A 72089-nucleotide genomic window follows, 5' to 3' on the forward strand; every position below is an offset into this window, starting at 1 on the left:
TCATTTTCCAGCTCTCTCTGCTGGCTATGAGCAAGCTCAACAGGCAAGGCCTGACAGAGTCCTGCTTAGGATGGTGAACTGGATGCCTAACAAGGAATTTCTGTCATTTCTCCACACCCTGGGGTCTCCCAGCACTTATATTATCCTGAACGACAGGTGGCAGTAGAGAGTCTTAGTCTGCAGAAGCCAATTAAAGAGGGGTTTTTGTTGTTTTTCCCCACTTCAGGAAGGGTTGTACAAATGCTGCTTAAAACACAGAATCGGATGGGGGGGGGGACCTGATACAAGCGTCTCCTCACACACGGTTCTGTTTCTACATATGCTGCACCTAGCTTAGAGACTCTCTACCCACCAGCCTCTTCCCTGATTCCAAGCATTCACCTCAGGATATAAATGCTCTTACTGTGGAGAGGTCAGCTTGTGAAATGAGTAGACGTTCAGCCAAAGACTATGTACCTGATCCCATGTGTGCAAATGTGGACACACACACACACACACACACGACGCAGCTAAGAGAACTCAAGCTTGTCAAAAGCACAGATTCCAAAGCAGCAAAGCCAAGGGGTGCTTTGTATGAAATCTGCCATATTACGGGAACATTTGGTTTCTGAACTGCCTTAAAATGGTGACCTTTTTGCAACTGCCAAATAAACATTCTGCAAGCTGCACTGGTGTCTAATGAAGTCTCATCCAATAGTTGCTGAAGCTGATCAAAGAGTTGCTTTTAGGGCCTTTTGTCATTTTGACCAAGAAAAAAAAAAGGCATTTGCTTGAATACTGAGCAGAAACGGGCTTGCTTTGCTTTAAATGAACAATAAAAAAAAAAAGGAAAATGCACAGCACCCAGATCTCTGAACAAAACACATCCAAGAAAAGAGAGGCAAGGGAGGGGAGGAGAGGGAATAAAACATCAAGTTCCGGGGAATACATGACTAATTTTGAATTAAGGAAAACTGGGGGTGTCTGTGTTCCAGTGGGAGTTGTCCCCAGAGATCGACAAACTACAAACGTGAGTCATCGAGGCCTGGAAAATACAATCTGTAGCGCATCTAGTACATTCTGCCCGAGAGATGCAGTCTATGAGAGGCATGCTTCCCCACGGAGCTGCAGTCTGCCTCCCAGGGACAGATCTGCAGCGAAGTCTAGCCAAGTCTCACTGACTCACCAAGCTCTCTCTGCCACTCTCTGGATCGCACCCAGTGAAGGCACAAGCTGGCCCCGTCCTTTGTTTAGTCATACTGTTTAGCCTGTAGGCTAGGCGACAAACCCTCCTTCTGGTTATAGGTTCAAATGAAAGCAAGGGGGACCAGGGACATGGTACCAGGGTGAGGTTAACAATGCTAACCATTGTGGCTACCTACTGGGAGATCTTCTTTATTTTATACTTTTGTTTGTTTCTTTATTTTTATGGTTTTAGATTTTTTTTTTTTTGAGACAGGCTCTCACTGCGTAACCCACGCTGGTATGGAACTCACAATTCTGCCTCAACTTCCCAAGTGCCAGGATGACAGGTAAGCACCTCCACCCATTCCAGCTATATTTTCTCTTCTTTGTGGGTGGCAGACCCAATTATTGGGTGGAAGGATAGGGGCAAGAATGTGCAGATAGAGGGAGAGCTGGAGACATTCCAAAGAGAGAACCCAGTTCCTCCTTGTCCTGTCAATCTACTGAGGACACCAGCTCAAACCACTTCTATTGTGGGGACATTCCTCTTAGCCAAGGGACGTGGGTATTTCATAAGGACATTTAATTTTTAAAGAAAACTTTATTTCCAATCAAAGACAATAAGTCCCCCCAAAATTAACTCTTAGGAAAAAACAAAGTTTTAAGGAAACAGCTCAGGATAGTAAAAAGCTTGGCTCAGAGGTTGGGCCACATTGAAATCCCCAGTCACACAGGCTGCTCCGTCTTCCCCATTTCCATTTCTCTGTGCAGCTGAAAATGAGGCTCGGCTGTTGTCTATACAGTTAGCCCTGAAGCTTCCAGGCAGGAGAGGCCACCTTCCTCAGCAGCTCCTTGCACTGGACTGGTAGAAATCCCAGGAGAAAGGAGCCGAAACTCCACCATCAATACCTCACTGGATTCCCCTGCTCACTGAAAGTTCCAGCTGCCTCTCCATACCACTGACTTGCACAGGGTCCAGGAGAGCCATGGCCAAAACTCAAGACACTCCAGGAAACCTGTGTCTAACAAACAACCAACAGTCTCTGTGTGTAAGATCTTTGAAATGTAAACTCCTCAGTTTGAATTACAGAAAATGGGGGGGGGGGTGTCTGTTCCAGTGGGAGTTGTCCCCAAAGATCAGCAACTACAAACGTTAGTCATTATGTTTGTATCCTGACTATATTTTTAACTGAAATTTTAGTATTTGAATTTCAATTTAAGATAGTGCTCTATGTCCCTATTTACTAAATCTAAAATAACAAGCCTCAGAGTAAAGGGTCTCTGAAGTACTGTACCTGAGTTTCCCATGAAAACTGGTATTCTGTTGACAAGGTGGGGCAAATTCCAGGCTTGTGGTATGATGTTTTTGCTCTTTTTACTCTTTGGGGGCCCGCCACCCAGCTCCCAAATAAATCACTCACATGGAGGCTTATTACTACTTATGAATGCCCAGTCTTTGCTTGGCTTGTTGCTAGCCAGCTTTTCTTAAATTATCCCCTCTACATTTTCCCTCTGGGCTGCATCTTTCTTACTTCTATTTTACTTTCCTTCTTCCTCCGTGGCCGGCTGTGCAGATGGGTGCCTGGCCCCTGACATCCTCATCTCCTTGATCTTGTTGCTCCTCTTTTCCCCCATTTCTTCTTCAGTTTATCATCTCTCCCTGCCAGCCCCACCTATCCTTTCTTCTTCCTCTCTATTGACTGTTCACCTCTTTATTTGACCATCAGGTATTTTAGACAAGCAAAGAATCACAGCTTTATGGAGTTAAACAAATGCAGCGTAAACAAAAGCAACACATCTTAAAATAATTTCCTACAGCAGTGGCTAGGTCCTGCTATGCAGCATGATTGTACTCAGTCTGGTCATGCCCAGTCGGGGGCGGCCCCTCCCTTTTCACCCTATTCTAAGAGAAAGAGGTTCTTGGTGTTTATCAGTTCTCCCTCTGGAGTCTTTTAAAAACGATCTTCCACCTCTGTATGCACAAGCAGGGCCAGGAAAGGGACTTTACATAAACACAGCTTATAGGTGTAGCCAAGGATTTTGAAACCGGCATAAAACACCCAGAGCCCTCTTTAAAGGATTCAGGTACAGCATGCGATTAGGATCAAACACCTTGGGAGACTTCTCCAGTGTCTGGCAACCAGAGTCCCTTAACACTGGGGTGATTGCGTAAACCCAGAGCTGAGAGTCTCTGAGCAATCCCGGAACAACCGACGCTAGGTGGCGCTGCGCAGCTAAGAAGCCCGAGACAGCTGTGGCTGGTGCCAATCCTAAGAGAGGCAGTGTGGAGAGAGGTGGGGGAAGGAAGGATGTTTCTGCAAGATCTCTCACCCGGAATGACGGGCCTGATCAGTTCATGACCTATTTTTGCCTTCTCGTTATCATTTGCTGAGTTATACACCATCTTGTATATTTTAAAACACGTGCCACCACCGTCCACCACACCACACACACACACACACACACACACACACACAGGTGGGGGGGGGAGAGGGAGAGAGACTTCAATGGTAAGACTCACACATTTATGTTTTTCCTTAATTAAAATGAGATTTAAAGAGATGATCACAAAGAAACCAAATCAGCCTCGTGATTCTTGACCAGCAGATGAAGTCGGAACTCAGTGAACCACAATTGCAAAGTGATAAGGCACAAACGAAATTAAAGAACTGGCTTTAGAAAATAAATCATTTTCTGATGAAATTCACCACACGGCCCTCGAGGCGTGGGAAGCCCACTTCTGGAAGAGCGCTGGCTGCCCACGAGTCTAGGCAGTGCTAAGGGCAGTTCTGCCCATGGTGGCCTCAGAAGGGGTGGGGCCGTGGTCCCGTAAGCCAAGCTCTGGTCACAGGAGAGTGAGGACTGAGCTTGACACAAGAGCCCATGGAGAAAGCTGGATTTGGGGGCGCCCCTGATCCCAGGGCTTCCAGAGGCAGAGACAGGGAGATCTCCCTGGAAGTCCACCCAGCAGTCCGGCATTCTTAGGGAATGCCAGGCCAATGAAACACTTGTCTCTAAGGGGGGCAAAGGAGGAGGGGTGAAAGGCTGCTTGAGGAAGGAGGAAGGGAGGAGGGAGGGAGGGAGGGAGGGAGGGAGGGAAGAGCTACCTGATGTTGACCTCTGGCCCCTGAGAACACCCACATTCACACATGTAATCCTGGCATGCATTCACGCACATGATAATAAAAGAGAGCGAATTAAATCTGGAAATAATCGGTGTAACCCTATGAACAACGAGAAGGTGTGGACAACAGCATCGTATTGGGCTCCGTGAGAGGAGTCCGGTACAAAAGACTCGCACTATCCATTCCCAAACACACAAACCAGCCTGCAGACGGAGGTGGCAGGCCAGTGGTGCTATCCTGCCCAGAGAGAGAGGTGAGGAACTTTCTGGAACAGCTTCACTGGGTTAGTTCTTCACTCGAGCAGGAGACGCTGCCTGAGTGTGGGGATCTGGAAGACTTCCCGGGGCTGAAATGGTTAGGTTTGCAGCTCAGCCAGGCTAGTAAATGTCTCTCCGACTCTGCTCACACCCGTTTAGAAGATTCCGCCCGGCTTGCTTTCCCTCCAGTTTGAAGAATATGGCTTCTTTGTAGCATCTGTCCCTCCCGTCTAATTTTTCTGTTTTGTTTTGAATAATTTAGCTAAAGACTTCATTAGTTGTGTTTTAAGTGCTTGTGCTTCCAACTAATGAATTGTCCAAATCCCCGTCATCGGATTTCCATTTCAGTCATTAGAACCTTAATTGTCAAGCAGCTGAAACGATTCCTATTGTTTATTCTAATTGCTATTAGGAAGACGCACCAGAATTATTTGTAATTTATTAGTCACATAAAAATAATGAGGGATAAATAAAGCACTTTGCCCCGCAGTGATTCCCAAGGTGCAGGAAGAGCATGTTTAAGCACAGACACTCTAGGTGGCTCTGTCTCTAGTCCATGCCTCCAGCTGCCCTGCTGACCTTGGATTGCCTTTTCCCACCTGCTAGGGCACTTGAGGACCCCCCGAGTTGCTTACTAGGGCTCCACTCAAGATCCACTTTGGGAAAATAACTGGCCTTCATCGCTATACCCTCGCTCTGAATGAAGCCATGCTTGTTTTTCATTCACGGACGTCACAGTGCCAAACCCAGGGAGACAGGTTACCTGCTGCATCCAGGAGCAGGGGCCAGGACGGCAGTGCACGTCATCCAGAATCTTGGGGAACAGCAAACAGCTCTGCCAGTAAAGTGCCTGCCTTGCAAAGATGAGAACCTGAATTCAATCCCCAGAACCCACATTTAAAAGAGCAAAACTGAGTGTGGTCATGGATGCTTGTAATCCAAGAGTGTGGGACACGGAGATCGGCAGATCCCTGGAGTTTGCTAACTGACCAATCTAGTCTGCTTGCTCGGTTTGAGGCTAGTGAGAAAGAATGCTGAGAATTCAAATTAAAAAGAGGCAGATGGGGGTGGGTCAGGATGGACACCCAAAGTTGTGTTCTGGTTTACACATGCAGGTACATATCTGTGTACACTTACACACACAAGAAGCTGTGACCAGCCTCGGGCTACAGGGTTCCATGGAACAGAAGTCTGTCTGAATGGACAAGGGGGAGCCAGTTCCCAAGCCACAGACCCTAGAGCAAGACCTGGAGTGGGTACACTGTCCTCCAGACACAGGATGCAATGCCACTTCCTTGTGTCTGCCACCACCACCACCACCACCCCCACACACCCTCAGAAAGGACTATCTGTCTCCATTTTGCCTGCATCTATGCTGAGGCTAACAGTTCCCACCTTGTTTTGTCTTCGGGAGTAATGAGTGTCTGTCATGAGCAAAGTCCCTCTGTTGAACATCTAATGGTGAAGACTCTAGGAAACGGCACCCCGGAGTTACAAGGGCTTTACATTTCAGCCAGAGGAATAGACTGCAAGGGACACACTGGGTTCCCTTCCGCACCTCACCCTCATTCCCTGATCCCCTTTGACCTTTCTTGAGGTCCTTGCAGACTCTCCAGGTTGGGGTTGGGTGTCGCCACCATGTGTTCTGTAGCACTTTTCATCCAGTCGTGACAAAGGGTGCCAGCTCCCCCAGATGCAAGTGTGTTCATACCCCATGCTTTATTCATTTAATTATTTATATACTTTTGTTAGGGGAAGAAAGAACGGGTCCAGGGTCTCCCAAGTTTACCGATAATATCATCTAACCATTGTGGCCCACACCTGGAATCCCAGCACTTGGCAGAACAACATCGAGACATCTCAAGTTCAAAGCCAATGTGGATGATATAACAAGAGTTTATTCCTCCAAATAAACTAATTTGTTTGAAAATGTCACCCTCGTAATCCAGTATGATCCTTCTCTGCTTTCCCATCTAGAAGGAAGGATTATAAAGGATCCTACTTGGTTGGCAAGATGCCCCAGTGAGTAAAGGCACTTACTACCAAGACTGACGAACTCAGTCCAGACCCCTGGGACCCATACGATGGAAGAACAAAACCAACTTCCATCTGCCCTCTGACCTTTGTATATACACTATACACACACATCCTATAAACAAATGATACATATATCAATAAAACCTTATTAATTTTTATTATTTTTTTAAATTTTCATACAATATGTTTTGATCCTCTTCTCCTCACCCAAGTCTTCCCAAATCCTCCTCATAACCTATGCAAGAAGTTTCTTAGACTATATACATATATAAAAGAAATTTCAACAGAGTCACCATATATGGTGATGTGAATGAAATGGCTCCCATAGACTCATACATTTGAGTACGCAGTTCCAAGTTCATAGAGGTGTTTGGGAAGGATTAGGGGCATGCCTATGTTGGAGGAGGGGCATCTGGGGGCAGTCATTGAAGTTTCCAAACCCATATGTCATGCCTGCTGCAAACCCTGCTCCGTGCTTACTGCTGGAGATGTGGTTCCTCAGCTGCCACTCTAAACACCTTCTTTCTGCTACCTCTGATCTGCTGTGATGGATGCCAACCCAGCCAACCTGTCTTAGCCGAGGTGGCATTGCGTCTAGGGAAACATTATTTCTCAGTTCAGCCTGTAGCTGGGTATAGTCACAACTCTAAGCTCTAGTCAAGAAACTAGGAACTGACATTACTGGGATTGACTATGAGAATTCTGTTGTATGAGAAGATAAATAACCATGAAAGTTCATTTGGTCCTTCTATTGTTTCTGTTTCTCATCTGGAAGGAGGATGGAACTTTAATAGCTATCTTGGGTCATAAGACAGCTTAGAGGATGAGAGGCAAAGACCAAGGACTCAGTACAACAAATCAGAGGCACTCTGCTCCTCCACTGCACTCAGGGAAATGCCACACCAGCTCTCTTGTCGTAGTTTTGCCTCTAATATGACATGCTATGGGTGAGTGCCTAGAGCCCTACCTTCAAAGGTTAATTCTGTGTAAAGCAAGGGGTGAGGAATTACAGGAGGCACACATCCAGGAAAAAGGACAATGTGGGACCATTTCTGCAGAGAAGGGAATTCTAAGGTCAGGCTCCAGGCTGCGGGACTCAGACTCAAGACAACACAAAGCTTCATGCTCTCCAAAGTAGAGAAGAGAAGGACCAGAGGGAAGAAAGCATCGCCCACTCTGTTCATGCAACTGAACTTCATCGGAAGAGTTTTAGGCGCCTCCCTAACTTAAGGGAACATCAACCAAGAACAGCCTATCCAGATGATATACAGAAACAGAAAGAAAAAGCAAGACCCAGGGAGGTCAATGGAGCCTAGCTGGAATCCAGGTGAGACCCCAGTCAGCCTGAACCTAGGAGGGAGCAAGGTCCTAGAGATGGGGGATGGGAGACAGAGGATTCAGGAGTCAACTGTGATGGCATCTGGCAGGTTGATGGGATGGCAGGTTGTGTCAGGCAGGTGGCACAGTGTTCTGACATGAACCAGTGTCAGGACAAGAAAATCAGCTCACGTTGGCTCATACCGAGTCTGGGACCCCTCAGGACCATCTTCTTCCGCAGCTGGCGACTGCTGTGTATCAGTGCCTGTGACTGTGTGAACGCGCCAGTCAGGGCATAGCTATCCCTTCTGTAAACAGTCAGAAAAGCCTCTCTCCATCAAGCTGGGATCACGTACGAGGTTAACACCCGATGAGAATTAATTTGCAGAGAAACGTTCTGGAGTTTCCTGGGAAGGTAAGAAGCGGCAGGTGAACTTTGTATAGATGAGCGCAGAACAACTACCTTCCAGAAAGGTGATCCCGGCTGTTCTCAGTACAAAATGCGTGCTTCTCATACGGCAATGTCAGCCAGAAAGCTCTTCTGAGGTTTTGAGGTTTAGTATGTGAAGCCTCCTGGACACCAAGAAGCAATAGCAGTATAAAGAGAAAGGACAGTGCTACAGAACCATCTAATTTAATATCAAGTGTTGTTTCAACTGTGCCAGCGAAGACTGCGTGCGCAGGTTACAGAGACGGCCACAAGAGGGCAGTCTAACACGTTCGTGCACAGCGGCAGGAGACTTTAGAAATGACCAACATTGACATTCTCTCCTAGGAAATTCTCTCGATTGAGAAAAAGTTCACAGCATGCAAGCGAGGTCCACATCAAAGTCCGATGCAAAGCTTCTAACGTGAATTTGTTCAAATCTAGGAATAGAACTAAACTATGATGGAACTACAGATAGGGAAGATAAAGATTATAAACCTGGTTGATTACAAAATTAGGGCTTACAAGAAGTACAAGGCAGGACACGCGCAGTGTAGAGAAAAGAAAACCAACGGAAAGACTTTACATTAACTTCCACACAATTCCTGCGATTTTGGTTTTGGTTTTGTTTTGTTTTATTTTTAATCAGGCCTGGAGTTCTAGGAAGACGTGATTGAGATTCATAGCTTTCAAAAGCTACTCAAATGAGGGGCTGAACAACATGAGCAGCCAGTTCCTGAACCTGAGGAAAATGATAAAAAGAATCTGTATTTCAGATGGGGGAAGATAATCAAATCAGGAGCAGAACTTTAAAATGAGAAAGAGGGGGATGGAGGAAGGACTGAAGTACTAAGAAAAATACAAAATACAAAATTGACCCCAGAAGAGGGAGAAAACATAAATAGAACCATAAGAACGGAAAAACACAGGGGAAAATGGCAATAACTGTGGGATTTATGAATAAAGTTACATTCCTATGACAGAAAATCTTGTAATAGTGTTGTACCAGCCATCCTGATGCAGAATTTAATCCCAACCCTCTGGAGGCAGAGGCCAATGGATCCGTCTAAATCCGAAGGGTGGCCTGGTCTACATATTAAGTCCCCATACCAGTCAGGGCTTCACACAGAGGAACAAAAGCCCTCCAGCAATGATAATAACAATAAGTATTATAATGGTCCTTTGAATAATCTTGTCAAGCATTGAGGGGAATTAGATTCCATTTTAGCACCAAAATAACTTTTTGTTTTGTTTTTTCAGAATAAAAGCAAGGATGAGAAAAGTAGGTATATATGAGCTACTTTGTGTCAAATGTAAAAATTCAGACAGACACACAGTGTGTCAGCTTCCTGATGTTAACAGACTGATGGGACCTGAGGCAGGCACTATAGTTGTTAATTCTGAGACTCTGGGGCCAGATTCTCTGGACTTGAATTCCAGCTGCGACACATTGTAGCTAGCTGTGTGGCTGTCAATCATTTCCTTAGCTTCCCCATGTGTGCCTCACTTCCTCCATTAGTAACATTGTAACAACGAGAACTCACAGCGCTAGAAAGAAACGGGATGATTCCTACGAAAAGCAGCCTAGAACAGCATCTAATAGCCATAAACCCTACAGAATATTACACATAGTGATCTTTGGTACTTGCCGTTGCTGCTTGGAGTCCAGAGAGGCTCAAGCACATGCCCAAATCATCAGATGTACATCCTTCATTAAACACAGTGTCATGCACCTGGTGGTGGCACACGCCTTTAATCCCAGCATTTGGAAGGCAGAAGCAGGTGGATCTCTGTGAGTTCGAGGCCAGCCTGGTCGATAGAGTTCCAGGACAGTTAGGGCTGGTAAACAGAGAAGCCCTGTCTTGAAAAAAACAAAACAAAACAACAACAACAACGTGTTGTGCTTGCATGGAAGTGGCACACACCCTCCTGGACACTTTAAATCAGCCTTAATTTGTTCCCAAGGTCAAATACAGCGTGATACTGTGTAAATAGTTGTTATGGAGCTGGGAGCAGGAACCAATGGCCAGTTAACTCTGGCAGTTTTCTGAATATTTTTGGGGTGTCGTTGGTCAAGTTCATGGATACAGAATCCACATACAGACAGCCACCCATGGACCTCCTCCCCTGTCCTGCAAAAAGCTGATGATGTCCAAGCAAGCATTTCTACCAGTGCCCCTTGGAGACTGGGGGTAGTGGTGCTGGCAGAGGAAGGCTTGCAACCTGCCGTTGCGTGGGAGCCTTCCTGAGCTTCCAGAACATCTGCACAGCTGCACAGGGCTGCACTCTACAGAGTCGCTGGGCACTCCGGGTTTCATGGTAGACCCTCTCTGCATCGATTCCATTTAAAGGAACTGTATTTGGGCCTAGCACAACCATGCACAGATAGCCACAATTTTGCATAGTTGTATGCTTTCTACAATGTCAAATAGGTACACATGGGAAAAATGAGAGAGGAAACTCATGATAAATTACGACCACTATAGTCTCGTTTTTTAAAAGAGGAAATCATTTAACAAAGATAAAGAAGACCAAAGGAAATTAGGCTGGGGAGATGAGGGAGCAAGCCGGGCAGAGAATTCAGTGCTGCGGGCAAATGGAAGACAGTTCTATCAAGATCAGTTTCAACAGGCCTCGGTAAATGCACACATAAAGCCGGAGAGTTTCAAACCCACGTTGGGCACACGTTTGTGCTGTGAAATTAGCACACTTGTAAAAAGGCGTGCCTTCAACCCCACTGCTTGGTACAGGAACTTTTTCTCAGGAGAAAAAAATCATACAAGAAGGATAATTGCAGCAACATTGTTTTTAAGGAAAAGCCCAAATGCTTTAGGATGCTGGCTAAACTATGTTCGGACTAGTGAGGTATTTTGCGGATTGCTATGTGAAAGAGTGTGATGTCTGTCTAAGAAGCCCCTGTAGAATGAGGAAGTCAAGGACAGTCACGTATACAGTAAGCTCCTGTTTCTGTAATGTGGATACACACACGACTTCCAGTGACATATTCTCATAACTTACTTAAAGGCACAACATGGATACGCCTTTCCTATGCCCAATCAGGCAGCAGGCATCTTCCCAGATTCCTTTCTACGTATTAGCTTAGCTCCTAGAGAATTATCAATATGTGTAATTGCTTTTCTTACTTTTAACAATATAAATGCAGTCACTGTGTATACTGCTCTGAAATTTTCATATTTTACAAAAGAAAAAGTATTTGGGGGCGACCTCATGAGATGGCTGAGCAGGTTAGAGACCTTGGTGCGCAAACGTGAGGACCCAAGTTCAAATGCCTTCTTTTCATACCCTTTGATTGATTCCGTGTCCTGGAGGAACTACCACAGAAATTAAAAGCACGCAAATGGTTATTAAACTCTTCTTTTGAAAGCAGTCACCAAACGGGTGGTCCACTCCACTCTTGTGGAAATCTCTCTCCGCAGGGTGCTCCTCCGATACTGAGAGGACTCGCCATGACTCAGTGTGCCACTGGAGCTGGACCGAGTTGGAAATTCTTCCACAGAACACTTGGGATGTTGTTGGCACTGGAGGTTGGTGTGTTTGCAAGGCATTCTGGTCTTTCTTTCTTTTGTCACATTCTACTTGAGTCTGGAAAAAATAACGCAACCCCACCTTTGCTATATTTAGCAATATGGCACAACTCGGTTCTGACTTCCATAAGTGAAGTGGACTGAACCATTCAGAACCCTACTCCAGCTCACCTGGGATGCAGAGACAACAGCGAGCAGAACAGGTGCCTCTTGTGGCCAAGATGTAAATGCCTAGAGAAATTTAGATATTTAGCATCTGCACTGATAGACTCCTAAGTGAATGGCTTTGGCAACCCCATCACCTAGATTTCTTAAGCCAGATTTTGGTGGTTTTTTTTGTTTGTTTGTTTTGTTTTTTGTTTTTTTTTTTTTTATTGAAAAAAGAAAAAAAAAGTTTCCGCCTCCTCCCAGCCTCCCATTTCCCTCCTCCTCCCCCCACTCCTCTCCCCCTCCCTCTCCAGTCCAAAGAGCAGTCAGGGTTCCCTGCCCTGTGGAAAGTCTAAAGTCCTCCCCCCTCCGTCCATGTCTAGGAAGGTGAACATCCAAACTGGCTAGGTTCCCACAAAGCCAGAACATGAAGTAGGATCAAAACCCCGTGCCATTGTCCTTGGCTTTTCATCAACCCTCATTGTTCGCCATGTTCAGAGAGTCCGGTTTTATCCCATGCTTTTTCAGTCACAGTCCAGCTGGCCTTGGTGAGCTCCCAATAGATCAGCCCCACTGTCTCAGTGGGTGGGTGCAGATTTTGTTGTTTTAAACTCAATCCTTAAACAAGATGGAACAGGACAGAGAGGTGAAAAGCCAGCTTAACAGAGTTCGTATTATCTTAAGGGAGATAGATAGCTAACCAAGCCATTCGAATATCTAGTAGAATATGAAAAGTAGAAATTATAAGTGAGCAAACGTCCACAGTATGGAAGCAGAAGGAGAAATGCATTGTGTTGCCATGGTGCCCACATGGTACCCAGCATGTTCTTATGAAGGTGGAGAAGGCATCACTGCTCTGTTTTCAAAATGGGGTCCTCACTCTAGGGAGGGTCAGAAACCCCATATCAAAGATACATCATGAAAAAGAAATGGTGGCCAGAGGCCAGAGGTGATATAGAATCCTAACTTGTCCTCAACCTGTTGGTCACAGTCCCCTGTGGAATCACATATCAAATATCCTGCCTATGAGATATTTATATTACAATTCATAACAGTAGAAAAATTAGAGTTATAAAGTATCAATGAAATTCATTTTATGGTTGGGGCTCACCATACCATAAAGAACTGTGTTAAAGGGTCACCGCCTTGAGAAGGTTGAAAATCTCTGGGTTAGAGGAACAGGATTGTTTCCCTGAGCATGACACAGCGGTACCGTTCAGAGCTTGATCATATTATACCAATAGCTCTCCCTCAATCTTTGCTGTCCCTAACAGAAACTCCCTCACTCTTTCCCTTTACATGTCGGGTATCATTCTCTTCTTATATTTCTTTTGGAGTCTCCGGTTGTCACCCTGCCATGAAAGCCCGGGATGCAGGATTCGCAAGGACCTTCCTGTAGCAAGCTTGGCTGAAAGATGACTGACAGCTCATTCCTGTTTATGAGCTGCTAGAGTTTGGGGGCCTTCACACATAGTAACAAGTTCTGCAAATATGCACAAAGACCGTATTTACTATTTCATTCAATTGCTCCATGCCAAGAAAAATGGAGTGTTATAAAAGTAGTTCTCTTAGAAAAACTTTTTTTTTCAAAAAAAATCATATTGAACTGCAATGGGATTCAGTCTTTGTTGGGAGCTGTGCTTAGCTCACAGATGGAATATTGAGAACAGTGCTAAATCACAGATGGTATATTTTTTCCTATATTTCACAGAACAGGCCATTTCTACCACTTTTTTCTTTTACATTTTGCTCTTGGTAATCCTGTAGATTGGAAAAAAAATACTAAACTAAAAAGAAACGTGAAGGCATTTACTTTTAGTGCTGTTTATATTCTTACTCTTTAGAGGATGGATACATTATTGAATATTCTGCGGCATAATTTACTTTAAAAAAACTCAGAATGTAATTCATTTTAGGTGAGCAATTTGTTTTATGAGCCGTGTATGTTTATTTGGGGTGGCACTGGTTTTTTATTGAGCGCAATAAAGACACTTCTTATCAATTGATTTGTTGTATCAACAGCGGGCCGCCTTCCAGATTGAGGCATGGAGGCTTTGTGGACGACATTAGCCAGCGTATAATTTCACCACATATATGAATACAGGGGCATTTGGGCCATGCATGCTGCCTGTTATAACCTCACTTATAGGATTGTTGCTTGATGGGGGTATTATCTTTCCCACACAGCGCATGACATGCTTGTCAAACGAGCGCTCCCCTCTCTGATGGGCTCGGCACACATATAATCATGCCAACTTTTATGCCAACTGATAAAATCACAAGTTCAAAAGTTCACTTCCACTCCCACGTGACACAGAAACGCGAAGGGCTGTAAGCAGATGCGTCCCGTGAATCATTCATTGCATTTGGGGGTGTGAACTGGAAGTATTCCACCGCTATTTTAACAGTGTTCAAACAGGACCAGGAATAGATTCTTATTCCAGAAACGGGTAAGTCTGTGGCATCTGTGGGTTCTACATGCCACCAGCCCGCTATAAAGCACGGGTGTGGTGAGCATGGTCCTTTGGGGCTGAGTGCCTATGACTCCCAGACTATGGGGCCCACACAGAGTCTGTTCCTAATTCTCCCATGTCTACACGGAGTGCACTATTTACACTTTCCAGATTGAGAAGAATCACACTTTGATAATTAAATAATGTTGGTGATCTCTTAAAAGTGCACATCCCAATGTCCTGGGGAACATTCCCCAGCACCTCGGGGAAGCCGTGCCTGAAGTAGATGTAAAGTGATGTACACATCACCGGAGCAGAGCTGAGAGATTCAACAGCTGGGCAGATGGGCTAGAGGATGTAAAATCAGGAAGCTATGTCTTTAGAAAAGTATTTTTTTTATTCCTCAGATATCACATCTGGCTGCATCAAGTTGTCATTATGACGTGGTATTTAAGATGATTTAATAGGTTGTTGCAGTGTGAGAATCTTGGAGTTTATTTAACTACAGTGCAGGAACAGGATGCTGGAGATTTAAACGATGCTCTGACGAAGCAGATAAAAAGATGTTCTTGGTGTGGAATGACTTCATTATATGCATTTTACTGTAGTCAATATACGTATGGATGTAGAGAGATGTGAGCTAGAAGTGATGCTCAGCAACAGAAATGGAAAATTAGCCACGCGAACCCAAATGCAGGAAACCGCTCATCCTTGAAGATCCGTGTTGGCTGTGTTTGAGCATGGGGTGCACAGTACAAATGTGTCACTCACCAGCTCCCCATGTTTGCAAAGCAACCCCCCCCATTGGGCTTCTGCTGACTGACAATTCCCCTGCCTGATTACCAGTTACCATGGATAGGAATGCCTCCAGACTCTGTGTCCACATCCTCCCTCCCTCCCATCCCCCATCAATGCAACCTATTCCAGCTTCCTTTCATATAACACACTCCATTTAGAAAAATTTATTAAGTAAGCCAGATGGTGGTGGCACACACCTTTAGCCCCAGCACTCTGGAGGCAGAGGCAGGCGAATCTCTGTGAGTTCAAGGCCAGCCTGGTCTACAGAGCTAGATCCAAGACAGCCAGGCTACACAGTGAAACCCTATCTCAAATATGTGTGTGTGTGTGTGTGTGTGTGTGTTATGTGTGTGTATATATACACATATATATGTTTAGCATATATGTTTGTGTACATATATGTATATTATGTAGATGTGCAAATGTGTGTACTCTATATGTACATGTCTATGTATGCATAACCATGTGTGGGCATTTGGGTGAAGGCCAGAAATAGATGTCATATGTCTCTCTCTGTCTGCCTTTCTTTTTGAGCCATGGTCTTTCAATGAACCTGGAATCCACTGGTTGTTCAAGACTTGCCAGCCCTTTCTCTGCCTCCCTGTTACAGAGAACTGCAGACATTCCAGCCATGCCTGGCTCCTTACATGGGTCCTGAGGATCTGATTTGGGGCCTTATGTTTTCCCAGCATGTGCTTTACTGACTGAGCCATCTTCCCAGCCCTTACACTCGATTTCCAATAAAAATCAGAGTTCTGTGAACCGCTAATCTTTCATGTAACATACCTAAAGTCAGAACTGGAAAGTGGAACTCTGCTTTCTGGATTTCTGGCTCCATCAGCACACCAACACATTCAGCAGGGGTCGATAGATGCTTGATGCATCTTCTTCCAAGATGACAATATATAAGTCTTCCTGTTGCCTTCTATTCTGAAAGTGAATGTTTTGCCTTCACATCCTCTTCCTTGAGGCTCAGCATTCCTAGGGAGGGGCTTCAGTACACAAGCAACTGATGCGCTGTAGATTCTCAGTGGGTTGTCATGGCCACGCCTTGGTGGTTGCAAGAGCATGCTAGGTTCCTCTGCTTCCTTCATGTCTCTCCTCAGAGGTCTATGTACTAGCCAGCAGAGTCTGAGCCAAGTCCAAGAACTTGAACAGCTGCCTTCTCGGGGCAGTCCCAGAAAATGGCCACCCACTCTGGACCTGACATGACTCCATTTGTGTTCCGTTACCACACCAGTGTCCAAGAATGGACAGGAAATCTCCATCTTTAGCCTGAGGAGTCCTATGTCCAGGGAAAGTCCTAACCGTCTAGACAAAGACAAAGGAGCAACATGGTGCTGATGGAGCCATGTGCTTTCCCTTATGGATCTTTAAACATTAACAAGATTTTTTTTTTACTATCATTTTCCCATTAGCAGCAAAGTCTAGAACAGACATAGCAGATTGGCTTTATCTTTGGAGCCAACGCTGTCTGTGTGACGATGACTGCTTGGGGAGGATCTGAAACAAACGATGTCATCAGGGACAAAGGGCTCTCTGGCCTTTTAATGATGTAGGAACACAGCAAGCAGGGGCAAGGATGCTTATTGTAATAGACTCTGTCTAAACCAACCTTGGCTTGCAAAGGAAAGCACTGGTCCTGCGGGTCAGCAGCACAGTCTCCATGCTGCATGTAGCTCTATCAGGAGATAAAACGCCTTCCTAGGATCCCTAATTTGGAGGTGAACAAGTTATTGGAAGGAGAACAATCAATTTCCACTAAGATCACCTAGTGATAAACCATAGACTCGAGTTTTCAAAATATCTCGTTCAATAGTAATAATATGTTCATTCTCTTCTCTGTGCAACAATATTACTTTCCTAAATAGTAAAAAGAAAAATAAATAATAAATGGCTCCTTGGACAGACTTTTTTGAATATTTAATCTATTTTGATTCCATGTGTTAAAAACGGGAAGTACTTGACATGGTGATACGCACCAGTAATCCCAATATTCAGAAGACATAAACAGGAAGATGATGAGCCTAGATCTAAGCTAGGTGCACAAGATCCAAACTCGAAAACAGACCACAGAACAATGAAGAGGACATGGTGTTTATAAGGTATCTACAAGTAATTCTGTCCCACTTTATTGAGTCAAATATACTAATATATTTCCATGATATACAGCAAGACCAAGCAAAACATTAATTTTAAGAATCTAATGTCCAAACCAGTGCATTAACTGGAAGAAAACCTATTGGGAACTGGGCAGCAGATAGAATAAAAACTTGCTTTTTGCCTGCCTTAATCTCACAGATATGTTTTTAAAAAAAACTGAATGAGTAGCTATGTGCCGTGGCGCACCATGCCTGTCTGTGCTCTATGCACCGCCAAATAATTTGTGAACAGAGCAAGGGGCTGGAGATTGAAACACACAAAGACTCACAGACAGAGACAGAGACATGGGTCATCCTTGATGCAAGAATGCCCCCTTTATTGTGTTCAGGGGCAGCTTATATAGGGATAGCCACACCCCAGCCAAACACCAGAAACCATTCCCCTGCCATCAGGAACTCCTGAGGGTCTCGTGCTCAGAGCAGCTGTAGGCACTCAGATCAGGGGAAGACAACTTGTTTACAAGAAATTCAGGATTCGGGAGTTCACAGTTCCCAACAAAGTGCTAAGAGCTATAATAGAAGCCATAAGGACCCACAGCGGCACAAAGAAACCAAAGACTACTCATTTCAGTGTGAGCAGGAAAGGACTATGTCAAAGACACTTCACATGAGAGATGGACAGATATAAACGTGGGGCTGTGTCATCCAGGCACAAACAGGGGAAAGCTAGTTAAGCAAGGGACAGCAGACAGCCAGGACTTGGCAGAGAGAAGAGACTGTGGATTTAGAAGATGGTAAGCAGTGTGTGTGCGTGTGTGTGTGTGTGTGTGTGTGTGTGTGTGTAAGACTAATTGAGACTCCAAAGGAGGTAGTCAGGAAAATCATGGGGAGAGAAGTGTCCTGCATGGGAGGAGTTGAAGTTTTGGGGATTCAGCCTGTAAATACTGTGAAGCCTTTGAAAGACTGTTAGAGGTTTCGGTACAGTGGCAATTTTTGAGGAAAACTGGGGGAGACTTTTTACTTTGGCTCAAGGTTATAGAGGCTCTAGTCCATCATGGACCAGAAGATGAGAGAGCGGCTCACATGGCAACGTCATAGAGAAGAAAGATTAACAGAAAGGCATCTAGGATAAGATTCAGCCTTCAAAGATGTACCACAGGTGACCTGCTTTCTCCAGCTAGGTCACACCACTGCAGCTCCCTTAAAAGTGGACCACAAGCTGAAGGCCAAGATTTTATGCTGTGAGTCATTTTGTGGGGATATGTCTTAAGCCAGGCAAGACCAAGTAATCACAGTTCTTTGAGTCCACTCTGCACTTTGGGCTGGAGTTACCAAGAAAGAGGGAACACAGAAACTGTGCATTCTTCTCCTCAGAAGGCTCAGGGAACACTGAGGAAGGCAAGGCAGGAAGAATGTGAAACCCGGAAGATGGTGTCTGATGGAAAGTTCTGTTCTCTGAACACGACATGGTGGCTGCACATAGAAACTAGGAGCAGCCATAGTTACCCGCACAACGTCAAACCAGTTAAAACTTCCAGCATGGAGTGAGGGAGGCTCCATCCATAGCTGAGGAGCTATTGACAGGGGTTGACTGTTGAGGTAAAGGCTTTCCTTTAGGAGTATGGCCACTGGGAAGTTCCTCATGCCCCAGTGAAGGGTTCTCATGCCCCAGTGGATGGCCCTATGCCCATACACGTATGGACATCATTAACAGACTCAACAGACTCGGTGTAATTGATTTATTTTAAAGGAAACATAGAGGTCTTCCTCTGGGACCCACAAATGTTACTAGATTTGTAGATGTGCTTGGGATATTCTATGCCTCAAATATGGGAGCAAGCATAAGTCTGGGGAAGAACATTTTGCCTTTTCCCAGTTCTCACTGAAGTTCAAAACATGAGAGAGAGAGAGAGAGAGAGAGAGAGAGAGAGAGAGACCTAAGCCACATGGAGGCAGAGACACGAAGAGAAAGAAATAGAGAAAGATGAAGAGAGAAAGGGGAGGGAGAAAAGAGTTATTGTATGTAAAAAATGCATATAATTGAAAATTTGAGATATTTGTAGTTAATTAAAAAATTAATGTCTTAATAATAGGTCAACTATTTTTGCCTCAAGTTTTGCACACAAAAAGTTAAGGAATCTGTGTGTATGCAAGTGCTTTGTTTTTTGTTTTGTTTTGTTTTTGTTTTTTTGTTTGTTTGTTTTCATTTAAACACTGCTTGGCCCATTAGCTCTAGCCCTTACTGGCTAATTCTCATATCTTGCCTTAACCCATATCTAATAATCTGTGTAGCACCAGTCTTACCGGGAAAGATTCAGCATGTCTGACCTGGTGGCTTATGCAAGTGCTTTGTACAGGCATTCACATGTTAGACCAAACTGTCAGAGACCAAAATCCCTGTCTTACCCTGATCTTTGAATGGGCTCTGATTTTCTACAGCAAGCATCTCAAAGTTTGCTTTGACGAGTCGATTCCCTGTAAAGTCACGTTCCCGAGAAGGTGACCAAAGAGGACATTAACAGCTGTTGAGAGGAGAGAGCTCAAACTTCCACCTACATAAGATCAAGCAGAAAGTAGAGCAGTTTCTAGGGAGCAAGGCAAACTGAACATTTTAGATTCATTGAAAGTTACTCTGAAGGGCTCAGGGTTTTGAAGAACATTTGAGAAGTCTCTGAGCCTGTAAATGTTCTCAAAATAAATCCAATATCTGTACTTACAAAACGGCACAGAAAATTTCATGGTACTTGTAGAACCATTAGAGTCTAAGAATGCTGATGCCCATCAGTGCCAGTTTAAAAGTACTCAGTCTTGATAGTTCTTTTTCTCAACAGAAGCTTTATGGCTTGAGAGCCAAGCTTTCTCCATTATGAGTCACAGTATCTTCTTTCACTGGTCACACTGGTCGGCAACTGAGTTAGTCTTCCCTGCATACATAGGCCCTCCATGGGAGGTAAAAAGTAAGAAGTTGCCAAGGAGACACAGAACAGTTGTCAGTGCGGGAAACCATTACCCAAAGGGCACACCAACTTCCAAGGATTTTTACAAACCTAGCATAAGAAACACAACCATGTGATTCCATCTCCAGCAGCCCTCCTTCAGTGGTAGTATCTGGTCTGAAGCCAGGTGTCTGTGTGATTACGTGAACAAGTCCATATCCTTGAATGATCTTTCTGCTACAGAGGTCAACCCCATTCACTTAGAAATAACAACTTGAACTGTCTCCCCAAATAAGTCCAAACCCAGCAATGATCTTCTTTTCTTAACGTCTAGAGAAGACTGTGGAAGGAAACAGTAACAGCACATTCTGCGAGTCTCTGTCTTTCCCTCACACGCGGTTCCTGCAAACCTTTGATTAGATCTCGAAAATTGACCACACATCCAATAATCTGAAGCAAAAGGTTAGTGGTGCTGTTACAACATTATCCCTTTTAAAAACCATTATCTCCTTGTGTTTTTATGGCAATATTACCTTCACCTTTCCGTGAACCCACTCCACCAGCTGTTTCCCTCGCTCATAAAGTTTGCCGCGCACCAGCAATGGAATAGGATAAAAGCGATGCTTTATCAATCAAGCCTAAGGGGACTGGAGGCTTCTTCCAGCGACAACTGTAAAGGAGTTGATTGCAAGTTTCCGTTCTGATTCGTGAATCGTCCTTAAGTAAAAACACACCTGAAGCCAAAGTATTCAGAATGTTAAAATGCAAGATGGTGGTGTCTCACAAAAATCCTGATCATAAAATGGGAGAGCAAAGGAGAAAGCAAGGGATGATGGGAGAAAGTCTGCGGACCTGTTTCCTTGGTAAGCTGCACCTTGGCTTCTCCAGCCACTCAGCACCAAATTCTAACCTGCTCGGCTCTGCACCACCTCACAAGCAACACCCTGGTGCTTTTGAACAAAAATGTCAACACCATTCAAAAATAGAGATAATAAAAAAAAAACATTGTTGAATCACAATGTAATAAAATTAAAAGTTTACAACAAACGATCTCAAAACAGCTGCATATATCAGACACTTAAAGATGCATTCCTCCACTGTGAGAGACTGAAATAGTTATATCTAAATGGGAACAAATATTAAAGCGTCTAGGCTATCACTGAACTGCTACTTCCTAAAACTTTGGAAAGATTAAAAATAAACGAGCCAAATGTTCAACCAAAGCAGGCGTAAAAGTAAGAAAATAAATTCAAGTAAGGATATGGGGAAGAATAAGAATGATTCTTATTTTAGGGGGGAACGAGTAAACAACTAAACAAAAATCTGGATCCTTGAGAAGATGGTAGTTCAATATCAATCTCTAGCAAAACCGATAAAGGAACAATGACGAAGAATCACAGCCAGCGTAATTCAAAACAAAAATGAATGCGATCATAAAAAAGTCACGTATGATTATGCTAGATGCAGTATTATACCAATTTGTTTGAAAAGGAATAGAATGTAATTTTTATTTGTTATATGTATGTACATGTGTCTGTGTGTGTTATGTGCATGTTTACGTGAATGGACATGTGTGACCATGGAAATTCATGGACATGTGGGGCCTATAGAAGCCAGAGGACAACGTTAGCTGTTATTACCCAGATGGGGTTCACCTAGGCTGCTGAGACAGTCTCTCAATAACTGAGCACTCACCACAGGCTAGGCTGACTGACATACAAGCCCAGGGATGTACCTGGCTCTGTCTCCCCAAAGCTTGGATTTCAAGTATGTGCACCATCATGCCCAGGTTTTCTACATGGGTTCTGGAGATTGAATTCAGATCACATCTTGCTTGCTCAGAGAGCATTGTACTGACTGAATTATTGCCCCAGCCTTGGGATGTAAAATTTTCTCAAAGAGAATTTTAATCACCAAATGTTTCAAAGCAAGTCTGAAATAGGTAGAAAGTCACTAAAAAGTTTAATCACCTATAAAAGTAAAAGCATTAAAGCATTTACCAGTCAAAAAGTAAAAGCATTCAACAGTCAAATGCAGAGGATCATTCTCTCTCTTTTTCTCTCTCCTTTTCTCTCTCTCTCTCTCTCTCTCTCTCTCTCTCTCTCATACACACACACACACACACACACACACACACACACAGAGGAGTTCTCATCATTTCAGGAGAAAACAATTGCCCCCCCCCGGCACTACACTAGAATCCCCAGCCCATGACATATGTATAAAAGGAAGATGCTTAATATAAAGCTCCTAGAAGAATAATAAGTTACTAACCTCAAATATTTAAAAAATGAGGCTCAGAAGTGAAATGGGGCTGAATCCCCAAACACCCATTGGTGCCAGAGTCTCCACAAACTAAAAATTTACTCTTTGCCTTCTCAAGAGAAGTTTGTGCATTTTTGTTCTACATAATGTCTAACAGAACCCACAAACAAGTAAAATATTTATGACAAATTCTAGGCTAGAGATCAATGAACAAAAAATCAATACTAGTTTTATCTTAACATAGCCTATTAGAAAGCTATTTTATGAAGTAGCTACTATTGAAGCCGGTAGCAATTATGCAAACAGTCTTTAAGGCACAAACAAAAATATTCCACCACTTTACATGAAACTATAAAATACTTGAAAGTTATGAAATAAAAGATGAGCAAATTGTATGTGCCATTTATCCAATGTGAAGCTATAGTACCATGTAAAAACAGCAATTATAAAGGCCATACTTGTGCCAGACTGACTTATTCTACAACAGAGGTGGATGATTGATAGATCGATAGAGAGATCGATCAATCAATCGGTTGATCGATGGAGGATAGATAGATAGGCAGGTAGACAGATGACAAGGAGAGCAATTTAGAATGGTTAGTCTAGATAAATGTTGCAAAATATTTAAGAGGTCCAGTGATTAAGATCATATGGATTTAGAATATCACAAAGAACTTGACAAACGAAAGAATAGAGTACTCTCAGGCATACATTCATGGATCATCTTCTATAAATACGATAAGTCTTACAGTAAAGATCAGTAAGAAAAGAACAAACTTCCAGGAGCAGTGACTATGGGATAGATGTTTTCATTTACAGTGATAGTATGTGTTATAACAAAATAGTGATAATATGTGTTTATCTAATGAGCTGGTTGTTACTACTTCACAAATCCAAACCTACTCTATTTGCCTACACTGTAAGAAACAATCCAGGCCAGTTGAGTACTTTTCTGTCACTCAGCACAATGCTAAGATTTCTCAATAAAGCACACATAGAAGGCTTTGTAAGAAGAGGGCAGTTGGCTTTGAGTTCCAGTGGACCTTGTGCATGGGGCCATGAGTCACCTTCTCCAGGTCAGTGGTCCCACAGCTTCCTGATGCTCAGCTTCTTGAACTGTTCAGAAACAAACGCTTGTAAGCAAAGGAAATCGGTAATCAAGGTTGGACTCACTTACACGTTATACTACAGCAATTAAAATGCGATTAGACTGCTTGTGGGTGTATCCACATGAATGGCACAGTGTAGCACCTGCATTACTTTCTCGGTACAGTTCGTGTGCTATTGTACGTGAGCCGGGCAAGGGCCTAGAGATCGAAAGAACACACAAGAGACCTGGGTCATTCGAAAGGAGATCAGCCGTTTATTCAAACTTAGAAAAAACTTTAAATACCTAGCTGCTGCAAAATGGAATACCTCCCAGGCAGGTGGGAAATTATCATGCCCAAGGTAGAGTAAACAATGGCCCTATGGCTAGCCACCAGGGGGGTAGGGGGAGCACAGGAACAAATAGGATATTTTAGCTGGCTGACCAGAAACTGTCCTCAAGATGAACCCCAGGAGCAGGGGTAGACCCATGGGTCCTACAGGACAGTGTTTTAAAACAGTGTTGAAGAAATAAGATATAGAGATTATTTTATATATACTTCATGCAAATCCATAGTTATAAGTATGACATGAGGACTTGACAGGTAAAAATGTTTATGTGTCTCTCATTCCTAACAACTAGAAGACAATCCACAGACCTTACCTAGATTCCTCTAGTTTCCACCAATGTGTGCATATACGTGTGTGTTTCTCTGTGTCTATCCATGTGCATGCATATGTATCTGTGTGCATGGACCTATATCTATGTTTGTTTGCGTGTGTGTGTGTATGTGTAGTCCTGTACAGCTTATCACATATGTCTACCATGATGTCAAACTCTGCACATGTTCATCGAGGCAATGATCCCTGATACAGCCCTTTAGAATGATGGCCATCACACCCATCTCTCTCTTACTGATCTCATCCCATTTTGAACTTAGGCAAGGCTCAGCTCTTCAGCATTCGTAAAAATGTACTGTTTTCAAAAAATATTTTATAAATAATCAGGCATTACTGGAACACGTCTTTAATCCCGCACTTGGGAGGCAGAGGCAGGTGAATGTCTGTGAGTTTGAGGCCAAGCTGGCCTACAATGTGAGTTCTAGGGAAGCTAAGCCCACACAAATAAACCCTGTCTCAAAAACCTGAATGAATAAATAAATTAAAATGCTACCTAAGTGGAACCATATAATATGTATACTTTGTAGTTGGCTTTTTGTTGTTACTTAAAATAATTTCTTAGTGATTCACCCAAGTTGTGATCGGTATCAATCATCAGATGTCTATTGTGCAATGCTACTCTCTGAGTTATATATGTACCAGATTGTTAACTATTCAACTGCTGGTGGGCCTTTTAATTGTCCCCACGTTTGGAACCTTACTATGATAAAGTAACTCCTACACAACATTCATACATAAGTTTTCCTGTAGACATAAGTTTAATTTCTCTGGGATACATGTCCCAACCTATGTTAATAATATGATGGTAATGCCACAGTTCCTTTTATAAGAAGCCATTGTGGTTTGCATTATGTTGTAATAGGAGCGGCGGGCTATGTTCCCGGCACCCGGCCACCCGCACGGCTAGCTTTACCCAAAATAATTACAGGGAAACTGTATTCTTTTAAACACTGCCTGGCCCATTAGTTTCAGCCTCTTATTGGCTAGCTCTTACATATTGATCTAACCCATTTCTAATAATCTGTGTAGCCCACGAGGTGGCTTACCAAGGAAGATCTTAACCTGCGGCTGTGTGGGGTGGGAGAATCATGGCGACTTTTAGACTCTGCTTCTTTCTCCCAGAATTCTGTTCAGTCTACTCCGCCTACCTAATTTTCTGTTCTATTAAAGGGCTAAGGCAGTCTCTTTATTTAACCAATGAAATCAACACAAAACAGAAGATTCTCTCCCATCAGCATTAAATGCCCACCAAAGGCCTGTGTGCTCAGGGCTTGGCTACCAGTCTCTGCCGCTGTTAGGAAACATTGGAAAAATGATGCCCCAGTGGTAAGTTATGTCTTGGAGAGATATGGGGACTCCTGCCACGCACTCTCCACTGTGGAAAGCAATGATACCACAGACATAGAGCCAACAGTCTGTGGACGGCAACTTCTCGGACCAAGAAACAAAAATAAATCTGCCCCTATAGGCTGGCTATCTTGGGAATGCAGCCACAGTGGGGGAAAGGAGCTTGCCCGCTGACATGATGGTTCATGTGCTACTTTCCTTCCCGCAGCAGCGCAGGTGCCAGTCCTTTCTCCTCTTCTGTACCAGCAGCTGCTAAAGACCGTAGGCCTGCAGCACTAGCTCATGGTGCTCGCTGCAAGTTTTCGCATGTGTAACGCCATCTCTCTCCCCCCCATCGGCACTTTTCTTCTCCTTGCTTATTTATTTTCTTAGTTATTTGTTCATTTAATAGTGGGACTTCTTCTGAGTTCAGGAATTCCTTGTGCAGGGTAATTTTAGGCTCTGATAAATCCTTTCATAGGTGAGATGAACCACACACATTGATCCCAACTATTCTGCCTTTCCATTCTCTTGAGATCAGTCACAGAGTAAAAATTTTCCATTTTGGTGAAGTTCTGTTGACCCAATTTTTTCTCTTTTAAAGGTCATAATTTCAATGTAAAATCTAAGATTACTTTAGTCTCAGATTTTGAATTCGTTATACTATATTTTCTAAACATTCCATAGTTTAACATTTCACATGAATGTATATATTTCACTTTCAGTTAGTTTTTAAATAAAGTATAAAATTTAATGGCCAGAAACACAGCACAGCAGGTCAAATTGCTTGCTGCCAATTGTTGCCATCTGATGACCTCAGTTCCATCCTGGGACTTGCATGTTAGAAGGAAGGATTCGATTCCTGAAAGGTGTTCTCTGGTTCCCACAAGCACACTGTACCATATGTACATCCAATAAAACACTCAATAAAAATAAATGTAATTTATTTAAGCCAAGATTTTTGGATACCTATGGATGTTCAATTGTTCCAGGGCATTTTGTTTCAAGTTCTATACTTACTTCACTAAATAATTTATTTTTACCAAAAAGTAATTGTATTTGTGTCAATTTCTTTTTTGATTCCTTAACATGTTCTATCTAAATATCCATCCAACTGAAATAAAATAATTATGATAGTATTATTTCTAGCTTGCCAGGAAAGGTTTTCCCTGTGGAGTCTAACAAAGGGACTTTAATTGTACACAAAATATTCTGTTTATTTTACAAATAAAATCATATATCTCAGAAAAAAGAGCCAAACATCACCAGTAGCTGGATCAGCTGGCTGAGTAGACATCACTGTGTCGTTGTTTTCTGCCTATGCTGAATGTTTCAGGTGCACAGTAAACTTTAAAGGGATGGTCAGGAGCAAAGTAAAGCTACGTAGCAGCTACCTTCCAAGAGTCTGCTCTGAACTGGCACCATTGTTAAAAGAAAGGAGTCAAAAAGTTCAAAATATGGCATAGGTTTCTTCTTTGAGGCCTGTTGATTTCTGTGTTTGCTGAAGATTGATTATTAAGTGCATTTAGGATTTTTATGCTCTTCCGATGAACTGACCCCTTTGTCATCCACAATTGCCTCATTGTCCACAGAAAATCACTGCTTTGTGTCTTCATCAGAAGTCAGCAAAGGCACAATTGACCCCCTATTCCTTCTGTTCATGTGGCACTGCTGATTCTATCCATATGATTTGTGGTATCTATGTCTTACATTTAAATCATTCTTATTACAGAATATTCGCTGCTTCTCATTACTTTAATCAAATATGAAAAATGTCTTCCAATTTGAGTTTTAGATCATATAAATAAATAGATGGTAGATAGAGAGGTAGATAGATAAAGATATAGATAGATAGATAGATAGATAGATAGATAGATAGATAGATAGATGGTGTTATTGTTACTTATTAGTCTTTGTTTTTATTTTTTAAGATAGTTTCTTCAGCATAGCCCTGGATTTTGGGAAACTCACTCTGCAGACAAGTGCTGACTTCATACTCAGAGATCCTCCTGCCTTTTTCTCCTCAAGTGAAGACTAAAGGCCAGTGTCACCGTGTCCAGCTCAGGTCACTTATATTTGACACAACCTTCAACGTTTTAAAAATAAATGTTTCATTGTACTATTTTTTCTTTAAGCTTTCATTCATCCTCCAGTGTTTTAAGACAATGTTCCCTGTCTTCTGGTTCCCATAGTCTTGGATGAAGAATCAGCTTTCAAGTTAATCATTGTTCTGTTGACAATGTCAGCATCTCTGGATGATAGCTAGTTCTTATGTTTGCTTATAAGAGAGTAACCATGAACCTGTGCTGACTTGCTTCAATATGTAGGTTTATACTCTTTTTTTTTATCAATTTGGAGGAGAATTGAATCAGTATTTTTTCTATTTTTTTATTTTTCTCTCATTTTGTTTCTCAGATTGGAAGTAGATGTTAGAACTTGCATAGCTCCCCATATACCCCTGTAGATTTCCTCCAGTCCCCTCTAATCTTTTCCTCCTTTCTTCTTTACACTGAACAGCATCTGTTGACTTATAAGTCCATCAACCGTCTCCTCTTGCCTCCTTCAAAATGTTTCTACTAAGCCCATTCAGTCAGTTGTGTAGACAGCGTATTTTGAATTCTAAACCTTACGTGTTGGCTAGTTTTATGTCAGCTTGACACAATGTTTCCATAAAATTGGCCAATAGAAAAGTTTGTCAGGTATTTTACTGATTATTGTTTAGCTGGGGAGGGCCCAGCTCACTGCATGCAGTGCCAACCCTGGGCAAGTGGTCTTGAGTTGTATAAGAAAATAGGCTGAGCAACTCCTGAGGAACATACCTCTATGGTAAGCAGCATACCTCTATGGCCTGTTCTTTAGTTCCTGCCTCCAGGTTCCTGCCATGACTTCGTGCTTTGGCTTCCTCTAATGATGAACTACAACCTGTAAACCAAATAAACCCTTTCTTCCTTGGGTTGCTTTAGGTCATTTGTTTCTTCACAGGAATAGAAATTCAGACTAAGATTCCTTCTGTAGTTTCTACTATTCACTGTTTTGCACATAATTGTAATACATGCTTTAATATTTCTGTCTATTTAGTTTAAAATATTTCACTGCTAATAGTGATAACATGTATTATCTCCAGATCAGTAGCCACAAATTATGTTTTATTTGAACATAACTCATACTTCTGTGCACCTAGAAGTGCAATTAAACAATTATGTGAAATGTCCAAGTATGAATGATCTAGTCTAAGAATGTGGATTACCCAGAGAACCTAGACAACAATGAGGACCCTGAGAGAGACATATATAGATCTAATCTACATGGGGAGTAGAAAAAGACAAGATTGTCTGAGTATATTGGGAGCATGGGACCTTAGGAGAGGGTTGAAGGGGAGGGGAAAGGCAGGGAGGGGAGCAGAGAAAAATGTAGAGCTCAATAAAAATCAATAAAAAATGTGGATTATAACATTTGTTTTCAAAGCACTGTTACTGCTATTTGTGTCTCTCCATTTAGCCCCTAATCCTTCCTTACTAAGTGAGGCCTCGATCTGATCAGAGATGATGCCCTAGGGAGCCTGACACAAGTGTTCTGAGTTTGGGAGCAGCCTGGGCAACAGAGGAAGACATTCTCTAAGCAGGCAAACAGTGACAGTCAAAGCTTCACATCTGATAAGGCAAACGACACGCTTAAAAATTGCCCTTCTGAAAACAAAAGTAGGATACAAAAGAAATAATAACAATAATTAGCCGATAAAAGCACCAAAAAGCCAAATTGTTGCAATGGCTGTCCTCACAAAACCAATCTACAGATCCAATGTAATCTCCATCAGCGAAGAATTCTAACACAATTGTTCACAGGAATTGAAAGGACAATTTTCAGCTTCATGTGGAGACACAAAAAGCCCAGGACACTTAAAACAATCTTGATTAATACAAAAGCTAATAGATACCAAGACCCCAGATCTCAAATTGAACTACAGAGGTATGAAAATAGCACGGTATTAGCACAAAAACAGACAAGTTGACCAGTGGAATCGAATTGAAGACCAGATATAAGTTTATATACCTATGGACACCTTATTTTTGATAAAGAAACCAGAAATACACACTAGGGTTGGGGGTGGGGGGGAGATAGCATCTTTAACAAATGTTTATGATCAAACTGGATGGCTACATATTTAATAATGCAAACAGAGCTGGGCTATGGTGGCACACACCTTTAATCCCAGCACTAGAGAGGCAGAGGCAGGCCGATCTGGTGGTGGCATACACCTTTAATCCCAGCACTCAGAGGGAAGGCAGAGGCAGGTGGATCTCTGTGAGTTAGAAGGCAGCCTGGTCTACAAGAGCTAGTTCAAGGACAGCCAGAACTATTACACAAAGAAGCCCTATCATAAATACAAAAAATAAAGCAAAAAGACCCACACTTATCACATTGCACAAAACTCAATCTGAAGTGGATTGAACATAGTAGAACCTCAGCCTAATACCAAGCACACTAAGTCTGAAGGGAAACGAAGTGGGAACTAGTTTTGACTTCATCAGCACAGGAAAAGACTTTCTGAACAGAACACGGATAGTACCAGCAGTAGGAAGAGCAATTAACAGCCGGGCGATGGTGCTGCACGCCTTTAATCCCAGCACTCGGGAGGCAGAGGCAGGCGGATCTCTGTGAGTTCGAGACCAGCCTGGTCTACAGAGCTAGTTCCAGGACAGGCTCCAAAGCCACAGAGAAACCCTGTCTCAAAAAACAAAAAACAAAAAAAAAAAAAAAAGAGCAATTAACAAACGGGACCTCATGAAACTGAAAAGCTTCTGTATAATCAATGACTTCATCATTTGGACAAAGTGGTCAGGCTACAGAATGGGAAAATATGTTTGCTAACTAAACATACAACAGAAGGCTAATCCTAAGATGTAACTGCAATGACTCAGAGAACTCAGATGTAACTACAAACATCCTGTTACAGTTGCTCAATCGCATCCATTGCTGCTGTAGTCATACCAGCCAGAATTTGGAAACAGTATAGACATATGCCAATTTATAAGGGAATAAAGGAAATGTGGTACAGTTATGCAATGGAACATTACTCAGTTGGTACCGAAAGATAAAATCATGAATTTCACAGGATGGAACTAGAAAAACTAATCCTGGGTGAGGTAACCCGGACCCCAAAAGACAAATATGGTGGGTATTAGCTCATATGTGTTTGTTAGCTGTTAAGGCTTTGATAATCAGGCTCAATTCATATAACCACAGAGGTTAGAAATAGAATAGGGGACTAAAGGGAGCTCTTTAGGAAGGAGAAATAAAATACTTATGAATGATGGATGGATGGATGGATGGATGGATGGATGGATGGATGGGATGGGGCTGAAATGTGAGGATCAATGCAGAAAGGAAGGAAAGAGGGGGTTAAAGGAAGAAATATTGGGAGGGACAGCTAAAATTAAGGGCCATTTGAGGGGTCGTATGGGAACTTAATACAGTAAAAGTTTCTTAAAATACATACGTATATGAAAGAAATCTAAATTAGATCAGCAAATAACGGGGGAGACAAAGTCCCAACTATATACCACTTGTCACCAAAAAAAACCTCCAGTGCTGGGAATGAGTTACATTTACTCTAGCTGTGGGCCAAAGGGGACCCCATAGAAACTCACAAAGAGCCCAGGGTATTGCCAAGACAATTGATTGTTCTCAACACACTGACGGTAAGGAACTATTGTCACAGACAATATCTAAACAGTTCATTGAATGTGAGAGTTGAGCTGGGACCTACCTAGAACCTTCACCCCAAACTAAATAGTGTTTATGGTACCCCACATGCTACCAAAGGAGAATATTAAACACCAGCCTAGCTACAACTCCATCGACAATGCTGACCTGACTGAAAAATGAGCTAATCCAGCAATGGCACAAAGCTGTGAGAGCAGCCAATCACATCTGGTTGGATTTAAAGCCCACTCCTTGAGAGGGACCCCATTTCAATACTGTTTGGGTCGTCAAGAACCTAAAACCATATAGGTCAGAGACCTAGGGGGAAGCTAATACTACTGTTACTTTAAAGGAATGTATCAATAAAAAGACCCCTAATAGCATTCTGCTATCCTTGTTGAAGGACTCTAGCAGGCTCAGGTTTAGCAAATGTGGCACCAGCAATCTTTGCCCTTCCCCCTTCCTGCTCCTTTGTAAACAGAGATAACATCCCTAAAGTTGCCTTCAAGGTCTTTTCCCTGATTTGGATGTAGTCTTGGGTCAGAATCATTTCTGAGGCTGACTACCAAGGTCTAACAAACAAAAGCCCCCACCTTGGTTCATCTAATTAACATTCTCAGACAAAATACACAACCTTATCCTAGCCATTCTAATACAGACTGCCCCTTCTCTTTTCTTCTTAAAAATTATGCCCGCAAAGGTCGTTTGCTGCTGTTTTATTTGCCAGAGTTGGAAAGCAGCCACTCTAACTTTTGCTTCTTTGCTTAGGTGGTGGCGCACGCCTTTAATTCCAGCACTCAGGAGTCAGAGGCAGGCGGACTCTGTGTGTTCGCGGCCAGCCAGGTCTATAGAGCAAGTTCTGGGACAAGCTCCAAAGGTACACAGAGAAACCCTGTCTCAAAAAAACAAACAAACAATAAATGAATGAATGACTATAATAAAAGATCTCTGTGAAAACAGGTGTTTGCGTGTGCTCTGTGCCTAATCTGGGGTCTGGAAGGGAGTCCCCGCCATGGGGGAATTCCCTTCACTCACGCATCAGTGCCTTGCTCAGCCACCATCAGAGAAGCCTTCCCTTCAGAAGATGTTTTTGGAACAAATGCAGAGATGCATAACTGGACAGTGTGCAGAGTTAGATACCTTGGAACACTCTGTCCTTAATGGGATGTCTCCAACAAATCCCTCCCCTAGGAGCTCAGGGAACTCGGCAGGAGAGGAAGCAGAAAGACTGTAAGGGCCAGTGGGGTTGGAAGACAGCAAAGAATCAAAGCCTTCTAGACACCCCAAATGGATGCACATATGAACTCAGAGAGCCCATAGCAGCATGCACAGGGCCTGCACAGGTCTCAGCTGGGTAGAGTTGCAGCGCTGAAATAAGGTCTTAGATCCAAGGTTTCATCCAAAACTGAGTAGCTGTCTCCAGTTGATACCCACTAGGAAAGGGAAAATTAATTGTCTCCAGGGGAGTCTCACTGTGTATGCAAACCATTCTTGAGGCTAGGCGCATGCCCAGCAGCAGATGCCCACACAAAATGAACTCACTGGCGTTTTTGAAGTTTCTGCTGATGTTGTTGATGTCGTCACACAATGCTTTGTCTTACATTAAAAAGCTTTTATGCCTTACATATTTTTTGCTTATATAGTTAGGCTGCCAATTTTAGTTCCTTGATGGTTTTTTTTGCATATGTGTGAATGGATGTGTCTCAGCATAGGTGTTTCTTGGGCTTTTTCTTTGGATCTTGTTTTTCTGTCTGTTTTGTTCTATTCTGTTTTTTTTTCATTATTATTATTGTTGTTGTTGTTTATTTATTTGTATTATTTTCTTAGACACCTGTTTGTATTCTAATGCAAAAAAGAAAGGGAATGGATTTAGGTAGGTTGTAAAGTGGGAGGAGCTGGGAAGAGCTGGAGGAAGAGAAACCATAATATTAATATATTGTATGAAAAAAAAATCTAGTTTCAATAAAAACAAAAAGCCAGAAGATAGGAAACCTCATAAACCATCTAAAGAACAGAGAACAGGTGGAACTAGACTAATTCTGAAAGCAACTTGAGCTGACCCAGGCAAGCAAGACCGCTACTGAAGGATGAGTAGTCATTTCTCAGGAAATCCTCCTAAGGCAGAGTACAGAGTCAGCAGATTCAGGGAGCAGGGCAGGGTCACACTGGACCTCACACCAGGGTCACCACAGAGCAACAGTACAGCCCCCAAGAGCTTCAGGCCACTTCAGGGAGCCTGAGTTGATGCAGCTTAGGGGAAAGAGGCCCATGTCCATCCACTCCACATCCCACTGAGCCTGCAAAGTCCGCACTTCCACTGACAATACGGAGCTGGGACTGCAGGCGCCGAGAGTAGTTCGTCATCTGCCTCTCTTGCTGAATGCTGCAGAGCACTGGTTCTCAGCCTTCCTAACGCTGCGACCCTTTAATACAGTTCCTCATGCTGTGGTGACCCCCCAACTATAAAATTATTTCCATTGCTGCTTCATAATCATAAATTGCTGTTATGAATCATAAGGTAAATACCTGAGTTGCAGGGCATTCTCATGAAACGACCCCAGTGAAAGGGTCGTTTGACCCACAAAGGGGTCACGACCCACAAGTTAAAAACTGCCGCCATTTATATATTTTAGAGATCAACCCTCTGTTGGATGTGGGGTTGGTGAAGATCTTTGTTCCGTTCTATAGGCTGACATTTTGTCCTATTGACAGTGTCCTTCGCCTTGCAGAAGCTTCTCAGTTCATGAGGTCCCATTTATTAATTATTGATCTCTTGGGTAAAATGGCAATATCAATCTGATGCAGGCATATAATAGCAATGGTCAAGAAGTTAAGATAAAAGAAACAATGACTATATATCAGATTGAAAAGTAAAAAAAAAAAGAGAATTTAAGCTATGAAAGAGGAACTTCAGGAAGCAACTCAGAGAAGTGTCTAGCTGAACATCTGAAGAGACGCTCAACAGGAAGTGTGTTGGAGGCTGATCAAGTGGGTTCCATTCTTTTTAGAAAAAACATTCAACTAAGGTTAGCCCAGAAAAAAAAAAAACTGACATCCAGTAACCTTCCACCAGTTTTTCACACTGCCTCCAGCACTTAAGAAAAGGCATGAGCTTACCATAAAAGCTACGAGCAAAGAACCAGTACAATTGGTAGAGGGAGGGCTGACCTCATGGTAGCCCAATGGTTACAAATGACCAATGGGTACAAGGCTCTTTGTGGCATTCAATGAGAATAAAACTAGTGTTTTCCAGTATCATCATACAGACTCCCTCATATTTTAGTCAGGAAAGCTTTCAATGTTTTTGTGAAGATAATTATTCTTTTCTGACAGGGCAGCACTGAAGCCAAGATACATACACCCTATGTAGTGCACGCTGGCCTTGAACTTGCAACTTCAGGAGAATTTAACATGTAAAATATACACTGACTCTACACAGAGTTATGCAGACCAAATTGGTTTTAATTTTACTTCTTATTATAGAAATCAATTGGGCCAGGCAGTGGTGGCATATGCCTTTAGTTCCAGCACTTGGGAGGTAGAGGAAGGTGGATCTCTGTGAGTTTGAGGTCAGTCTGGTCTACAAAGTGAGTTCCAGGATTGTTACAGGGAGAAATTCTGTCTTGAAAAACAAACAAAAAAAAAAAAAACCCCAAAACAGAAATCAGTATACTTTTGGCATTTTGTCCATCCTAATATAGCAATCATTAAAATTTTCCACTTTTAATGAAATATTACAGTTCAAAACAAAATAAGTGATTAAAAAAGTTTAAATTATAATTATACTTTAATATTACTGCTGGGAAGTTAAGCTTGCACTAATGAAGAGTTTAACTTTGATTTTCAAAAGGCACATGCTAATTATTTCACAGGGAGACCTAAAAATAAGTCAATTTTGCACTTTTTGGTCACTGTAAATTTAATCTTTTCAATCAAGTATCTTAATTAGTTGCACATATGGAAACTTTTCAAATGAAATAATCATTTTTCAGAACTTGAGACCTCCAAACAGCATCTTGACGCTCATTAGCATATAATACATTTGAATTAATTGTGGCTTTCAAGACAGTTTCTTGAGAAGATGGTGTGAGATAGCACTGCTGCCCAGCCCAGCATGGTGACACATGCTTTTACTCCTGTCACTTGGTACAGAGGCAGGTGGATCGGTAGACATCCCCTAGGTGATACACCTACCACTTCCCTCTATGCCCACTTCCCTCTACGCTGCCAAAATAAGCAGTCCTTTAAATTTAGGTGCATTATTCCTTTGTTTCCTGTCATAAGATAGGAATTCCCAACAGCTATCAGTGTTGTGGATGTCTTTGATATTTGTGCATATGTTATTATGCTGTATTCTATCTGAGACCTCCTCACTGAAGTATCCAATGCTGAACTTACTCATCATCGTATAGGACTCTATCATGTCAATATATCACAGCCCATGCATTCTCCCACCAAGGGACTTTTAAACTCTATCAGAAACATGATTGCTGAGCCAGCCATGATTGGGCAGGAAAAGTACTTGACATGCAAGCATGAAGACCAAGAACTTTGTATACTCAGAACCCAGATAAAAGCCATAAACAACACCTGGGCAGTTCTGGTCTCTGAAGGCAGAGACAGGCAATGCTCAGATCAAGGCTTCCTAGTGAGACTAGCCCTATCTGCAGCTCTGGGTTTTACAGAGAGAGACCTGTTTCAATAAATAATGAGAGCCATCAAGGAAGATGCCAATGTCAGTCCCAGACCTCCACAAGCACATACATAAGTGTGCTATACATATCAACACACACACATATGCACATCACTCAGACACATATCAGAACACATACAATACATATGCATATTGCTTAGACACAGACAAAAAGGAGAAATGTTGTTCACATCTCAGAGCATTGTAGAGTATAGGAATCTTTAATTTTAAAAATAATTACCTAAAAAGTGAAATTTGTGTCAAAAAATCTACAAAAAATGCCATTCAGTTCATTTTGTGTTGGCGTGGGGCTTACTCTAAAGTATAGTTACTATATCCAAAAAGACTCCGTTGGAGAAAACTAATTTTTCAATTGCAAGTAGGTCTCAACTGCTTTGTTTGGTCATTTTTTTTTTTGTGCCATTGGTCTTTAGCTGGTATATTTTGGTTTCAGTGCGTGTGTGTGTGTGTGTGTGTGTGTGTGTGTGTGTGTGTGTAAGAGAAAGACATATGTGTATGTGAGAAAGATATGTGTGTATAAGTGAGACAGAGAGAGAGAGAGAGAGAGAGAGAAAGAGAGAGAGAGAGAGACAGAGTTTGCTGGGCTTTTGTTTAGTTTGGTTGATTTTGTTTCTTCTCTGTGTTTTTTAAAGTGAAGGAGAAAGAAAGGGTAGGGAATCAGGTGGGTGGGCAGGATCTGGGAAGAGTTAGGGAACAAAAAAAGTATGATTGCTTAAAAAAAATTTTTTGAATGAAAAATAATAAGAAAAGGAAGTTACTTTTGTGAGATCAGCTTTCCCCCAAATAATAAGTAATGCTAATGAAATGCTAATAAAAACTCCATGGTTGTTTGAGGCTTTTAAAAGTTCTGTCAAAAGTATTAATTTTTGGGGCTGGAGAGATGGCTCAGAGGTTAAGAGCATTGCCTGCTCTTTCAAAGGTACTGAGTTCAATTCCCAGCAACCACATGGTGGCTCATAACGATCTGTAATGGGGTCTGGTGCCCTCTTCCTGCCTGCAGGCATACACACAGACAGAATATTGTATACACAATAAATAAATAAATATTAAAAAAAGAATATACTTTTTCAGTCTATAAGCATATATATGACCTTTCAAACTCTTTAAAAAAGTATTAATTTTTCAAATTTATAACATTTTTGTATTTTATTCATTAATTCTAGATGAGTTTTATAAAATATACTTTTAATATTGACCTATTGCAATATAAATGCTTTGAAATTATCTTCATGCTTCCTTAAGCTCTATAGTTGCTAGACGTGTGGCCCCAACAGCCACGCACAAAGCCCTGGATTTGTGCCCCAGCACCATAAAATGAAATACGCACACATGTTCATGAACAAACCATGTAATAAAAAGCATATTTTATTTTGATGTATTTGATTATACTCTACTTTGTTCTCTCTAATTCCTGGATTTTATTTAAGAAATCCTTTCCAGGAATTAGGTATTAATGTGTGTGCTTGTTTAAATTTGTTTCAGTGCTTTCTGATCTTAAATGTATTCCTTTTAACTTAACAATATTAGTTTTGTAGAGTTTTATAGCTCTGATTTTATAGAACTTTGTGAATTTTTATAACTGTTGGTTGCTTAAGATGACTCATCAGGAAATTTTAACCCAATATTCGATGCTTTAATTCCCGTGTATTTTACTTCTTATTGCACATACTTAGTGCTGACTTAGCACTATCTTGTTTCCAAAGCTATAAAAAGACTACATAGACATGCAAATGCGCCCACTCTGCAAACACCATTAGTCATGCCTATTTACAAATAGAGATTTAAAAATTGAAGGATTTACAGAATAAAATGTAGCAATTTATTAATATTACAAGTGGATTAATCTTGAATCATATAAAATGTAGTTTTAATGCATCTTTAGGAAGTATGTTAACGGATTCCATTAGTAATACACTTCATGAAAACAGCCATAGAAATCTGAACAGATTCTTAAAGCATTTTTAAAAAGATGCAACACTTTCATTTTTTCCAAAGGAAGACAAAACAAGGCATAGAAAAATACTTTTCTTTTGATTGCGAATGGACAAGAAACAGAAAAACCTACAGCAAATATCATAGTAGCTTGTGGAGCCTTAGGCACAATCCTACTGACACCTTGGAAGAGACACACTCTGTTCTTTGACCTCATACTCATGACTGGATTTATACAAGCACCAAAATAACATAAGGTGAGGGAGCTGAATAGTAAATTCAGATTGGAAAATATAAACATATCCCTCCCTATGGTTCTTTATAAAATTCAAAACTATAGAAGCAAGCTGATTTTTGGTTCAATTAAAGCATGGTAGCCACCAACAAATGTCCCTAAGGATTTATTAAAAAATACAATGCTTCACTTTTCAGAAAAATTTGAGATTTACAAGACCCTGGTCCTGTAGAGTGTTCTTGTATCCCTTCTCACTCTCCTGCAGTCCTCCCAAGTACTAGCTCCTACTGCTGGAGTGGTGCGTCAACTGAGAGATTAATATTGCCACAGTACTGTTAATTAAAGTCCACGGTTCTACTACGGTTGACTCTGTGCTGTGCGGTGGCTTTATTAGTTTGTTAGGCCGTTGGTTGGCTTGCACAGCTCTGGTCCTCATCATTGTAAAATGCCACTAACTCATCACTATGATATCATGAAAGGTCGCACACTGCTCTGGCAACTACCTGTGCCCAGCAAGAATTTTAAACACGCTTATTTTATTTTATGTGTCTGAACATTTACGTAAAGGTACACATATGTGTACCACATGTAAGCCTGGTGCCCCCAGAGGCTGGACGACTGTGTAGCATGCCCTGGAACTAAAGTTACCGGCATTTGTGAACTTCCACATAGGTACTAGAAGCAAGTACTCTTAACCTCTGAGACATATATCCAGTTCTCAATTGAAAAAAAATAATTAAGACTAGAACTTGAGGTTCTAAGTTTTCTCCCATTTGAAAGGGAACTGAAAACATGAAAATCAATGAAGTATTTTGATAAGACAATAATGGAAGCTTTGCCTCATCAAATAACCCAAACATGGATTAACTAAAACAATTTGCACAACTTTAAAAATATGAGGTTAGGTTAATGGACTATAGAACAAATTCTAAAACTAAGCATATATTATTGAACACAAAGGTAGGCAATTCATAAAACCAGACATGATGGTTCATACCTTCGCCTCTAGAACTGGAGTGGCGGTGACAGGATAATTAGGTGTCTGAGGCCATCCAGAGGCATGAGATCCTTCCTCAAAAAAAAAAAAAAGTCGGCATTTCAAATTAGTTTTTGAAAGTGTATCATGAATATAAAATTAGATTCCTATTTAATATTATATTTAAAATTTTACCCACAGACACTTAAAAGCCTAAATTTAACAAAGTTATACATCTCATTATGAATATGATAAATATTTAATATTATACAAAGTATTGGTAATTATTTGGTGTATCCATCAGAAGAACTAATGTATTGCAAACAGTTCCTTATCCCACCATGTTGAGAGTTGACCCCTCAACTTTTTGCAGGAAGGTATTTGAGAGTGACCCCTCAGATACACACCTTGCTGAAAATGCTCCTAGGGGTGGTTTCATTCCCCTCGGGAGGTGGGAACTAATGGAGGAGCCACCCATGGGTCATCAAGAAACTGCCCTCAAAAGGGTGACAGCAGCACCCGGAATTTATCGCACAAATAAAAGTGAGCGTGAGGGCAAATTCAACTACTCAATTCCTCTTTACATTCTTGCTCTGAGATGCAGTTACTCTTCCCGACGCTGGCATTTACTCCAAGCTAGAACAGCTGGAGGGGGCCTGTTATTGTGTGCCCAGTCTCTTTTGAACATTGAGCCTCTTAAACTGAGCTAGAAATAAACCACATCTCAGTGTAACTATAGCCCAGTTCAGGTGTTTCAGTTCAGTAGCAAAGTGGACTAACATGCAATGTCTCTATGTCTTAAGTATTTACAATCTATCAACAGGCCTGACCTTGAAGGCCCTTTTGCTATTACAGTTATCACTCTATTACAACTGTTTATCATCTCCCTGATAGAACTGCTGGAAGACAGGCATTTTGGTTGACTTTGCTTTGTGTAGTCTAGTATCCTGACTGTCCACTACAGAGAATCCCTCCACTGCTGTAGTCCCAGGTCTGTCTAACTATCACTATATAGCAAACCATGCTGAAATTCAATGACTTGAGCCTTCAATTAGCTGCGGGTCCACAGAACTGGGAGACTCTGGGGATGCATGCTGGCCAGGCTGAACTTGATAGCAAGTTTATGACTCTACAGCCAACTGAGAGTTTAGACTGGTTCTTGATCGAAATGTTAAAATAGAACTGTAAATTCTTCAACATTCTTTGAAAATTCAGAGTGGAGTATAATTGCCCTCTATCTTCTTAAACATGGGCCAAGTGTGTAACTGGTTTCTAAGAAGTAGAATGCAGGTTTCTGGGACTCTGAGGAACTTTCCACATGCTCTAGGTTGCTTGCTCAGCAGTGGGACATCCTTGCTTTAGGACACAGAGAGCCAATGGAAGAGCGGTCCTCCTGGGAATAAGCGAGAGCTATGGCCTACAACCAACTTGTTCCGTGGAGAGAACCGTTTTTGACATACTACAACCTCAGATGCCTGCAGCACTGACTAGTTCAACCAATTAACAATCTGACTGAAATTTAATGAGGCACCAAAGCCAAAGATTAGCCAGAGCTAAGAAACAATTGCATTCCGGACCTTCAGGAACTGTGAAGTAAGAACTGTAAGGTTATCATTTCAAGCCACTAAGTTTTGGAGGTAATCTAAAACACTTTAATAGATAATGAGCAAACTGGCTTATCATCCTCAGACGGTACTCATCACTGCTCAGGTGACCTCTATTTCTCTTTTTGGCATTGATAGCTAAAACTTGTTTATGTGGACTCATGTGTTGTGTATTATTTGTACACTGTGTGAAGATGTGCTGCTGTGATTGGTGTAATAAAAGTTGAATGGCCAATAACTAGTCAGGAGAGTATAGGTGGGACTTCCTGGTAGAGAAAAGAAGGCAGAATGGCCAACTAGACCCAGAAAAAAACAGGATGTTATGTGACAGAATGTGGATTAATACAAAGTTGTTAATTTATGTTATAAGAGCTAGTTAAAAATGAGCCTAAGCTAAGGTGAAGCTTTCATAATTAATAAAAAGTATCCATGTCATGATTTGGAGCAGCAGCAACCAAAGAAAAATCTGACTGCACTTATGCATATATTTGTCAGGGTTCTGCAGAGCCACAACCAATAGGATGTGGGGGTTGGGCTGGGAGAAAGCAGAGGGGTAGGAGGAAGGGTGGGGAGAGAATTGTGGACAGAATTCAAAATGAAATTAAAAAATAAATTTAAATTTGAAATAAAGAAAAAATCTTCACCCAAACCATAAGTTTGAAATTCAGTCCCCTGTATAGCAGTATTAGAAAGTAGAGTTGAAGGAGAGGTAATCAGGTCGTGTGAATAAACAAACCAATGCTATAATAACAGGAATAATAAGAAGAGGGGATTCGTTATAAAAGGGGGGAAGTTGGTTTTCTCTCTCTCTCTCTTTTTCTCTCCCTCCTCTCTTCTTCATACCTCTCTTTCCCTTTCCACATAGGATGATACAGTAAGGACACTCTTGTCTAAAGGTCTGCCTCTTCCCAGCTTTCAGAAGCACAAGACAATTTCTGTTCATTACAAATTGCCTAAGCTTGAGACCCAAGTGACCTCTGGGAGCATGTTTGCACTAGCAAACTCTAGAAGGAGGCAGGCCCCAGGAAGCCAGGAGCCCCAGCAATCCGGGAAAGGCAAGCAACCTCCTGGAGTGGTAATCAACCAGAACCAGCTCCACCATGTGGCCCCAACTCCACCAGAAGGAGAAGAGAGACCATTTGAGCCTTGGACCCACTTGGAGGAGTGATCAACCGAGACACAGCCCCGACTACACCAATTAGAAGAAAAGATGGGTAGACAACAAAACAAAAACAACACACAACAACACAAAGAGCAAAATGGCACCACCAAAAACTAGTGGGTCTATAAAAGTAAGACTTGAACACCCAGCACAGATGAAATAGAAGAAAACAACTTAAAAAATAACTTTAGGAGAATATTTGAGGCCCTTAAAGAAGAAATGAAAAATTCCCTCTAAGAAGTGGAGGAAAGGATGAACAAAAAATTGGAAGAAATTAGCAAATTTCTTAAAGAAAACCAATAAAAAGCAAAAAAGCAACAGAATTGAAAGAAACAATTCAAGACCTGAAAACAGAAACAGAAACAATAAAGAAAATACAAACCAGGTGAATTCTGGAAATGGAAAATATGAGTAAACAATCAGGAACCACAAATGCAAGCATAAGAAGCAGAATACAAGAAATGGAAGACAGAATCTTGAGCACTGAAGATATGATAGAGGAAATAGATTCATCAGTCAAAAAATATTAAATCTAACAGAAGTTTAACACAAAATATCCAGAAAATATGGGACATCATGGAAAGACCAAACCTAAGAATAATAGGGATAAAAGAATGAGAAGAGGTCCAACTCAAAGGCACAGAAAATATATTCAACAAAATCATAGAAGAAAACTTTCCCAACCTAAAAAAATAAAGAAATGCCTATAAAAATACAAGAAGCTTGTTGAGCACCAAATAAACTGGATCAAAAAAATGTCCCCTTGCCGCAAAATAATCAAAACACTAAACATAAACATACAGAATAAAATAGATATTAAGAACTGTAAAGGAAAAAGGCCAAATAACATATAAAGGCAGGCCTATCAGAATTACACCTGACTTCTCAATGGAAACAATTAAATCCAGAAGGTCCTGATCAACTATTATGCAGATTTTAAGACACCAAGGATGCCAGCTCAGACTACTATACCCAGAAAAATTTTCAATCACCAGAGATGGAGAAAACAAAATTTTCCATGACAGAACCAGACTTAAACAATATCTAGTCACAAATACAGCCATATACAAAGTACTAGAAGGAAAACTCCAATTTAAGGAAGTTAGCTACACCCACAAAAACAAAGACAATAGAAGATTTCACAGCAGCAAATCCCAAAAAAGGAAAAGCACACATAATAGCATCACCAACAACAAAAACTAAAATAAGAGAAACTAGCAATCATTGATCATTGATATACCTTAATAAAAATGGACTCAACTCAATATAAAAAGACACAGGCGAACAGATTGGATACAAAAACAGAATCCATCCTTCTGCTGCATACAAGAAACACACCTCAACCTCAAAGATGAACATCACCTCAGAGTAAAGGGTTGGGAAAAATTTTTCTGCTCAAATGGACCTCAGAAACAAGCTGGTGTAGCTATCCTAATATCTAACAAATTAGAACTTCAAACTAAAATCAATCAAAAGAGACAAAGAAGGACATTTTATATTTGTCATAGAAAAATTCATTAAGAAGAAATTCAATTTTGAATATCCATACCCCAAATAGAAGGGCACTCTCATATGTAAAATAAATTTTATTAAAGCTTAAATCACACATTAAACCACACACACTAATAGTGAAAGACTTCAGTACTCCACTCTCACCACTGAACAGAAACTTAACAAAGAAATAAGTGTTGTATGAGGAGAGCAGGCTGCATTCCCAGTGCCCAAGAGGAATGCATGCCCTTTGTTCTGTCCCGCCTGGCTAGTTTATCCCCCAAAATAACAACATGGAAATTGTATTAATTTAAACACTGCCTGACCCATTATTTCTAGCCTCTTATTGGCTAACTCTCATATCTCGATTAACCCATTTCTATTAATCTGTATTTCACCACAATGTCATGGCTTACCGGGAAAGATTCAGCATGTCTGACCTAGTGACTGGCTCCATAGCAGCTCTCTCTGACCCTGCTTTCTTACACCCAAAATTCAGTTATGTATTTTCCGCCCATCTAAGGGCTGCCCTCTCAAAGGCCAAGGCAGTTTTCTTTATTCAACCAATGAAAGCAACATATAGAAAGAAGATCCTCCTATAACAAATAAAAGAACTAATAGATGTTATAATTCAAATGGACTTGACAGACATCTATAGAATATTACATCCAAAGATAAAAGAATATACCTTCTTCTCAGTACCTCATGGAGCCTTCACAAAAAAAAAAAAGCACATACTTAGTAACAAAGCAAACCTCAACAGATAAAAAAAAAGGGGGGGGGGATAAGCCCATGTAGCTTATTGGATCACTAGGAGTTAAAGTTAGAATTCAACAGCAACACCAATTTCAGAAATCCCACAAACACATGGAAATTAAACAATGCTCACCCAAATTACCAATGGGTCAAGGAAGAAATACAAATGTTCAAGATTTCCTGAAATTCAACAAAAAAGACCAAACAACATACCCAAACTTACAGGACACAATGAAAGCAATCTTAAGAGAAAAGCTCATAGCGTTAAATGCCTACATAAAGAAACAGGAAAAATCCCACACTAGCAAATTAACACCTGAAAGCTCTAGAACAAAAAGAAGCAAATTCACCCATAAGGACTAGATGACAGGCAATATTCAAATTGAGAGCTGAAATCAACAGAATAGAAACAAAGAAAGCAATAAAAGAATCAATGAGACAAAGAGTTGATTCTTCGAGAAAATCAACAAAATACACAAATCATTATCCAACCTAACCAAAAGGCAGAGAGATAATAGACAAATTAGCAAAATCAGAAATGAAAAGGGGAACATAACAATAGACACAAAGGTAATCCAAAGAATCATCAGGTCATAATATAAAAATCGGTACTCCAAAAAAATTGGAAAACTTAAAGGTAGTTGGATAATTTTCTGAATAAATATTACTTACCAAAATTAAATCAAGACCAGGTAAGCAAATTAAATAGACCTATAACTACTAGGGAAATAGAAACAGTCATTAAAAGTCTCCCAACCAAAGAAAGCCCAGGACCAGAGGGTTTCAGCACAGAATTCTACAAGATTTTCAAAGAAGAACTAACACCAATACTCTTCAAATTGTTTCACACAACAGAAACAGAAGGAACATTGCCAAACTCTTTTTTATGAGACTATAGTTACACTGATACTCAAACCACACAAAGACAGTACTAAGAAAAATCATTGCAGATCTCACTTAATCAATGTTCATCAGAAATATTCAATGAAATCCTGGCAAAACAAATCCAAGAACACATTAGAAAAATCATTCACCATGACTAAGTAGGCCTCATCCCAGAGATGTAGGGATGGTTCAACATATGAAAATCTGTCAAAGTAATCCATCATATAAATAAAATGAAAGAAAAAAACCACATGATCGTCTCATTAGATGCTGAAAAAAACCTTTGACAAAATTCAATACCCCTTCATGATAAAAGTCTTGGAAAGAGCAGGGATACAAGGAGTATGCCTAAATATAATAAAGGCAATATAAAGCAAGCCAATGGCCAACATCAAACTAAACGGAGAGAAACTCAATGTGATCCCACTGAAATCAGGAACAAACACAAGGTTGTCCACTCTCTCCATATCTATTCAATAAAGAACTCTCAACATAGGAATCTAAAATGGTTGAAAGACACTTAAGGAAATGATCATTATCCTTAGCCATCAGAGAAATGCAAATCAAAACAACTCTGAGATTCCATCTGTAAGAATGGCCAAGATCAAAAACACTGATGACAGCTTTTGCTTGAGAGGTTGTGGGGTAAGGGAAACACTTCTCCATTGCTGGTGAGAGTGTGTAACCAGTATGGCAGTTTCTCAGAAAATTAGGAGAAAATCTACCTCAAGACCGAGCAATACCACTTTTGGGTATATACCCCAAAGATGTTCAATCATACCATAGGGACCTGTGTTCAACTATGTTCATAAGTGCATTATTCATAATAGTCAGATCCTGGAAACAACCTAAATGCCCCTCAACCAAGGAATGAATTAAGAAAATGTGGTACATTTACACAATGAAGCATTATTCAGCAAAAAAAAAAAAATGACTCTTGAAATTTGCAGGCTAATAGATCTAGAAAAAAAATATTAAGTGAGGTAACCCAGACCCAGAAAGACAAATATCACATGTACTCACTCATAAGTGACCCTTAGACATAAAACAAAGGAAAACCAGTCTACAATCCACAATCCCAGAGAACCTAGACAACAAAGAGGACCCTAAAAGAGACATATGTGGATCTACATAGAAAGGAGTAAAAGACAAGATCTCCTGTGAAAATTGGGAGCATGGGGGGTCACAGGAGAGGGTAGGAGGAGAGAGGAGAGGAAGGAAGCAGAGCAGAGAAATATGTATCGCTCAATAAAAAATAAAAACAATCAAAAACTTGCCTAGACTCAGGTATTCTATTCAGATAGAGCATCACAAAAATGACTGAGATAGTTCATGAGAATGTGGAAAGAGAAAGAGCCCTCATTATAGAAATCAATTCATGAGTTATGGAGGCTGAAAAGTTCTACAATGCCCTGTCTGCGAGTTGAAAACTCAAGAGAACTTGTCACGTAATTCACTTTCAGTGAATTTCAGGCCTGAGAATGCTGGGGGAAGGAATGGCACTATAACCCCACTGATCGAAGACAACAGCTCAAAAAAATAAATGAACAAAAAATGAAATAAATAAGAGTGCATTGAACATGTGTTCCACATTTTACTTTCTCTATTGGGACCCTCGATAGATCAGATGAGTTCCAATCCCACCAGCTGAAGGCAATCTGCTCTACTCACTCACTCTACCAACATAAATATCCACCTCTTCCAAAACACCCTTGCAGAGGCACTCATAAAGAATGTCTTCCAGAAAATCATTAAGTCGTATTTCAAAAACCTATACTCCACGAAATTGGAAAACTTAAAGGAAATGGACAACTTTCTGGATAAAAATTACTTACCAAATTAAATAAAGACTAGATAAGCAGGTTATATAAAATAACATCTTGAAATGTGCAGGCAAATGGATGGATCTAGAAAACTTCATACTGAGTGATGTAACCCAGATCCAGAAAGACAATTATCATCTGTACTCACTCATGAGTGGCTTTTAGACATAAAGTGAAGAAAAACCAGCCTACAATTCACAATCCCAGGGTACCTAGACAACAGTGAGAACCCTAAGAGAAACATACATGGACCTAAACTACATCTGAAGTAGAAAAAGACAAGATCTCCTGAGTAAATTGGGAGCATGGGGACCATGGGAGAACGTAGAAGGGGAAGGGAGAGGAAGTGATGGGAGTAGAGAAAAATATATAGCTCAATAAAAATAATAAAAAAAGAAAATAAAAAATTAAAAAAAAAAAGAATGTCTTCCAAGACAGGCATTTCTTAGCCCTGCCAAGTTAAACACCACAACAAGGAAGAGTTATCTCAAGGTGTCCCTTGAGGCCCATGCTTGGCAAGGGGCTGTTGTCTTTATAACTGGCTCAAGAATTCCCCCAGGCCAGCACAGGTTCAGGGCAAGGAAACAGGTATCCTAACACCATCTTATTTGGAGGGAATAGCTACAAAGCTATGCCCGACTAAGGGCTGTGGATAACAGGAAAGAAATATTGGGGAACTTTTTGCAATGCATCTACAATAGAATTACCCTTCAGGGTGGTATCCTTCAAGATGGTTCTTCACCTTTTCTTCTAAGATTGGGCATCAAACAAGGACAATTATTCCCCTCCATTATGCCATTGATGCTAGGATTCTTGGCTAGGGGTGCCATGAAGGTAAAAATTAAAGGTGTTATCCTGATAATGAACAGTTTGAAAAACTGGTGTTTGTAGATTTCTGGGCCTTTGCTATTTCAAATACTTCCTGGATTCTACTTGAGGATGGTATCATTTCCATATAAATCCATAATATCAGGCACAGTGGACAGAAGCTATCAACTCCTTTTTCACACATGTAAGCTATGAACAGTTATATCCATGCATAAAGAATGTCCATGAACATTTGAGAACTCTGCTCCTACAGATTTGTTTGTTTAATTCTGTATAATCAGAGACATCCCAAAGACATTTAACCAGTCAATCCACAAACCTATATAATAATATCATTACAGCTAGGGACCTCAGCACTTAGGAGACAGGGGTAGTAGGATTAGGAGTTTAAGGACAGCCTTAGCTATACAGGGAATTTGAAACCTTCCTGGGTTACATGAGACCCTGTTTCAACTCTCCACCAACACATACAGACAGATAGACAGACATACACACACACACACACACACACACAAACACATGCACACACATGTTCACACACACACATGCCTGCATGTGTACAATGCACACATCATTAATGTTTCTTTCTGGTGTTGTAGAAACAGCAAGGCATAACGATTAAGGGCAAAGACTTTTAGCTCCAAAGCCATGAGTTCAAATCTCAACTCCATCTATTACTCTCTCAATCTTGGGGAAGTTTTTAAGCCTTTTCCAACTGAGGTTATCCATTGGGGAAAAAATACATTTGCCCCAAATGGAAACTTCTTTGTAAGGATCTTCTAAGAACTCAAAATAAAATGTACCTATGCGAGCTACTTAGTTGAGAGTTCATAATGTAAGAATTGTCCATAGTTATTACTTTTATTATTAAAATCATTGACAATAACAATGATGTTCTTTCCTAATGACAATTTAAGTTGCTCACACCCAGGACTTGACAACTGACTTGCCAAGTAGAGTCCCAAATTTGGTCCAGGTAGGACTGACATCACCTTCAAGTGTAGTGAGGACACAACGCTGTGCCTTAGAGAGGATATCAACACTAGATGTTGTGAGCATCACCCGTCGACCATCCACCTGGGCTGGGCTAGGCGTATCAGAAGCCAACTCAATGCCCAGGAAAGAGGGCAAGATCTGTACAGATATCGGGGCAGGGCTTCAGTTTCAGCAGGATATCAGAGCCAATGCTTAGATATGGTGAGAAACAAAACAGTTAGAAGGGATACTGATGTCCATCAGACACCCAGAGCTCTGTGATGGCTTAGGGAATCACAAGTGGTCCAGATCCATTTTATCTGCAGAAGACACCCCTCACCATGCCAGCTCTGCAACCAGCTAAAGCCAGTGTGTAACGTTGCTCTTCCTTATGTCAGAATACCCAGCTCCTTTGACAAACAAAGGAGAGAATAATGAGAAAAAAGAAAGACATAAACAAGAAGTCCGTGGAAATAGAAATGGTCAACCAAGTGCTCCAGAGGTAGTGGACCATTATCTGGCATGCCAGTGATACACTGCCCCTTTCCAGCTTACAGCAGATCTGAGCACTGTCTCTGGCTGTCAACCTCAGTGTCCCTCTGAATGGAATGACAAGGACCTGTGATCCTCAGAGGGCCTCAGCATCTGAATTTTAATGGGATTTTGTCTAGGAGTGGATGGGGTGTTTGTGTCTATGCAGATGTATATATGTGTGCAGACGAAACCATACAAAGGACAATCTCAGTGTCCTTTCTCCTCAGTTGTCATCCATCTTGGTTTTAGAGACAGGATCTTTTTTTTATCAGGACTCATTAAATAGGCCATGGAAGTTGACCAGAAAGCCCAGGAATATATCCAAAATATATAAAGAGCTCAAGAAACTAAATATCATAAAGAAAAAACAAATAATCCAATTTAAAAATGGGATACAGACTTAAACAGAGAATTCTTAATAGAGGAAATTCATTTGGCTGAGAAACACTTCAAGAAATGTTTGCTATCCTTCGTGACCAGGGAAATGCAAATTGAAAAAACTTTGAGATTCTATCTTACCTTACACCTGTCAGAATGGCTAAGATCAATAGCATATGTGACAGCTCATGGTGGCAAGAATATGGAGTAAGGGGCACACCCTCCTTTGCTGGTGGAAGTGTAAACTTGTACAACCACTATGGAAATCAATATCAATATGTTGTTTCCTCAGAAAGTGGGAAATAGATCTACCTCAAGGTCCAGCTATACCATTCTTGAACATATATCCAATGAACAATCCATTCCACCAAAAGGACACTTGCTCAGCCTTACTCATTGCTGCTTTATCCATAATAAGCAGAAATTGGGAACACCCCAGATATTCCTCAACTGAAGAATGGATAAAGAAAATATGGTGCATTTACACAATGTTGTTAAATAATGACATCATGAAATTTGCAGACAAATGGATGGAACTAGACAAAAAATAATCCTAAGTGAGGTAACCCAGACCCAGAAAGATAAATATAGCATTTATTCAATTTTAAGTAATATTAGCTGTTAAGTAAATGATAACCAAGCTACAAATCCTTAGATCCAGACAGATTAGGTAAAGACGAGTTGTTGAGGGGGTGACACATAGATTTCCCTGGAAAGAAGAAACAGTGAATTTTACTGGTGGGCTGGGGGTGGGTGGGGACAGAAATGGGGTGTGTGGATCAAAATGGGAAGATGAGATAGAGTGAGATAATGTGAGTAGAGATGGCTGGGATTTGGGGGCTTTCGGGGTGATGGTAAAATCCAGTGCAAGGAAACTACTTGATCCTAATAAGAACCCCCAGAAATGGGCTGCAGACTCTCAACTGGTCATCTCCTGTTTCCAGGTGACAGGACTGGGTTGCAGTCAGTTGAGCTGTTGGCCAAGAGGGTCCCATAGAAATCCCCGAACAACCAGTCTATGGCTAAGACAAAAGATTGCTCTCCACAAACTCATAGAAGGTCCTACTGCCAAGCGAAACATGTACTCAGCTCAATGAACATGGAGAACTGAAGCTGGAGCCCTCACCCCTATGCCCTAGGCTCTGTGGTGTGGAAAGGTACTCTGCAGGCTACCAAAAGAGAAACGTGGACACCAACTCCCCACAGAACCTTTGACCTACAGTCTGTCCTGACTGCAAAATATGCTAGGGCAAAGGCGGCACAAAATTTGTGGGAGTAGCCAACAAATGTCTGATTTGGCCTAGGGTTCTCCATGAGAAGAATGTTGCTAGGGTAACCATGAACCAGAGCGTAGGAATCCCAGAGACCTAGAATAAAACCAAATATTACTGGTAAAAAAAAAGAAAGAAAGCATTGACAAAAATGATTCCTAATGATATCCTGCTATACTCAAAGATCAGTGTCTTATCTAATAATCATCAGAAAGGCTTCCTCCAGCAGCAGACGGAAACAGATACAGAGACCCACAGCCAGACATTATGCAGAGAGACAGAGTCTACCCTGGAGGTCTCCATCAAATTCCTTCCCTAATATCTCAGGGAATCCTATGAACATTGTAAGAGCAAAAGGGAATGGGGCACACCTGGAAAACCAAGCCAACTTAATCAATGATGCAAAGGCACATATAGGCTCACAGAGACTGGGGTAGCAAGTTCAGGTCCTATATGGGTCAATAACTGGTCCTCTGTGTATATATTACAGCTCTTAGCATTTTTATGGGACTTCTGACTGTGACAATGAGTCAATCTCTGACTATTTTGCCTGCTCTTGGGACTCTTTGGGTTGCCGTGTCCAATTTCTATATGATTATTATATTTTATTTTGTCGCGTTTGGTTATCTCTGAGAAGCCTATTCATTTTAATGAGAAGTAGTGAATCAGAAAGGGAACAGAGATGGGGAGAAACTGGGAGAAGTTCAGGGAGAGAAACTATAATCAGGATGTATTGTATGAGGAAAGAATCTAAACTGAACAAACATTGAGGAGGCCCACAGCAGAAAACACAAAGGATGCTCACAACAGAGAGAATAGCAGATTCTCTCCGTGGTCTGCTAGGAACTTTTGGTTCTTGAGAATATTTCTGTGTCACTGAACTAAGAGCATCTTAGACAGTGGAGCTATGGTGTTTAAAAGAGAAAGGCTGTTTGGAAAAACAACAGGCATCTGGTACATGCGTACAGGAAAAAGCCTCTACGTCTGAGGGGTAACTCTCCGGACCGCTTCCTTCTTTCATTGTTTGTGTATGTGCACTATCACTTTCACTTCCTTTATTTGTGATGCTGAGACACAAAGACTGAAGTCGCAGAGTTGTGCCAAGGTATAGACAGAATGATGGCTATTTGCGGGGAAAACGATGTGTGGAGGATGCCCTGGTGTCTGAGATCCTGGGACTGATGGCCTGACCAAGTGTAGAGCAAGGGAACAAAGAGGGTGGGTGAAGAATTGAAGACCTGTAGCTTTTCCCCCTTAATAAACAGGCATGACACTAAGTGCTGATATTCAGTGGATAGATAGTTCCACACCTATGCCCACTCAAGTGGCCCTGACTTAAGACAGTTGGGTCACGATGCAAAAGCAAAAACAAAAGTAGAATAATTGAAATTGGAGTGGGGACTAGGTGGGAAGATAACATGAGAAGGGGGAGGAATGAGTGTCCCTAGAATTTAGGACATACAGAAATTGTTAAAGAATGACTAGTTTATTAGGCATGAATTTCATAAAGATTGGCGCTCAGTCACTCGGCAGTTCCTTAGACATCTGCTGTCTGGTTTTCACCTCTGGAAAGAGTGAACCTTACCCCTTTAAGCCTGTCATCCATAGTGGAGATACGCATATAACCACAACTTGCTATACAATTCCAAGAGTTCGTGTACACACAACAGTCTCTTTTACACATTGGGATTTCTTTGTTGAAATGACATCTTTAAATCTGACCTTCCCATTGTTTCTAAAACAAACTGGGGAGCTGGACTTCCTAATCATCTTTCAGATAGGGAGTGTCTGCAGCCATGGTCCTCACTTGCAGTCTAGGAGATTACCTAGAAAGACCAACTATTTGTACTTGGAGTGGGACAGTGTGTGTTGAGATTATCTAGAAGGCCAGCTATTGTACTTGGAGTGTGACCAGCTGTTTCTACAAAATAATACAGTTGGAAACCCACTGATATGGGTTCTTCCATCACAAGGGGGACCTGGCCTACAACAACTAATGTTCTGTCTTCCCTTCCTTTTTTCCCTCCCAGTGCACCTCTAAAACACTGGCTCACTACGCTGAAGATACAGAGACAGAGCTGATCTTCTGTTTGTACATTTTTTTTCACACAGGCAGTCCCATGCAAATCATAAAATTCGTGAAAAGACAACTATCATCCAAATCGAACTTACACCTCTCAATAAACTAAGACTTTTCCCTCTGGTCTTGTTTCACCAGGGACAACTGTCTTTTAAAAGCGGGGTGGTGGCCTCTCTTGGCACTTGCAGGGGACCTGTGGTGACTCACCTATTGTTAAGTAGATTGGGGTCAGTAGTACAGCTGTGTTGTCGATAGCTCTCCCTTTGATCGGCTAGTGCACATTTCCAGAGGACAAGGGATTTTCCCGGCAACCCTTGAGCTGCTTCTTTTGTAAATCTCTAAACAAGAGATTTGAAACTTTTGGACACTGACAGAAAATGTGATAATGTCTCTAATAAGTAATCTTAAAGAAAAGAGTTAAACACTTTTGAAGAATTAAGCACATTCTATATATGTGTGCACACATGCACATACCCACGCACACAGAGATTTTTACACAGATATGAGGAAGAACTGATAAGCAGCAGGAGTGTTCTCTTCTACAGTGTTGAAGCAGCATGCACCTGGCTGCAGACCTGACCAGATGGAGAGCTGATGCTTTGGGAGCAGTATCTGTGCAATAGGCACTTCCAGGACTCTCAGTTCCTACAGAGTGTCATTGTGTCCAACCTTAAAGAACATCTGACTCAGATTCAAAATAGTGATAATCAAAAACTCTCCTTGTTAGGAAGGTGCTTGATGCACTTCTCTCCTAGCCAGAATTCAATGAATAACTGAAAATGGTCATTTTATCATCCTAGAAAGAGAAGGGTGATATTGGACCCAAGGAAATGGAAGATTCCTCATCACTCTGCCAAGAAACCCACAAAGTCATTACCAGGGCAAGAAACAAAAAAGTAGTAAGTCAGTGTCGAGCCTTTGAAAACAGTGTCCTGGAATATTTCAACTTCATGAGAGAATTTGATATTTGATTTTGAGTAAATTAATTACATGTTTATCAGTGTTCTTGTTATATTTGTTAGGGAGGAAGATGAGAGAGAGAGACTCAATTGTAAGCTAACAAATGTATTTTTCTACATTTCAATGAGAACATTTTTCTTGTCCTAAAATGAAGAAAGACTTCCAGATATGACATGCTTATCATCTAAAAAAACAACAAACCTCACAGACCACAAGGAACCCTAAAGTGATCCCCAATACTGTACTGGGAAAAACGATATAAGAAGCCAGGCAGCTTATCCCAGGCCGTCCCATGCCATCAGGGCACGGCAAATCCATCGCTGCAAACCAATGGTGAAGTGCTCTAAAGACAGACATCTTACTGGTCACCAGACCAGCCATCTTCCATGCAAAAGTTTATTAAAGTGATATCCGTGCAACAGAGAGGCAGTAACATCAGGAACCTGATGAGTCATCTCAGTCCCCACTCTGTATAGTAGGTCCTTGAATTAAGGTTTAGATCTAGAAAATGGACCTGTGGTTCTGATTACAGCAGAGGCCCTCTCTCCGTACACCTCCAAATGTCACACAAAACCCCCCAGTCAACAGCAACACTACATTTGACGTTAAGAAGCCTGTTATCCTTCTATGTTTTGGTGATGTGTCGTGGGAAGCTGGGAGGTTTCTCTTGTAATTTGATACTGTTACTTTGAAAACTCACATGATTTGAAGGATCATAAGGAAGTAAAACTTTAGACAATGTAAACAGATACGTCATTTTAGTACTCTTACGGTTTTTTTTTTTCCCTTGCGGTTATGCAACCTATTTCAGCCTTGAAGGAAACCTGGGAAGCTAGTCCTTAGCCCTGTTCTCAAACAGAGCTCAAACCCAAACAACAAGCCTACATACAAAAGTTAACGGTTCTCTGCATTAGAGCAATATATTCAAAACTGACAAGAATTACCAATTCCAAACTACTCAAAATAGTGGGCAAAAGTTTAAAACAAAATAAACTCTGCCTACAATGTCTGGGAAATGTGAAGATGACAAAATAAAAACTAATACACAAGTTCTTGAATGTGAAAACTCAATACCTAAACAGACCCCTCTCTGTAATTTAATAGGTAAGTCTAAGGTATTCCTCAATGCTATTCTAACCAACTAAGCAGGCTGGGTTTCTTCCTAGTGAAATTTTGGTAAGTCCTTCAATGTTTTTGAAAGATAAAACATGAAAATAACCATAACTGGATATTTAAAGAATAAAAATGAGATGGTAGTTGCCCTACGCCTAGTTTTCAAAATTAGAGAAAAATATGAAATAAAAATATTGTTGAGGGAAGAAAAGATACTATGTCAGTATAAAAGATAATAATTTAAAATAGGCAATTTAATTCAATATACAATTATTAATATTTTGTCTGGGTATAGCAGCTTACAGTTGTACTCCCACCACTCAAAAGTCTGAGGCAAGTGGAGGGCCACAAATTTGAGGATAGCCTGGGGTACAGAGTGAAATCCAGGGCAGCTCGGGCTACAATGTAAGACTCTGCTTCAAACCAAATAAGTAAACAGTAATATTCCACTCAGTGGGTAATAATAGGAAACCTCTTAGTAGATTATCTTGGAGAATTTAGCTGGTTTTCTAGGAAAATAATTATTTTTGACAAAATAATCAAATTTTTAAATAACATAGTTAATCAAAACCCAGATACATGAAAAGAAATTATAGCTAAAGAAATTATAATTGAATGAATTTTAAATGATAATACAATGTGAATGATTGATAAGCCTGACTGTAGCAAATTAGAATTGAAAGCATCTGTAAGAAAACAACTAAAGTGTGTAAGAGATCAATATTTGCAATAAACCCCCCAGTCCTAGTTAGGTTTCTGTCAACTTGACACAGCCAGAGTTATCAGGAAAGATGGCCTCTCAGCTGAGTAAAAGCCCCCATCAAGTTGCCTAAAGGTAAGTCAATATGGCATTTTCTTGATCAATGCCTGGTGTGGGAGGGTGGAGCTCTCTATTGCTTATGGTCATGTTCTCCATTGCAAATAGACCTTCATCCTATAAGGGGCTTGGCTTCAGCTGCTCTCTAGAAACTTAAGACCAGACCCTCTTGCTCTTCCAGCTTTCCAACCTACAACACCAGCACCATGTGGAAGATGCTGCCAAATTCTATTAAAGCTAGAGATGTTGCCTGGCCTCTCTGGACCACAGATCCTTCAGCCTATCACTGCGGGGGAAACACTACCCTAGGCAAGAGCAGGAACACCCCTCGGAGGCATTTGGTTTAGGTTCTCTCTTTTCAATTGAATTTTTATTTTATGAGATGGCAGCTTTGATAGCTAAGATACCTAGGTGTGGATTCCTTATTGTCCCAGTGCAGAGCCCTAAAATGCTCTTTAAAGTGTTAATCTCTGTAACAATTACCACTCTCTTCTCAGTACCATCCTTGTCTGCAACTTTAAACCCCTCCTTTGCCCACTAAACAGCTCTTTCCTCTTTCTCCTTCACATATTCTTCTCTCTCATTAGAGACCCAGGTTAAAAAAAAAAACAACAACACTATGTAATAACAAGACAACATAAACACTGGTTTGCTGAGGTAGTTTGAATGAGAGGTTCCTCACAAATCTTGGGCATTTGAATTCTTAGTCTCCAGTTTGTGAGCTTTTGAGAAGGGTTAGGAGACATGGTCTTGCTGGAGGAAGTGTGACGCTGGGCATGGCCTTGACGTTTCAAAAGACTAGCACCATATTGAATGCTCCCTCTAATTCTGTTATTGATTCAAGATGTTAACTGCCAGCTGGGCCTGCTACTATGCCTCTACTCAGCCAGCATGTATGCTAGCCCACGGGAACTATAAGGCAAAAATAAACGCTTCCTTCTCTAAGTTACCTTGGTCATGGTGTTTTGTGACAGCAGCAGACAATAGCTAATACATCTCTCTTGAGATTTCTCCAGCCAAACCAAGCCACCCATTACTCTTTAAGTCAGTGTGATGGCAATTCTTGGTTGTCAGCTGGACAACATCTGGAATGAACTGCTATGCAGAATTAGAGGGCACACCTGTGAGAGATTATTTTCACTTGATCTTAAGTGGGTGAGTCCATTTCTTGCTCAGACCTTTGAGGTAGGAAGATGCACATCTGTGATTCGGATGTTCAAGGTGAGAAAGACACACCTTGAAGTCTGCACTTTCTGCTGGACACCTATATTAGGCTATGGAAGGAGGAAGCTTTTGTTCTTCGTCTAATTGCTCTTGCGTTGCTAGTAGGTCCATTCTTTTGCTGACATTAGAGTCTACTTCTTCTCTGGAATTTCAGTGTCTACTGAAGACCAACTGAGGCAATCCAGCCTTGTGAACTGAGCATGTCTGGATTCTCAGACTTTCTGTTCACAGTCCACCATGTTGGATTAGTTGGACTGTAGTCTGTGATTCTAATAAATCTCCTTTGGTTCAAATTCATAAACTCTTTTCACAAACCAGTTCCATGTACTCGAGAACCATTTGCTCAGATTTGCCATAGCGGCACCATGTCACAGCAAGAATTTTACATTTCTAGTACATTAACCACCCCACCCCTGGCACCAGTTTGCTTTCAGTGACTTGTCTCATGGCAGAGACAAAATTCCTGACCAAAGCGATTTGAGAATCCATCACGTGATGGCAGCAAAGGCATGGCCGGGGGAGTGGAGGATGCTGATCTCATTGTGTCCACAGTCAGGAAGTACAGAGAGATGGATGCTGGCACTCTGCTTGCTGTCGTCTTTAAATCACTCCACAGCAACACCGTCATGGAATTGCATTTCCTACATTTAGAATTGGTTTTACCATTCCAATTAACCCAATCTAGAAACTCCCTCACAGACATTCCCAGAAGTCCAGAAGTTTATCTCTAGCTGACTCAACATGACTGTCACTATCAATGAGCTCACACCACGTATGAAAATATGCTCAGTTTCATTCATACCTCCATATGTCTGTTTAAAAAAATCAAATTCAAATCATAATGGAGCCACTTACACAGTGTTTCTAGGTGAGTCTGCACTGTGTCCCAGTGCTGCGAGTTGTATCTGCATTTGCTCTCTGGATGAAACAACCTAGGCCCTGGCCTTGGACCCAGGAATGGCCATGCCCAGCTTGTAGTGGTACCCAGAAACATGCTCCCTGAATGAGACACACTAGTCCCTTGCCCTGTGCCACCCCTCTACGCTCAAATCCCACTAGGAGTCACATCTGCCTCTGTACTCTCTAAGAGACTCTGCTTCAGGCCCTGAAGGCCTAGCCATGAGTTGTACCCTCAGTCTCTAGGTGAGTCAACTCAGACCCTTGTCCTGCTTTTTCTCTCCATGTCTAGGCCTGACTTAGTGTCCCCCTTGGAGCTTGTGCTTCTTGTCCTGAATTCCTGGCCGTGAGTCAACTCATTGACAAGCTTTCTGACTGAGCAGCCCACTCTTGCCTTGCTGCTCACTATGCTCAGGTTCCTCTGAGGGTCACGTCTATTTCCTAGTTGTTTCAGGGAGTCTTCCCCTTTTCCGAACCTAGGCCAGCTGCGAGTTCCATTTGTACCCTTCCTTTGTGAGTCTACCTGGGCCTCTTGTTCTACGCTGCCTTTCCACACCCAGCGCCAGCCAAAAACCACATTTGTGTGTGTCTGGATTCCTCATTAAATACTACTTCATTCAGGCCCAGCAGCAAGCTGCAGTCATGTGCTCTCCAGGAGGTTCTGCCCACTCTCTTGCCCCTCACTGCCTTTCCATGGTCATGGCCAGCTTGGAGCTGCATCAATGGTATTTATAGACCTCATGCAAGCACTCTCCACAAACCGCTAAAATACTTGTAAGCACTGAAATAGAATCACCCCTTTCTCAATGTTTAAAAATTAATACCCGGGCTGGAGAGATTGCTCAGCCATTAAAGGCTAGGCTCACAACCAAAAATATAAAAATTAATACCCATGCTGGGCAGTGGCTCATGTCTTTAATCCCAGCACTCTGGAGGCAGAGGCAGAGGGATCTCTGTGAGGCCAGCCTGGTCTACAAGAGCTAGTTCCAGGACAGGCTCCAAAGCTACAGAGAAACACCAAAATAATAATAATAATAATAATAATAATAATAATAATAATAATACCCAGTATCTGAAGGATTGACTTATAAACTCTTTCTATCTGATCTTAAATCAATCAAGTTGAGCAACAGGAAAAATGAGGACCAAACTCAATAGAGGCAGGGTGTAATCTCATATCAGACACATAGTTAACTAAATAAACCCAAATGCCTAGTTCTTACCTCAAAAATACAAAACATATGGAAGGCTAAGAAAGTTAAGACGCGTGTTGTCTCCACCAACCATAGTCCTAGGAAAGTGTTCGCCAATGGGAATTGTCTAGATGAAACAGAGTTTAAATGAACCACTGTAGACATGATCAAAGAACTGGAGAGATTTAAAGGGGAAACTATCAAGTGCCATCTTGGACTTAAAGAGGGTAGGAATAAATCCACGACTGAAAACATGCAAGAAAACACGAAAAGTACAACTGGATGAGATAAGGAAGGCATTTGGGCTTAAAAAATGAATTCAGTATTGATAGAAATACTGAAGCAATTTAGAAGTAAAGATGAACTGAAAAATACAGTAACTTAATTAGAAGGGGGAAGCCTTACCAGCAGAATGGATCAAATAGAAGATGGTTTATTGGGACAGGAATGTAAAATAGAGAAACTGGACCACACAGAGTATGATAAAAATTTTGAAACATGGGGAATGATTATGCAGGAACTTTGAAAATTATCATAGGCACCACAGAAGAAGACTCCCAGATCAACAACATAGACCAGATTTTCAACATAACCATAGAAAAAAAGTCTTCTCCAAACTAAGGAAAGCAAACCCAAACAAATATAAGAAGCACATAGAGAACAGAAAGGACCAAAAAAGAAATTGCCCAAGGCATACTATAGTTAAAACCTTATTCTGTCTCCTGCCTCACTACCAGACATTAAGATCTTTATTAGACCATCAGGTATTCAAGACAGGCAAACTATCACAGCTTCACAAAGTTAAACAAATGCAACATAAACAAAAGTAACACACCTTAACATAATATTCCATATATAAGGTCATACAGACAATTGGGCCATCACACAATAGAATCATATGTTATTCAGGAAAACTCTGAGACAGACTTCTGTGTACCGATGAAAGAACTTTTTCAAAGTGAGGAAAAGTGAGGTGTTAGACCCATAGATACAGTACAATTTTCCAATATGCATTTTCAAAACATACATTTTTCAATATATGTCAAATATTTAAAAGTACATGATAGAATTTTATGAAGCATACAAAGATATGCTTGTTCCTAAACACACATATGTTTGAAAATGCATATTCTAAGCTTTGAATAGTGAGTATGGCTTTAAAACAGGACAAGAGAGCTGGGGGCAGAAGAGTCTAAATGGGACCAAACCAAACTACTATATCTAACCTACATGTAGGAGTCCATCTACTGGAACGTAGGTTCTTAATATTGAGTCGTTCATAAAATGACTGCTTAAAGCTGTTGTAATCTCCATCATTCCCATGATAACTTCGTTCTTTAATTTAATTACAATTATTTGTGGGCTACCCAAGGCTTTCAAGGAGGTGGCTTGTGAAACCAAGAGTAAAATTATTTACTTGGCAATTTTGATTGGAACAGACCCTCCTGGGGGGAAAACGAGTATTGAAGGGCAATCGTGTAGAACAAATAAGGTTTGGTAAAGATGAACTTTTCCCATTGACTGCATTCAGAGTTGATCTCATTATATGTTTGTGACCTTTACATGTTACTGACTATGAAGGGTCTCAATGTTGTGTTTTCTTGCTCCGTTTTACTGGTGTCAAAGTCATCTGCTATCAGTTTATGCGTGGAAACACTTTCTTCACTCTGCATTTTTCTGTGATTACAATACAGCTGCATTATGTATGTATTATGTATGTGTAAGCCGTGAAATAAGAAGACTGGGCCTCACCGCTGCTCGGAATAAGGTATTTTTTGCTAACTAATCTTTTGCCCTTATGTTAACCCTCAACTCCCCATAAAAATGGGGAGATCAGAATAAATGTCTCTTCAGGATTGTGGGGTCTTGTGGGGCTATGTCAGCTATTTGATTTCTTCATTCTTAAGTTGCCATTTCCCTGGATTCATACTCCCCGTCAAGGAAGAAAGTTCAGCATTAATTTTTTCTCCTTGCTTCCATGAGTCAGCTTCGGGAAAGAGTGAGGGGGGTCTACCCTCAGGAATATGCAGGGTGCTCCAGCACACAACTGGCTATGTACAGTGCAGGGGTCCCAGGGTGCAGCATCTCCACATCACTAGTGAATACATCCAACCACAGTGGCTAAGGAAGCTCCAGGGAGCTTCGTGAGCATCATCAGTTCATTCAATTTATGAAATTCCACTCACCTTCCTTATTCTTCTAAACATATTTATTTGCTTTTACTTTATGTAGATGAGTGTTTTGTCTGAATGAGTGGTCTGGCTACCATGTGTGTGCAGTGCCAGAGGAAGCCATAAAGAAAGATTTGGATCTTATTGGACTGGAGTTACAGCCCTGTTGTTAGCCAGCTTTTGGGTGCTGGGTAACAAATGTGGGTCTCCTGACAGAGTAACCAGTGCTCTTAACCACCGAGCCACTTCTCCAGGCCCCATTTTCCTCTTTCCATCTTTCCCTTCCTTATTCTTTTCCCTTTAACCTTGGATAAAGTAGAGGGGAAAGGGGGATATTGCATTTTGGAGTTCTCGTCTTTGCCCCACCTCTTCTTGGTTGTGAAAGGAAGATGTGTGTTCTATCACTTTGAGCTTCTTGGATACAGCTTTGAATTTCATTGTCAATATGTCCCTTCACAAAGTTTTCGGGAGTGTCACTGGGATGGTACACACTGGACATCTTGTCTATGGTACAATGGGTGTGTCATAAAGTTTTGTTAGTATTCTTGTTTCTAGAGATAGCTACTAAGATAAGATTTATCTTATTTCCAAATGCAAAATTAGAAAATAAGAATTCAGGTAATCTGTAATTTTTAAACATTATCAAGTATATATAAGTAAGATCCATTGAGATATGCAAGTTAAATCAAGATGAATACATGTTCTATCTAAATATAATAAGTATCAATACTTATGCATGAATTTAGTTTCCTGAGTGAGACCTAAAGGATCCGTAAAGATAATTTGGGGCTTCAGGGACAAATAGTATAGAGTCCAAACATTGCATCATATTTCTCCAAGACTTTACAACTGATAGAAAAGAAAGCAAGTGGTATACAGGGGAAAGTGGATAGAGCAGGAAGGCCCCCTACGTGGTGTGGGGGATTGAAAAGCCAAATGGAAGAGTGTGTGGAGGGATAGCAAAAATGACTATTTGAAAATGTAATATAAAAAACAACCTGATGTGGGAGTGTCATATATCAATCTGTTGATTTCATTGGTTAAGCAATAAAGAAACTTCTTGGCCCTCATAGGTTAAAACATAGGTGGGTGGAGTAAACAGAACAGAAGGCTGGGAGAAAGAAGCTGAGTCAGGGAGTCGCCATGATTCTTCCACTCCAGGCAGACACAGGTTAAGATCGTTCCTGGTAAGCCAGCTCTTGGGCTACATAGATTATTAGAAATGGGCTAGTCCAGGTGCGAGAGTTAGCCGAGAAAAGGCTAGATATAATGGGCCAAGCGGTGTTTAAAAGAATACAGCTTCCGTGTAATTATTTCGGGTAAAGCTAGCCGTGGGGGCGGCCGGGTGCCAGGGACGCAGCCCTGCCACTCCTATTACATCAACAACCACTACAAAAACTTACACACACAAATAGTTTAAATGGAATTACCCTATAATAGGGAGTGGGGGACAATGCCTCTCCCAGACAATATAGGCTATCAAATAAAAAGCCCAGGGCCAGCTACAGGGTAACACTTTTCACGAGTGGGTTCCTATGGAGTCCCCAAAACATTACAGGAAATTGTCATTCTACTTGATTGCCTATCAAAACTTAATGGTAAGACTCTATTGCTTAATAAAGAGAAAAAAGAAAAGAAGCAAATTGAGTCAATGGACATGAAGAAATCAGGCTGGTGCTGATCTAGAAGCTTCATTCCTACTGGCTCGCATTTGCAGTGTTGGGCATATTACCATGATAAGGAAGTACTTAACAGTCTTGCCTAACTGTGAATTCTCTGTGCTATAATGAATAGCCAAGCAAGATACGCATACTAGTGCAATAACGACATAAACATCATGGGAGTAACCAACCACTTTATGATTGGATTTAAGGACCACTCCACAGGACAAAACTCATATCTGGTACTGATAAATTGACCAAGAACTCATGGTTGGCTAGAGCATAGGCCCTGGAGTATTCTGCTAGATGGACCCATATTTAGAAACCCCATAAGTACTTACCTTTAGACTCAAAGATTGTTGTATCTTTCAACACCACCAGAGTATCTTCTCTTCTTACAATTTAATACAGAAACCCCAACTGGTGAACTGGTGAACGAACAGAGAGTAAGAGACTGTGAAGTACTCAGTCCTAAATGGGACATCTATATTGAATCCTTCCCTGTTGGGAGCAGTGATCCCCCAGATCCTGAATTTCTTGTAAACAAGTTGTCTTCCCCTGTTTCTGAGTGCCTACAGCTGCTCTGAACACAAGACCCTCAGGAGTTCCTGATGGCAGGAGAGTGGTTTCTGGTGCGTTTGGCTGGGGCGTGGCTATCTCTATGTAAGCTGTCCCTGAACACAATAAAGGGGGCATTATTGGGGCATTCCTGGACCATTCCTATTTCAAGGATGACTGCTGTCTCTGTGTGTCTTTGTGTGTTTCAATCTCCAGCCCCTTATCTGGTTCACGAACTGTATGGTGGTGCATAAAGCACGATGGGCATGGTGCGCCGCACTTCCCCACTCCCCAGTGCTCGAAGATCATTGTGAAAGAGGACTGGAGAGATAGCAATAGCCAGAGGTAACCAAAACAGTGTTTTCTGTACATGACAGGGCTACTAGACACATGAACTCATTGCATCTGTGACTGAATGCATAAGGCTTGAGAAGATAAAACTAGATAAGAATATTTCATAAATGGAGGAAAAAGTCGTAATAAATGCCACCCATAGTTTAGGAACCATTGAAAGCTGATAGTTGCTGAGCAAAAGAGTCATTTTTTTTTCAGGGATGTGGGCTCTGAAAAGCTAGCCGTGTTTCAGTTGATGGCCCTATACTCATACATGTACTAGTCACAGTAATGGACCTAATGGGTTTTAAATACAAGAAAACATGATGTTGAGTGGGGAGAGTGATGGAGAGGATAGAGGAGAAGGTGAACAGGAAGAAATTAAGAGGTAAATTTGATTAAAACACATTACATGCATGTATGAAATTGTCAGACAACAAAGAAACAATTACCTGAGCACTGACAGTAATATAAAATGGCTTGGAGCAGCAAGAGAAAATCTGAAGATTAGATATTAATATGAGGGATTTCTGTGAAGGATAATTTTTATCCTCTAATTTTGATATAAATATGTTTCTAACATGGGAATCTCACAGCTTATGTGTAGAAAAACCTCAGAGAGAAATCTTGTTTTACCCTGATAAACAGGGAAATTGGTATATGGGGTAAAATGCATCTAGAAGGCATGCTTGTTTGTTTGGGGTTTTTGTTTTTTCAACTTGTTTTTGAGAAAAAATTTTCATACAATATTTTGACCATATTTCCCCCTTCCAATTCGTCCAAGATGCTCCCCCAACTCTTTACTCATATGTTCTCTCTCTCTCTCTCTCTCTCTCTCTCTCTTTCTCTCTCTTCCCTCTTTCGCTTTCTGTCTCAGAAAGACAGAAACAAAAACAACAAAAAAGAAATGTACAAAGAAAAATACCACAAAATAAACAAGCAAAAGACCAATAAAACAAAAAAATTATCAAGCACAGCAAAACAAGACAAAAATCTACAAAAATATCATGAATTTATATTGTTTTGGGCAACTACTCTTGGGTATGGGGCCTGCTCTGAGGTCTGACTAATATACCCAGTGAGACTCCATTGGAGAAAACTGAATTTTCCTTTGTCAATAGGCATCAATTATAGATTGCTTCTTAAACAGGGATGGGAACTTATGATGACTTCCTCCTCTTAGGGCTGGGATCCTGTTTCTTGAACCTTTGTAGGCCTTCAGCGTGTGGCCATGACCTTGTGCGTTCTTGTGTGCATAGTAAGTCTTGTTCTATGAGGAAGACACTATTTCCTTGTATTTATCTTTTTTAAATTCTTAAAATTCTTCTTTCTCTTCCACATTGTTCTGTGAACCCAGAGGGGAAGACTTTGATGAAGACATTTCGTTTAGGACTAGTACTCCAAAGTCTCTCACTCTCTGCATGTTGTCCAGTGGCAGATTTCTGTGTCAGCTCCCATCTACTTCAAGAAGCATCTCTGATGAGTGTTGAGTGAATCACTGACCTGCAGGTAGAATAGCCAGTCATTCCTTATGTGTCATTTTACTGTTATTTTCCTTTAGCAGAATTGGGTTTCCCCTAGGTTCATGAGGAATGTCAGGTTCTTGGTCATTTATGTAGTAGCACGTATGGATTCCATTTCATGAAATGGTCCTTAAATCCAGTTAGAGAGTGGTTGGTTACCCCCATCTCATTCGTGCCGCTCTTCCACTAGCACATCTTATAGGCAGGTCACATTACATGCTTCCAGATTTGTAGCGTGGAAACAGTGGTACTTGCCTTTTTCCTCTAGTAGCTTGCATACTATCTTTTAATATCAGGGACAATGGTCAAAAAGGGTGAAGCTTTTTATCAGACTTAGAATTGTAGACTTCGGAGTTTGCCTTGGTGGGTTTAAGTCTTGCTTTGGTCCAGTATTTCTTCAACATGCCCTTCCTTCCCCTTTGGAATGGTAATGTATATTCTGTGCCATTGTATGTTGAAGTATGTAATTTTCTTTTTGTTTTTGCTTTTAGATGAAGTTACAGGTAAGTGATTTCCTTGAGCATCATAAGGGGCTTTGGCTTTTGAAGCAGGCTTGAGACTATAAACGAATATAGGGACTTTTGAATTTATACTAAATGTGTTCTGCATTAGTATATGGCTGCAAGCCTATAGAGGCCATGGAGCAGGTTGGTGATGAGGATCTGTCACTAAGCCCCCAATTCAATGATTTTTTTTTATAAGAGTCAACTTGGTCATTATGACTCTTCCCAGAAATGTAATAGCAAGTAAGACAGAAATTAGATCAGCCTGTTCTGTGTGCATCCCTGTGAAGAGTTTTTTTTAATGAGGTTGAGATAGAAAGACCCACCTTGAATGCGAGCAGCATCATTTATGGGCTGAGTCATGACCTGTCTACTAGTAGAGAAAGTCACCTGAACACTAAGCACCTGAGCACAGGTACGGTCATCTCGCTCTGCTCTTGATGGTTGGTGTGACATAACTAGCTGTTTTAGTTCCTGCTGCCTTGGTGGCCCCACAATAAATACTGTGACTTGAAGTTGGGAAGTAAAATAGACCCCTTCTAAAGTGACTTACTTTGTGTATTTTACCGCAGCAAAAGAAATGAAACCAAAACCAAGCCAGATATACAAACATTCAGAGGGAACAAATGAAAAGGGGAAATCCAAATCCTGTGTGTGACCTGTATGTGACCTATGTGTGGCCAGCGAAAAGGCCAGACTCACTCCGACCTGCTGTGTGCATAGAGCTACAAGAGGAATGCAAAGATGTTGAAATAGGAGTTGACACGGTCTTCGGCCTACACCAGGTGACACAGAATCTGCAGTCTGAATATGTCCTTGCTTTTTGCATGTGAAAGAAAATGCACTGGCATTCCCTAGGAGATTTAACAGGACCCAGAGTATCGTAGCACTCAACCTCACAGGAAACAGTACTTATAAATCTGCCCTGGAATATCTATAATACAGAAATTATCTGAAAGACCATAGACCAGATTAGACAGGGCAAGGGTTGAAACTCTAGCAATAAAAGGGAGGGTGGATATTTCTACTAAAGACTTAGATACTACTTAAAGTGATTACAATAGAACATTTGAAATTGAAAAGTCACTCTATTGGGGTTGGAGAAATGGATCTATGCTTTAAAACACTGGCTGCTCGTCCAGAGGACCTAAGTTTGACTGTCAGCACTTGCTTGGCATCCCATGACAACCTGGAACTCCAGTTCCAGGGTGTGCAACATCCTTGTTTCCCTCTGCAGGCGCTGCATGTAAGTGATGCACAGACCTGAGGAAGGTAAGCACCCATACATACAATTAAAGTAAAGGTTAAATAAATACCAAAAATTAAGTCAGTCTATTGACACCATAGTACAATATCATGCATCAGAGAAATGTGTCAATAAACTTGAAGGTAGATCAATAGGATTTCTCAAATCTGTACAACTGAGAAAAATATTAGAAAAAAAATCAGTCTTGGGGACTTGTGAGGCAGTATCAAAAGGTAATAACCTTCTAGTATTAAAGACCAAAAAGAGGAAGAAAGATTGCAAAACAAAAAATAATTAAATATATAATTGCAGAAAATACAAATTTGATAAAGCATAAATGTACATTACTAAGAATAAAAGCAAATTCTACACTATAAATTAAAGTAACAAGTGACATGAAAAAATTACATTTGATAAAAACTAATGACAAGGAAAAAATAACTGGAAAGTGGAAAAAATTAGCCCATTATCTAATTTGTAGGGAAATGGTTAAAGCGGTGGTGATTTCTTACTAGAAATCAAGATCTTCGGGAAGCATCCACATAGCATTGGGGGGCCTGCTAACCCACAACTCAATCTCCAGCTAAAGCAACAGTAGCAAATGAAAGCATTCCCAGAAGAAAGAAAGCAACGAGGATTCATTACCGCTATTTGTTTAACTATCTCCTTTCTTAATAAAATAATATATAACTGAAATAACTTCTTCCATCTTATCACATCATAATGAAATAAGATTGAAATGAATACAAAGAGAAACTAAAATGTATATACAAAAAAAATCAGCCAAAAAAGAAAATCAACAAAGATTAATAGACAGATAGATATGTAGAAACAAAAAATCAAATAAAAGTGTATACAAAAACATCCAGGGAGTTAAAGACAAGGGGATTCCTGGAGCTTGCTGATCAGTTAGTATTGTTGAACTGGAAGATCTAGTTTCAGTGAAAGGCCTTGCCTCAAAACATAAGATGAAGAGGAAAAGAGGAGGAGTCTCAGCATTGACCATTGGCTTCATATGCATGGTATCCCCAAAAAACTAAGAGCCAACATTGTACTAAATGGAGAGAACTCAAAGAATTTCCTCTAAAACAGCAAGCAAAACAAGTGTGTCTACTCTCTACACTCGCATTGATACAGAGCTTGAAGTCTTTTTTTCTTTTCTTTTTTTTTTAAGACCATTGTTTTAGAGACATTAACATAGCCAGTCAATTTGCTCACAGAGAAAATAGTTAGTGATAGAAAAGGTATTTAATTGCAAAGCCTGCTTTGTTGATAATTTATTTACTGTATTATGAGTACCACCTTTCATTTCCCAAGACTATCCAATGTTATCTATGCAGGTGGAAGATTACAACAGTTTACTGTAACTTACATTCCTTACTTCTAAATACCATAAAAATAAACATCCAAGATAAAGTACTAGATTCTCCAAAAAAAAAAAAAAGTTAATTGGCAGGCATGCATCTGGGTGGGGCATACCTTTAATCCCAGCACTCAGGAGGGAGAGGCAGGCAGATGTCTGTGAGTTCAAGGCTAGCCAGGTCTACATAGTGAATTCCAGGAAGTCAGGGCTGTTATACAGAGAAATCTATCTCAAAAACCAAATAATAATAATAATAATTCTTTATTGAATCTTTGGAAATTTTATGTCCTGTGGCCTAATCCCATTCACCTCTCAATCCCTCCATATCCACCTCTCACCCCTGCCTGAAGTGTCCCCCACAAAAGAAAAACCCTACCAAAATTAATTAAAAACAAAATGAAATTTAAAAATCAAACTTGCTCCTCTTTCTCTGCTCTCCAATGCCTATTCATTTGTCCTAGCGGCTCTGGGAGCTGCAGTGTGTCACACCGTGTATTCTTTTGTCCAATCCACCCCACCAACCAATGTTCACTACAAAGAGTCACTGGTCTGGTTCAAGGCCCTGGACCTCTGGCCCACCGTCAATACTGGATCCTCAAAGCAGCTCCTATCAGTTATCATTCTGTTCTAGTCAGTGAGATCCTGTAGATAGCTCAGCAGGGCCAGTCCCTCCAAGCACTCTAGCAGGTCATAGAAGGGGTAGGTGTTAAGGTGGGCCAACCCAAGGCTCAGGCTGTGGTCTGGGTGGGAGCTGAGCTGGTCAGTCTGATCCACTGGAACTGCTCACCTCAGGCGAAGGGTGGAGCCACCTCTCCTACCATCTGGTCCAGCTTCCACTTGCCTGTGATGAGAGGTGGGGCCATTTCTCCTGAGTGCAGGAGTGGGGGTGGAGGTAGGGGTGGGGGTGGGAGGAGAAGAAAGGGATGTGTCACAGCAATAAAGCACGAGAAGGAAAGGGATACAACTTGGAAAAGAATGAGTCAAAGCTTTCTTTTCAGGAGATATGAACCTGCATTTAAAGGAAAAGCAGGAAACACTTGGACCTGGTGTTTTCAGGAAATTAACCAGAGGGGAAAAAAATCTGCATACAAAAAAATCAGTATTTTCTGTGTGCCAATAATGAACATGCTGAGAGAGAAATCAGGAAAACAGCCATAGTAGCCTTCAAAGCACAATGAAATACAGAGGGTGAAAGCAACCAAGGAGGTGAAAGACCTCAATAAAAGACTAAGTTATTGAAGAAGGAATTTGAAAAGGAAGAGGAAAAGACTTTTAACACAAACCAGGTCAAGGATCTTAATAAAAACTTGAAACGTTGACGCTACTAGAAGAAAAACGTATCGGAAACACTTCAAGACACAGAGATAAGCAACATCTTTCTGAATAGGATTCTGACAACCCAAACAATGACGGTGAGAATTGCACGGAATTAAAACGCTTCTGCATGAGAAACAATTACTCAAGCAAACAGACAGCCTATGCAATGGCCTTGGCTAGTTATTCTGCTGACCAGGGATTAATATTAATATACAAGGAATTCAAATAGGAGAGCACAAAAATTATAACCTAATCAACAAAAGGACAAATAATTAGGATAGACAATTATCAAAAGAAATATCAATCACACACAGAAATGCAAAAACATCTTATGATCCAAATTTGAAAGTATTTATTACTCTGAACTTGTAAGGTTTGTAAGCTTGTCTGTGTGTGTGTGTGTGTGTGTGTGTGTGTGTGTGTATACCCATACATTTCACTGAGTTTAATGTAAGGTTGTGTGTGTATACATTACACTGAATGTGATGTAAAATGACATACACATGTATCTTAGGATGTCTTTTGCTGTGTATGTGTTTGTAAGTATGCATGTATGTACACATTTATTTGTGTGTGAGTGTGTGCACGCCATGACGCGTATCTGGAGTTCAGACAACTTGCAGGAATAGTTCTCTCTTTCTGACCTGTAGGTCCTATGGACAAACTCAGGTTGCGCAGCTCCGTGGTAGTGCCTTTGAGTCATCTCACCAGCCCAAGAAATATATTTGCTAAGCTGATGTTGCTCACACATTCTGCTGCCTAGTGTCTAAACTCATTGCTGGCACAATGGCTCGTGCTTATAAATGCCAGCACTCAGGAGACAGAGGCAGAAGGATCTGGACTTCTAGACTGCCCAGATCTACACAGTGAAATCTTGCGCCTAAAACCTAAAGGGTGGAGATGTAACGTCGTGAGAGAGGGCTTGTCTCCTTTGCAAAAGATCTTGGGTTGGATCTCCAAAACTAAACAAAGAAACGTACCAGGAGTGCCTGATCTCTGAAACCACAGGACGCCATGTCTGCAGTTCTGTATTGTATCGTTCTGTGAATTCACCCATTTCTTAATTTGGAAGAGACTGTGTTCCTGCAGCCAGTAGGAAGCCCAGTAAGAGGCAGGGTGTTCTTCATCTATTACAGAGCCAGTGACACTTCATGGGCTGTGATTCATTAGTGTGTCAACACACATTTATTGAGCATGTATTGCATGTTTCTATGCTTGATACCAAAGGTTAAAAAACAAAAAGCAATGTATGAGGACCAAGTTTTTGTCCCAGTTGAAGTGATAAATACCATACAGATGCATGATAGAGATCAAGTTGTGTTGTAAAGGAAAGTAAGCAGGGACCATTATAAACACAGTTATCAGAAACCCAAGGGTATTTCGGGATGTTAAACAGGGATGAATTTGTGGCCTTTTCCACTATATTTGAAAAGAGATAAGAAATCTTAGAACTTCCTAAAACCTTATTAAAGTTCTAGCTTTCTCAAAGGGTGTGGCTCCTGGTAGGTCAGCCATGTTGTGTGGATGGCCTTGCATGAGTATATGAGCAGCTCAGACTGGACCCGGTGAGCTATACAACAGCAAATTAAATTTTAAATTAAATAAAACATTTAAAAGAAGACATGAAGTTAGAAAGACTGTGGAGGTGGGTAAGGATTCGGAAGGAGTTAGGGGAGGAATGGGGGTGGAATATGAGCAAAATACACTGCATACATGTATGGACTTCTCCAGGAATTAACAAAAATATTATAAAAATAAGTTAATACAATACAATAAAAAGCTCTGTGTTGATAATCTAAACTTAAAAGAGGGACATCGAACAACCTTAAAGATCCTTGAAAAGGCATTTGGGGAAAAATATCTTTCAGTTTCAATGTTCAGTTATCAATTCTTTCTAATAGTTTCCAAACTTAGAATTTTGACAAGGAGAGGATATAAAAGATTACAAAATAATGGCCAAGTAATTACAACTATCTAACTATGCTTGATAGCAAAGGAAATCTAGAACAACGAGATTTAAAAGAAGCCAACAAGAAGAGCTGCGTGTTTGAGGAACATGTCAGAGAGGTAGCTGGGCATGTTCGAGGACTATGATCCTGAGGTTACAAAATCCTTTGGGGGCGGGGTACTTGTTTGTCAGGTGTATAACTCTTTCTTTCCAGACATAATAGTTGTACATTTTACCATTTGTGCATGT

This window comes from Microtus oregoni, unplaced genomic scaffold (assembly GCF_018167655.1).
Source record: "Microtus oregoni isolate MIOR12 unplaced genomic scaffold, Mior012 000000F_ref0000247, whole genome shotgun sequence".
Classification (NCBI taxonomy): domain Eukaryota; kingdom Metazoa; phylum Chordata; class Mammalia; order Rodentia; family Cricetidae; genus Microtus; species Microtus oregoni.